At 42.7% G+C, this 57,103-nt stretch overlaps 3 protein-coding genes across 10 annotated transcripts; 1 reads left to right on the plus strand and 2 right to left on the minus strand.

Moving 5' to 3' along the window:
• Positions 1–591: 591 nt before the first annotated feature.
• Positions 592–3,865, minus strand: nsdhl (NAD(P) dependent steroid dehydrogenase-like). The gene is made up of 7 exons (XM_061249878.1): positions 3,560–3,865; positions 3,045–3,206; positions 2,645–2,791; positions 2,126–2,254; positions 1,854–1,996; positions 1,620–1,722; positions 592–1,453 (listed from the first exon to the last, which is right to left on the minus strand). The coding sequence occupies exons 1-7, from the start codon at positions 3,578–3,580 to the stop codon at positions 1,121–1,123; spliced, it is 1,038 nt and encodes a 345-aa protein (XP_061105862.1). The 5' UTR covers positions 3,581–3,865; the 3' UTR covers positions 592–1,120.
• Positions 3,866–4,747: 882 nt separating this feature from the next.
• On the plus strand, positions 4,748–32,512 carry taf1 (TAF1 RNA polymerase II, TATA box binding protein (TBP)-associated factor). Of its 8 annotated transcripts, XM_061248489.1 has the most exons (41): positions 4,748–4,995; positions 6,769–6,883; positions 7,348–7,471; positions 7,567–7,683; positions 8,943–9,065; positions 10,599–10,843; positions 10,985–11,200; positions 11,490–11,696; positions 12,196–12,403; positions 12,572–12,685; positions 12,804–12,971; positions 13,149–13,276; positions 13,882–13,989; positions 14,652–14,825; positions 15,378–15,551; positions 15,641–15,745; positions 16,278–16,478; positions 16,587–16,728; positions 17,489–17,619; positions 18,434–18,514; positions 18,893–19,042; positions 20,853–20,972; positions 21,282–21,457; positions 22,201–22,430; positions 22,875–23,082; positions 23,731–23,896; positions 24,231–24,442; positions 24,680–24,788; positions 25,123–25,221; positions 25,438–25,615; positions 26,257–26,324; positions 26,938–27,060; positions 27,782–27,874; positions 27,959–28,043; positions 28,619–28,686; positions 29,415–29,531; positions 29,700–29,804; positions 30,181–30,282; positions 30,547–30,754; positions 31,629–31,794; positions 32,060–32,512. In XM_061248489.1, exons 2-41 carry the CDS (start codon positions 6,770–6,772, stop codon positions 32,295–32,297), a joined length of 5,901 nt encoding a protein of 1,966 aa, XP_061104473.1. In that variant the 5' UTR covers positions 4,748–4,995; position 6,769; the 3' UTR covers positions 32,298–32,512. The 8 variants fall into 8 exon arrangements, with proteins under 8 accessions (XP_061104473.1, XP_061104465.1, XP_061104466.1 ...); XM_061248481.1 differs by lacking the exons at positions 29,700–29,804; positions 30,181–30,282 and adding an exon at positions 13,430–13,477 and having other exon boundaries at positions 12,572–12,718; positions 25,438–25,636; XM_061248482.1 differs by lacking the exons at positions 29,700–29,804; positions 30,181–30,282 and adding an exon at positions 13,430–13,477 and having other exon boundaries at positions 12,572–12,718.
• A 9,429-nt stretch (positions 32,513–41,941) lies between these two features.
• On the minus strand, positions 41,942–44,759 carry LOC133133852 (BTB/POZ domain-containing protein KCTD12-like). Its single transcript, XM_061250103.1, has 3 exons — positions 44,668–44,759; positions 43,063–43,141; positions 41,942–42,803 (listed from the first exon to the last, which is right to left on the minus strand). Exon 3 carries the CDS (start codon positions 42,797–42,799, stop codon positions 41,942–41,944), a length of 858 nt encoding a protein of 285 aa, XP_061106087.1. The 5' UTR covers positions 42,800–42,803; positions 43,063–43,141; positions 44,668–44,759.
• Between the last annotated feature and the right edge of the window lie 12,344 nt (positions 44,760–57,103).

Consider the following 57,103-nt stretch of genomic DNA (forward strand, 5'->3'; position numbering starts at 1 on the left):
GTGCAACAATGTTAAGTAAGTTTTCCTTCCCTAACTTGTAGAGAGAAATTATTTTAAGCTTGTAACTCATTGAAATTATATTGAGTGATGTGTCTGTTTGTGGTGCACATTTCCTGAATGATACAGTGATCCTGTATTAATGCTAAATTTCTAGTAGACCATATCTGCATGCTTTTATGAATTTAATTGCTGCCACATGATTGGCTGGTTAAATATTTGCATTTACAAGGTTGTGTGCAGACCTACCTAATAAATTGCTCAGTAATCAGCATATACTGGTTTATCAGCATTATACTGGTTGTTGGTCCAAGGTTATGAAGTTGTAAATGAAAAATGCTATACACAGCTGGCATGAGACCCAATTTATTTTCTGTTCCAACAAACTTTCAAAAACCTTTTTTTGTTTGATTACTTTTTATTGGCCCATCAACCCACCCTCTTGTAATAATTGGTTATGTACAGTATAAGACGCTCCCAGATCCACCTACTTTCCATACAATTTTTATGAACATTATCTAATGATATATTTAGTCCACAGCACACCACCATATACAGTATAAACCCACACATCTGACATACCAGACTGAAGGATGCTGAACAATGCAATATTTATTAATGTGGTCTTTTGCCAACTAAACAGGGTGTGTTGAATAGGAATGGGAATACAGTGCACTGACAATTTTAGTGAAAAGAGCTCACTATTGAGAAGAAATCAAAAATGATTTCTCTTTTGGAGAAGGGAGCAAGCTGAGACAACATCCATCAGGATTTCTGCCCAGGTAAGACCGCAGTTACTGGAATACAAAATCTGGCAGAGAAAGGTAGGCTAAACAGTTTACTTTATAGACAAATTGAGCCAATAAATCTAAAGTGGAAAAAGTTCAATAATGAAATTTAACTTTATCATTTGATAGCTCTTAGACAACTTTCCAGAATGTCTTAAAGCTATTTTAGTCTTATTAATGGGTGTCAGGATGAATATTGGGTACTTCAACACTTTAAGACCAATACATTCTCATAATCTGTGGTGTATTCCTGCGGTTCATTCCTTCAATCAATCTGTCAATCCATGCCACACACACACACACACACTCCATGGTGTAGACAGAGGTAGCTCTGGTTAAGCCACCCTACGGAGATGGCTGTAGCTGTTCACAGTGCGGGTGATGGCATCCTTAAGGCTAACCAGCGGACGGTAGCCTAGGTCCTCCTTGGCACGGGTGCAACTGTAATAGTGGTGTGTGCCAGCGAGGGCCACACGCATGGGGGTGAAGGTGGGTCGCAGCTGTAGAACAGGGCGAAGGAAAAGAACCAGTAGCCAGAGTAACATGGCCAGCACATGCACGAGCCGGTAGGGCAGGCGGTATTTGGGGGGGTCGTAGTCCAGCCCCACCAATATCTGGGACATGAAGTCCCAGAAACGCACAGGCTCGTCGTTGGTGATGTGATAGGCCTGCAGAAAGAGGCAGACAGGCTGTTATGGCCTAGCCCTTTTACACAAGCATCAGAGGTATGAGGTCAGTGTACCCACACTAGTACGTACAGATGCTGTCCCTACATGGTGCAGTAAGCATGATAGCAGAATACAGTAACCCTGTGCACCATTGGGGTAACTATACCTTGCCACAAATGGGAGATTCTGGCCGCAGGCTCTCAGCAGCCAGGATGTGTCCGTGAGCAACATTCTCAACGAAGGTGAAGTCCACCAGGTTAGTTCCGTCACTGCCAACACACAGACATGGATACAAACACACATGCGTGTGTTAATTCTTTATTTGAACTATTTTAAATGAAACAGCAGGCAGCCCCAAAACATGGTTTTACTATAAAACACAAAAAGGCAGGGCTCTTACCCGATGATAAACTTCATCTTTCCCCGCTTGGCTGTATCCACCAAGATGGGGACCAGCTGGGGGTCCCGAGGCCCGAAGATCCCATGAGGACGAATGGCAACAGTGAGGAAACCCTTCTGAGTGTCGCAGGCCTCCAGGACCAGCTGAGAAGAGAAGAAAAAACTGTTATGGAACCTTCCGGTATTATTATCAATGACTAGCCTTTATGGAAACAGAAACTGTAATGGTCCATGGTGCACCCCCAGAGAGGCCAAAAACTTGGGTATTCTCACCTTCTCCTGTTGGATCTTGGTCTCGGTGTAATAATCAATAGGCTTCTTGGCATAGGGCAAATCCTCCTTGCCATCCTTGATGTCTGTGCCTTCATACACCACACTGGCACTACTGGTCAGGATCACTTTCTGTGACGTGGGGGGGGGGGGGGGGGGTACATAAGTTACTCCACTATGTTGGCAGCCTGTGTTAAGTTTATATTGTATCACGGTAAGACAACTACAGCTGTCAGTTGCGTAATTTTGTGGGCCGAGTCATTTACAGACCATGACATTTACAGACCATGACCAACCACATAGCAGATGTTGCAGGTATTGCTACAGTTTAGGGGGAAGGTTCAACCTAGTGCAGAAATTGAGGAGGCCATGTCTAACCTAGTTCAGGTATTAAAGCAAGAAAATGCACCTTCCTTCAAGACATTACGTTTACTCTTATTTTCAGCCATCTGAGACTGCCACAATCAAGCAAAGAAGTGCTGACACAATATGAAATGTGTGTGTGTTGCTGATGCCAACTACCTGGACCCCTGCTTCCTGGCAGGTTTGCAGCACGTTCCGTGTCCCGTCAACATTGACACGGTGGAAAAGGGCACGGTCATCACAGGAGGGAGCAGGTGAGGCACAGTGAAACACCAGGGACACACCCTGCAGAGCTGCGAGCAATGCCTAAGAATGCACACACACACACACACACTCACATTCACATTCACTGCAGTATTCCCATTGGCATTCTGAAGGACACTGATTCTATTGACATTACATTGCATAACAGTTCATTTTAGGCATTTAGCAGTCTGTGAATACAGTGACTACAGGTAGGCCAGAGGCCTTAATGTTGCCCACCTTGTGTAGAACAGAATGATGTCACTGCCATCTATTACATAGCCTACTGTAGGTTACAGCTGACCTGAACACTCACCTGTTTGTCACACAGATCCCCAAGGTGGAAGGTGACTCCAGGGAGTTCATACCCCTGACGAATGTCAAAAACCGAGACACTATAACCCCGATCGAGGAGCTGCTCCACCAGGTATCTCCCAAGGAACCCTGAACCACCAATGACTGCACACCGTTTACTACTCTGGGAGGGGAGAGGAAAAATATTAACATTTTAAAATATTTATAACATTGTCTGGTATGACTTCCATCAATTCTATTCGTTTCCAATCGAGTTAGACCAACAGGAATGTAATACTGTAGGTATGGTAAAACAAATTACTAAAACAACATGACTCAGGTTACGGCTTAGCGACATAAAGGCGCAAACTTATTTTTAAGCACATCTTTGGGGAAAGTCATTCATAATTATTCAAAATGACCTTCCATTCGTTTGTGCTAACAATTCTATTCGACAGGGAAAAACATTACATAATGTTTTGTGGAACACACTGGCAGAACATAAAAGTCGGCCCATTGCGTTCTTCAAACACCTACCGGTCGTATGCGCGTGGCCATAATTCGGTGTCAATTGATTTCAGCAAAACAAGTGTAGTAGTAAAAGCCCCTAAAAATATAAGCAAGTTGTGACGCGCATTAAGTTACCAGAAATGTCCACTGGACACAATTAACAGACGCATCTTTGGCATTCGCTCAGAAAACAAATTACGCAGAAGGATTTCACAGACTTCAGCAAAGTTTGGGGATATATTTTTCCTTCAAATCGCGAGAAATATCAACTCTATTCAATGAATGGATTTCACAACGTCTGGTCATCATCAGCTGATTCATCTTAACCCATCCATTGGTAGAATTGGGTTAAAACGTCACGGCGAGAGGGCGGTACATCCAATGGCATAAGATGAACACGAACGGCACCACGCTGGAAAACCAATCGGTAAATGTACTTTCTAGTTACAGTCATGGTCACGCCCCCGATTAACAAACGCAAGCGTCAAAGATCGTGGAAAAAAACAATAAGATGCAGAAACCACTGGATTTTCTGTCGGGACTATTATTAAGCAGTGTTACGGTTTGTTTACAGTCCCTGACAACATTTACATTTTACATGCACAAAATATTCACATATTCCGGCGGTAAAGTCATGTAAACACCTTATCCTAACCCCGAATAAACCAGTTAGTGGGCACTCAAATAAAACGGGATAAGTCGGAAGTAACAGGAATGAAAACCTTGCCAGGCTCAATTAAGTTAAATTAACTTTTTAAATAAAGGATAGCTTACTTAAAGCAGTCGAGTTCTCACAAGATGTGTTATGTAATTTTGTTCCTTCACTGTCATTCCAAATATAGTATTACATTAGTTTTAGTATTAATATAGTATTACATTAGTATAAAATATATGGCAAAGTTATGGTTGTAAATCACGGCTGAACCAGAAAACATAATTTCTGAATATAAGGATTAGGATGCTGGTTTTGCTGACAATTGAATGCCCCTCATTCACCAGAAATTATACCTTTAAAGTACAGTACTTTCATATTATTTTGTCTTCATTTTCTATATTGAAATTATATATTTTAACGACCTCTACCATTACCTATTTACTGTGTTAATATATGTCAATAAAAATCATTTACATGGTTGTATAATATAATTAATGTATACGTGCACTTTTATTTTAAAAGACTCTAACCGGAAGTTATCAGATTCGCAAAGTTGTTTGTTAGCCATGGTTGAGACCCACTATGATCAACCAGTGAAGCTGGTCATTGGGACTTTAAATTAACTTTGATTTATAATTTTTTCGCATAACTGCTTCCTCGTCATCTTGCTTCAGATGGTGTCATACTAGCTGAAAACGGGCAATTCGCAACGCAATATATGCGTTAAACGTTACATACAAAAAACTCAGCCAGCGGAAACAAGGCCTCTGTCTCTGTAGCTAGCTAACGTTAGCTAAACGAAGCTAAGGTAATAATTCGGTTCACAGTTGAACGCGGGGTTGCTAGCTAGCTAACTTGCCTTACAAAATGTTCTGTTTATTCGGTAATTGACTAGAATGTGTTACGACTGGTCTTTTTTCTTTATGCAGCTATTTAACATAGGCAATTGCATAAATTATAATCTTTTAAATGAAGTTAACCCAGTCGGCGAAACGTTAATATAGCTAGCTATCTAAATAGCATTAGCTATCGCATCTATCTAACTAACAGTTAGCTGGCTACAATCGAATTCGTAGGCAACGTTAATATTCACTTCGTGTTTGCAAAGTAGTTTAAGTAGCTAACGTTAACGTTTAACATTAACGTAGCTAGACTAAGCGTTGAAGTTGCTTTCCACCGTCCCAAACAGCGTTTCGACCGACATAAGTTAATTATAGCAAGCTTTTATTGCACATTTACTAACTAGATTCGTTCGATATATATATAGCCAACGTATCTACAATGAGCAGCGTTCAAGAAAAACCCACATTATTAGCACACATTTGCCAACGTTAGCTTGTATTGCGAACTTAACTAACTAGCTTGTCTAGCGAGCTTGTCATAGCTGATTTCTTTTCTATGGCTAACGCTAACTTAGCCAAGTACTGTTAGTCAGTATATATATCAGCAATATATATTAAAAAATCAGAATCGCACAATGTATTATTATAATTTTTCTCTCGTGCAATTTAGAACTTTTCTGAATTGAGCGAGAATTCATATAATTATAGTGTGTAAATCTTAGTACCCATATGGAATAATCAAACGGGAAATATGGCATAAATTGAATGGCATTGCACTATACCTTGTACATGTATAGGTGGATTTATAACGATGTGGCAAATGTCAAGACTCGATGTTTGTTTTCATTAATCTGTGAACCGTGACATACTGCGGTCACATTTAGATAGATAACTTACGCTGGTAGCATTTATTGTTTTGGGAAAGTACATGAGAGCAACAATATATTTTAATGAACAAAAATTGATTCTATATTATAAACAAAATGTCTTATCCATGAGAATAGATTCTATATACAATTTACCTTATCGTGTGAAGAAAACCTGACCTGTGCATGCATCATGCTGCATTTCTATTACATGGAACTAATCTCATTCTCAAGACAACAGGACTCGTTCATTCATCGATTTGAGTAACTAGCTACATATAATTAACACGTGAAGATACAGCAATTAGGAAAACATTAATGATCACACTGTTATGTGGGCCAGCTCCTTAATCATTGTTATATGCTAGTTTGTGCTTTTGTTGTTGGGCGGAATTCCCCTACTTCTCGAAGTATAAAAATATTGTCAATTTACCCAGAATGGCCTTTGAAACCCACTTGGACTGTATACATATCTTCTTGTCCACTGTTGGACCTCTGAAGGGTCAACGTGTTGCTCAAAATCCCATCCAAACAACGCCACCTTGATGGGGCAGTTCACCCAAAAATTAAAGTATATTTCCACTTACCCAAAGTACTATCTATCCATGTTTTACAAGTTTTTTTAGACACAGTTTGCTATAATATAATGGGCCTCAATGTACCTTTTCCAAGGGCATTATAACTGCCCTTGGCCATAAATGTTCGGCTTTCCCCTGACTTCTGTGATGTGGACCCAGGGCATTAGAAAGGTCAAAAGAGCAGACCTGGATGTTGCAGTGCCTGCGAGGAATTGCAATGAAGAGTTCAGATGAATATGAGTTTTAAGCAGTGCCTTAACATTTAGAGATACTTTGACCTCCTTCTCCATTCCAGGATGTCAGATTCAGACAGCGATGAGGACCAGGACCGCCCATTCTCTCTCACTGGCTTCCTGTTTGGGAACATCAATGAGGATGGGCAGCTGGAGGGCGACAGTGTGCTGGACACTGTAAGTGAGGCAGAAATTCATTCTTTATTGAGGGAATTGGCACTACACTGGTGCATCTGTAGCATTTTCTATGTTTTTTGTGTATATTGACCGAAACAAAAAAAAAGAAATGTAATATTTAGACACCTCATCTATTTGTTCTACAATGCGTGTCCATTTCTGTTACGTCCGTAAGGAGAACTTTGAAGTTCACAAATCGTGAACTGCCATGTAGTATCTCAAACCATTGCACATGTAGAGCAGGAGTGCCAAGAGCAGCCAATTAAGGCCTTGAGAACAAGCTCTGGGGATTCTTTAGCCAACGAAAGGCTTATTCATCAGTCATACTGCAACACACCAGAAACCGGAAGACATTGCGGCCCTCCAGGACTGGACTGATGTAGAGCCTGTTCCTCCCCTGTTCTTCAGCGTGATTTTGGCATGACAACCCGTTTTGGTATCCTTCCCTCTCCCCACCCGCTCAGGAGTCCAAAAAGCACCTGGCCGGCCTGGGCTCGCTGGGTCTGGGTACGCTTCTCACAGAGATCACCGCCAGCGAGGAGGATGTGGCTGAGGACGAGAAGGACCCCAGCGGCACTGACGCAGAGGGTGAGGGTCGTGCTCGTCACGCCACCTTACCTTTCCTTCTCTGCGGTGTGGGAGTGCTGTTGAGTGACAGCGGGTCTGCTTACCCATGTCCGCAGGCTGGGTGAAGAGCACGGAGGACGCGGTCGATTATTCCGACATCAGCGAGGTCGCCGAGGACGAGACGCGCAAGTACCGGCAGGCTATGGGAACCCTGCAGCCCTCCAGGAAAACAGGTAATCCTGTCACCCCTCTGCACCCGTGTGCAGTGCATGAACGTGCACAAACATTTCTTGGTATGAACACTTTCACTGTTTTAAGAAAGTTAAGATACAATATGAAATCCCTGCCGGATGCATGGTCATTCTGTAAATGGACTGAGAGTGGAGTCCACTGGAGGGAATGTGTCCGTGTATGTTGGTCTGCACTTGCAGCAGGTGCCTCCATCCTGCCCAACCAATGTGCTTTCTAAACCCTACGACAAAGATATCAGCTTCATGGTTATTCACTTTGTAAACTTCCTATAGCCTCCAAGCTTATGTCAAACTTATGTTGGGAATCTATTATAATGCCAACATTATTCATTTAAGTATTTCTGGTACTTTGTTTTGCACTAAGCCTAGTGTTGTATTGCTTTTCTGATGTGCAAAGATAGCTGGGAAATATGGTCATGTATGTTGTCAGTGTCATGTGTCTCTTTTTTATCGTGACGATGCAGAAAGACGTAGCTGTTGGCTAGTTTTGGTAGTGAAAGTTTAAGGACAGGTAGCAACTATGTAGTGAGGACGAGAGCAGAGGACTTTCAACTAAAGCAAATCATAATGCCAAATGAAAGTGGATCTCTGAAAAGAGGAAATGGATAAATGGATGGTTATACAGGTTCTGAAATGTATGTTTTGCCACTGTGTCTGGTGGATGAAAAAATTTAACAGGCATTTCACCAAATCAGACATGTTTTCTTGCAGAATATGACAATTATGGAATGGAATTAAACCCCCCCCTCATCACTGTATAGCACTTACCTGTGAGAAAAGCATGATAATTGCACAGAATTATACTTATTATGAAGCTGCCAAGCTAAACCTAGATTATGAATGTTCGGTTGAGGATATAATCCATGTGGACTGTTTCTGTGTGAGAGCACCAGATAATTTTCATGCTACAAAACTGAAAAAAATTGGGTGGGTGAGGGTATCTGGAGTGATTGCTTACTGTGGATAAGGAATGGTTGTATGTGATTTTTTGTTGTTATGGTCCCCACATTATAGCAATTTTTGGGGATTATGCATTATAATCTTGGTATTGTAGATTGGGGGGATATTGACTGCCCATTGCCCCCTGTACCTTTTTAGAGTTTGAACAGTCAAGGTGGTAATGGCTGGATTTTATTGTAATCGGATTAGGCTATTGGCTAACTAGTTTGGTGCAGTTGTGCAGTTTTTGCAGGTTGAGGGTAGTGCCTCCTCTCTATTTGGGCGTCTGTGCTCTGTTTCAGACGATGACGACGACGATGACTATGATGCTGATTGTGAAGACATTGATGCCAAACTGATGCCCCCGCCACCCCCGCCAACAACCACCGGTAAGAAAGAGGAGCCTTCCACACAAGATGCTGCAGGTGAGGGTGGGCAGAGTTGCTGGCTAAAGTACTTGGCTAGGGCTGGTTAGGTTGTCAAACATGTTAGTTTGTAGATGGCGGTAGGCAAGTAAAAGGGAAATTCCACCGCAGAACAGTCAATCTAATTTAACAGAACAAGGGGTAACTGATTAACTCTCAGTGACTGGCCAAAACGATATCTGAATGGAGATGTCGGCAGTGAAAGCTATGGATTTGGTGGTGGTCATAATGCTACACCTCTCCCCTCATTTTTAAAGAACTGCAATGGGTGGATGAATGTTCTAGGCGAAAGGGCCATTGACTGAATTCACATCAGAAAGAGATTTCTGGAAGCAGCTGTTCCAACTGTGAACAGTATTTCATACTATTAGCTTGTAAGGCACTAGTTAGCGTAGTGGACTTTCTTGCTAATCTGTGCTCCTTGACTAATGAGGCTCCACTGTCCTTGGATCAGTTGGGGAACATCAGTACACATAATACAGATACAGGAGCGCACTTGGTGGACCATAGCAATATATTAGGACAGCATCACCGATCACTGAAAAATGTCAGCAAACCCAACACTAGACATGGCAAACAAACAAACCAAAAAACTTTAATATGTATGATTGTTAATTATATTGGAAAATTGCTGGCAAGTGGCAAGCTTCATCCTATTTCATTCCACCTTTGAATCAAGTTGGCTAATGTTAGCTTACTGTTAGTTATGCTTTGCTGCTGTAATATGCCATGACAATGGCATGGTCAACATATGATGATAGCACTGCATTAACTAACAGGAGCCACTATACAGAGAGCAGAGAGGCAAAACTAAAGTTGAGTGAGTGAACCAGGATCATGCATGGGAATTGCACCGGGGCATGTAAACCAAAGAGCTCAGGCATGAATCAGAGTCTAATCGAACGAGGCAATGGTCAAACACAAAAAACAAATCAAAATCATTTTTGAGAGCCACTCTTCTACAAATAATATTAATTTTAGGTGGAATTCCTCTTTAATACTCATACCACATTCTGGCAGGAGAGGCGTTTTTTCAATGATCGGCAGTAAATTAAGTTGATCATATTTAGGGTAAGGATTAGCCTAGGACAGCCCCAGAATTCTCCCAGCAGTAATCAGGATAAGTGCCTCTTGTTTGTTTGACTGGAATTCTGAAGTATGCCAGTGTCAATGAAATGTTTTCTTTATAGTTTTATGAACTTCATAAATAATCAGGTTTAACAAAATAGAGGCGATTTAATAGATGCATCAAAGCTTTTTATGTTATATCTTGAAATCTGTAGAAGGATTGCAAATGAAGAACAGTAGTTTGCGCTTTTGGTAAATGAGGACATTTTTATTTTTTGTCATGTAGCTAATCAAAATTCACAATTCTAATGTTGCTATACATTGACAAATACTGCAGGTAATCATTCCACGACCCAATAGAAATCTCTCACGACCCGTCTTGAGTTGTGACCCACTCCTTGTGCACAGTTGGACTAAAGTACTGACTCTTTTGTATCTGTTGTGTGTGTGTGGCGTGGGTTGCAGCCGCAGGAGATGAGGGCGGTGGGCTCATCCTTCCCTCCATCATCGCTCCATCGTCGTTGGGGGACAAGGTGGACTTCAGCAGCTCGTCGGACTCAGAGTCGGAGACAGACAGGCCGGCCCTGGGCCCAGGGGCCGGCGGGTCCCCAGGGAGCCTGACCCTCCCGCTTGCTGGCATCATGCAGAAGGACGCCGCCAAAGCCCTTCCTGGCGTCACTCAGCTCTTCCCTGAATTCAGACCTGGCAGGGCAAGTTGTCTTTCCCTAGGCTGGAAATGTGTCAACAAGAGCATTTGTATTTTTGAAAGCCTTGGGCAGGGACCCACCCTGCTCTCTGTAGACTCGTAACAGGAGGCTGAGCTTGACTGTGACGCGTTCTCCACCCTCCAGGTTCTGCGCTTCCTGCGGCTGTTCGGCCCGGGGAAGAACATGCCTTCCGTGTGGCGCAGCGCCCGCAGGAAACGCAAAAGGAAGCACCGCGACCCGCAGCCGGGCACGCCGCCGCCCGAACCGGAGCTGCCCGAGCAGGGCCCGGAGAAGAAGTGCGGCTGGAGATACGAATACGCCCCACCTCCGCCCCCGGAGCAGTGCCTCTCCGACGATGAGGTCAGTACCAACGTCTGCCGCCAGGCTGCCACCTGCTTCCTGTAGGGTGCGCATCCTGCTATGAATGTTATTCCAGCTAGATGTTCTTAATGATCATCTGAGGACCTCAAATCCAACTTTGGTTTAAATACTTAGCTATGTACTGAATACGATGGGATATCGGTTGTTGTTGTTGTCGTCTATGATGAAATCCGCTAGCATAGCACCTAGCAGTACACTGGAAATGCCATTCAGTAACCTTTTACCTTTTACCGGCTCACTTTCCTCTCTGCGTCTTCTTCCATTTTAGATCACTATGATGGCCCCAGTGGAGTCCAAGTTCTCGCAGGTGGCCGGCGACGGGGACAAGGTGGCGGAGTCTCGGCCCAGGGTGGCAGAGTGGCGGTACGGGCCGGCGCAGCTGTGGTACGACATGCTGGGCGTGCCTGAGGACGGGAGCAGCTTCCACTACGGCCTCCGGCTCAAAGAGGAGCAGTCCGAGATCGAAGAGCCGCAGGTGGGGCCTGATCCGCTTTTAGTTGAGTGTCTTATTTTGGAACCGGGCACACAAACTCTTTCATAATGTGGAGCAGAATTCAGCACTTTTGATAAGATAATTAGGTGAATTCCTTTTGATTATTTTCTTTTTAAATGGCACAGCTGTAATTCTTACATCATGGCATGCGATTGAAGGCTCTAATTTGAAAAATAGTTACCTAAAATGGGGAATAAAAAGGAATCCCATCCATCAATGTCTTACTTTAACGAGATTGGAACACTTATTTCATGAATATATAAAGTATTATTTATTCCTAGCGAAACATTAAAGTGCCCAACGATTGGTTTATTGAATATGCATGTTTAGATCGTGACTAAGGTTTGTGGACCATTCTGGCGCGTTTTCAGCCTTTTCTAAAATTTGCATATCAGTTGTGTGAGCCCGGGCTCACTGGTCACTGAACTATTCAATATGTGTGTTTGTGTTTGTGTTTGTGTTTGTGTTTGCACGTGTGTAGATTCAGGAGCAGAGTGAAGATGCCCCAGCAAGTTCAGCACTGGAGAACGAGCTCTTCTTGATGGTGACTCAGCTCCAGTGGGAAGATGACATCATCTGGAACGGGGAGGATGTCAAACACAAGGGCACTAAGACCCAGCGTGCTAGCCTGGCTGGCTGGCTGCCCTCCAGCATGACCCGTAACGCCAACGCTTATAACGCACAGCAAGGTGAGTCTCCCCACTCCCTCAACTCTGCTTTACAGCAAGAGGAACTTATTTTGTGACCAGCTTTTTTTTTCCATCTTGTCTGTCTTACCTCAGGGTTGTTGCATTGTAGCCACATCACTATTGTGAACTACTGTCATTCCTTTTTGTCTGGCCGTTTTACATTTGCAGGTCTGAGTCGCAGTAATTCCCTGCTGGTACCTCCAACCCCTCCTCCCATGACAAAAGCACCGTCTCTCAGCTCGGGATCCAGCAAGAGGGATAAACACAACCAGGACCTGCAAGGTGCACATACCGCACCCTTTTCTTACTACAAAGGTTTGAGGTCAATCCAATAATAGAAGGGTGCTCAACACGAATAAAGATGTACATTGAATATCCTCTCACCTTGTCTCTCGCCCAGCTTCTCATGAAGATGACACTCCCTGGTTTTCCATCTTCCCCATTGACAACGAGGAGCTCGTCTATGGTCGCTGGGAAGACAACATTATCTGGGATGACCAGGCCATGGAGCACTTGCTGACGCCGCCTGTCCTGACTCTGGACCCCAATGACGAGAACATCATTCTGGGTACGGCCCAGTGGTCTGCATCCGTCTCCAAGTCCTGTTTATCAAATATATTTCATGTCCATATGAACAAATCTGGAATGTGTAGCTGGAATGGGATTGCTGGTTACCTTGGTGCAGTTATTCCATCTCATTCTCTTGATGAAGCTTTTCCTTTCACCGTGTTCGTCTCTCCCGCAGAAATACCTGACGAAAAGGAGGAGCGGACATCAAATTCCCCGTCCAAGGAGAACAAGAAGGAGTCTGCCCTGAAGAAGAGTCGCATTCTTCTGGGGAAAACTGGAGTCATCAAGGATGAACCCCAACAGGTACACTGAAAAGTGGGATTGGGAGGGGAAAAAATGATTGCCCTTTTGTCTGCAGGAGCTCAATATGTTATTTTAGCCTGCAAGGTGTTCAAATATTTGTGGAATTGTGTGAAATTGCAGCAGCTTTAACTACTTCTTAAATTATTATTACAGTTAAGAGATGGGAACTTCAGAGTTGGACTGACTGGTCAAACTAACAGGGTATGGGCCCAGAAGTAACATGACAATTAATACATTTTCAAGCTAATTGTTATACAATAGATTCTCTTTGTTATCATTGATGCAAAAATATGCAAATGGAAAATGAGACTTTGAAATGATAAAAACAATAATATAATGGCAATATTTAATCAAAATTATTTTGATTATTTTTGATCTTCAAAACATTGTAGTGCTGATGTAACATATTGAGACTATGGAGGTATGGTTTCAAACTTTGTGTGATGAAAAAAAAAAAATGCCTTGTAATGTAATGAAGGTGTGAGATTATGTTTCATCATTACATTTGGTTCTCTCTGATTAAGGCCTCAAGTCCTCCTGTAACTCAGAAATACGACTTGGATTTGGTTTAGTCAGTCTTTAATGCTGGCGCTCTCTCTGTGCAGAACATGTCCCAGCCGGAAGTGAAGGACCCCTGGAACCTGTCCAACGACGAGTTCTACTACCCCAAGCAGCAGGGCCTGAGGGGCACCTTTGGGGGTAACATCATCCAGGTAAGAGCCCCACAGGCCGGGCTGGGGGGGACCTCTCAGAGTAACACCATCCATGTGAGAAGCAACCAGACGAGACCACAGGGGAACTTCAATTACATTTTATTTGCATTGCGTTTTTCACTGAGGTTTGTCACAACGACGCTTTACGGAGTAACTGGAAGAATAAGAAGGGAAATATCAGCCCTCAGATAGTCTTCTATTTGTTGCATTGCTTTTGTACTGACTGCTCTATTTTATGCCGACAAAGTAGATCTAGCAGGTTTTTTTTCTAGTTTATAGATTATATAATATAACTTCTTAAAAAAAAAAAAAATACGGAAATGTCCACATGTATCCTTCTGTCTTCCTTCTGGTTGAGCGAAGTGATCCATGCACCTTTTTGATGTTTGAGCTAGATACATGTGTGTTCAGGAAAGATACATGCGTCCTCAGCGGTTATAGTTCTAACCGTCTAACATCTCCGAAAATAATGTCTCATTTTGTACCCCCCTTTCTCTCTCTCTCTCTCTCCCTCTCTCTCCTCCCTCTCTCCCTCTCTCTCCTCCCTCTCTCCCTCTCTCTCTCTCCATCTCTCTCCCCCTCCCTCTCTCCATCTCTCTCCCCCTCCCTCTCTCTCTCTCCATCTCTCTCCCCCTCCCTCTCTCTCTCTTTCCCTCCCTCAGCACTCCATCCCTGCAGTGGAGCTGAGGCAGCCGTTCTTCCCCACTCACATGGGCCCTATGAAGCTGAGGCAGTTCCACCGGCCGTCCCTGAAGAAGTACTCCTTCGGAGCGCTGTCCCAGCCAGGGCCCCACCCAGCACAGCCCCTCCTCAAACACATCAAAAAGAAGGCTAAGGTACCCACCGCGTAGTGTTAAACTACACTCTCCTGTTTCCAGTGACCAACGAGACTGCCTGTCATTGTTTTTCAGCGGCCTGCACGCTGTGAGAGGTGGTCTATGGGTGGACTGTGTTTGTGCACCTGTATATATTACTTTGTATCTGTGTTCATCTGTGTGGGAGTATATATATTGGATATGTGTAAAGGAATGGTAGGTGGTTTCCAATAGGGCTGGGCGATATTGCCAACGCGGTGTAACGATTTGTTTTGTAAGCGTAGTAACATCTCTGGCATGTGGTGTTAGGTTTCTTAATCATACCTGTTGCAGGAGCACAACAATTTTCTTAGCCAACATGAAATGCTTCCAGGAGGAAAAAAAAGGAATGAAAAGAAGGAACGAGACCTACCGGCACCTGCCAGAGATAGTTCTTATTGTGCTAAAAAAAACTATTCGATGTACCGCGATAGCTATATCGCACAGCCCTCATTTCATAGTTGATGACAGGTTCACTTGTGAGTGACCCTCCCCTGTGTGTGTCTGTGTCTGTGTCTGTGTGTGTGTGTGCAGATGAGGGAGCAGGAGCGGCAGGCGTCCGGAGGAGGGGACATGTTCTTCATGCGCACGGCGTCAGACCTGACGGGAAAGGACGGGGATCTTATCCTGGCCGAGTACAGCGAGGAGTTCCCTCCCCTCATCATGCAGGTCGGCATGGCCACCAAGATCAAGAACTACTACAAGAGGGTGAGCGCGCGTTATTTAATACAGCTATCAGCTCACTGCACACACCATGTCCAGAGCAGAACATTTCAACTGCATGTTTTCCCCCACAGAAACCAGGGAAGGATCCAGGAGCTCCAGACTGTAAATATGGGGAGACTGTGTACTGCCACACGTCCCCTTTCCTGGGGTCGCTGCACCCTGGACAGCTTCTGCAGGTCAGTCTGCCCCTGCACACTCTCTCTGTGGCCTGTTCTAGTATTATAGAATTATCATCCACTTAACTGTGGCTGCACCTCCGACTTTGCATCTTTTAAAATAGAATTTTGTTGTTAAGTAGCATTCAGAGATTTTTTGTGGATTGATTTCATGGCCGTGCTTGACGGGTATCTGTATTATCCCTTAGTTTAGTATGTTTAGCATTTGGGACTGCTCTATACTATTTGAAAACTCAATTTTCAAAGATGCATTTTGTGTACTAAAATATAGAAATATGCTAATAAGTGTATTGATCTTCGATCTTCTTGTTTTGACCATTGCCATGTTTCATGAACCTCTGCTGGGTTTAATTTTGTACCACAAAGCAGGTAATAAATGTCCTGTAAAACCAGATAATATGCGTACTACAAAGCAGGTAATGCGTATACCGTAAAGCAGGTCATTTTTAGACTTTTACTTTTGTACTTACTGGTATGTATTTATGGGTGCATTTGTCTTTTGAGCTGAACAGTACTGTTCTTTTTTCTGTAGGCCTTTGAGAACAACCTGTTCCGAGCCCCCATCTACCTGCACAAGGTTCCCGAGACAGACTTCCTCGTTCTGCGAACGCGACAGGGTTACTACGTCCGTGAGGTGGTAGACATATGTGTCGTCGGTCAGGAGTGCCCTCTCTTCGAGGTGCCGGGGCCCAACTCTAAACGTGCCAACACGCACATCCGGGACTTCCTGCAGGTACTGCCATGTCAGACAAACCCAAATGCACCCTCGACACACATGGTCCATGTGTTCACACAGACAAACCCTGGTCCTCATGTCTGTCTCCCTATCCGCTCTTAATAGGTGTTCATTTATCGGCTGTTCTGGAAGAGTAAAGACCGGCCCCGTAGGATCCGCATGGAGGACATCAAAAAGGCCTTCCCCTCGCATTCTGAGAGCAGCATCCGCAAGCGACTGAAGCTCTGCGCCGACTTCAAACGTACAGGTACGCCCGGCCGCTGACTGTGTCATTCAGCATCATTTTAGCCCTCCTATTATGTTTGAGATCTCTTTGCGCTCATTTTGTGTTTGACAAATTAACCTTGTTTAACCTTGTTTCATATTGATACTATATGATTTTTCTCATTTTCAAATTTGGTGGGATTGAATGGTAAACATGCAATAGACATACTGCTATGCTAAGTCCTGTACCAACTTTGCATACAAGTGTGTTGTCTGGGGTTCTTTTGGCCCTCTGTTACTGTCTAAAATGTAAGAAAATGTACAACCATTTTTACTTTTATCTCATATTTCTTTGCAAATGATTCTGGTGGCACTTTCCCTTCCAGGTGCCAAACTCTCACTTACTGTACCTTAAGCTCTAAAATGAGATGTTTCTCACATATTTTTCGTATTTACAGATAAAAGATTAGCCATCAGTGTCAAAATATTTTTATTACAATAATTGTGCGTTTAATTGTGCGCTCAATTAGACCCCAAACATGTTAATAGAATTCAAATCCGACTGTGGTAATGGCTGTTGTGGGTAGTGCTGTGAATGGCACTTGAGCGAATGATTAGAATTCAGAGTGCTCTTACCACAGTTTAAATGTAAACAGAGACGGCTGCTTCCTCAAGATCTTTTCAGTTATATCAGTAATGTAGCGTAGGGTGCCAATTTTCAAATCTCAAATCTTTTTTTAAAAATCTCCCTCCCTCCCTCCCTCCCTCCCTTTCTTTCTCCATCCCTCCCTCCCTCTCTCCAGGGATGGACTCTAACTGGTGGGTGCTGAAGCCGGACTTCAGGCTGCCCACTGAAGAGGAGATCCGTGCGATGGTCTCCCCGGAGCAGTGCTGTGCCTACTACAGCATGCTGGTGGCTGAACAGAGACTGAAGGTAAAGCCATTCTTCTCTGTGCTGCAGGAAACTGGGGTTCTCCCCAGATTCTTCAAAACCGAGTGGAAAGCCACCTATAAGAAGGTCCAGCTGAATGGCATTTCCGGTATACTTTGAACTCAGACTTCAACGTTATGTAGTTTGCTTATATTTACCTTTTGCCGCTCTATTTAATAGGAGCAGTATACCAGAATTATCATTCCTGATGCATCCGCTTCACACAGTAGTGCCAGTGAGGGAACAGAGTGGCGTACCACCACTGTTGCATTCTTTTGGGGGAACCTCTGAAGACATCAGATGCATCACCCTTACTGTGATGTTATTTGTGCTTAATAATACTTCCAATGTGTATTGATGAGTGATAGGCCCTATTCTGTCATTAGCCATGGCTTTAAGAATAAATGTTCCATATTCATGTCCCATGTTCAGTCCAGTCAACTGATACAGCACAATAAATATATTGAAAGTATAACAAATGATGCCTTTTTAAAGTTGTTGCATTGTTAATTGCTCACCATGCAGACTGAAGATTGAAATCAATGGGGCCCTAACTGATGTAGTTTGGAGACCGCATTGAAACTTCACTTTGTGGAAAATCTCAAGTTCACAGGGCAGATGGCAGCAAGCCAACATGCATTGTTTTGCTCCCCTAACTGGCAAAACGAGGTTCTGATGACTGATGCAAATTGATGTCATCTTGGAAAATAAAATATCACCTTTAAGCACAAATGTCACAGATTGAAGATACATAGCTCTGAAGAAGGGAGTCCAGGACCTCTGGTTATATGTGTCTCCCTGTCTCCCTGTCTGCCAGGATGCTGGCTATGGAGAGAAGTCATTTTTTGCCCCAGAGGAGGAGAATGAGGAAGACTTCCAGATGAAGATTGACGATGAGGTCTGATCAAATAGATTTCCTATTTGCCATACAATTTGAAGTGTGTCATCTCTCTGTGTTCTGTTGTGGCAGTGTGTAATCTATCTGTGTTCTGTTGTGGCAGTGTGTAATCTCTCTCTGTTCTGCTGTGGCAGTGTGTAATCTCTCTCTGTTCTGCTGTGGCAGTGTGTAATCTCTCTCTGTTCTGCTGTGGCAGTGTGTAATCTCTCTCTGTTCTACTGTGGCAGTGTGTAATCTCTCTGTTCTGCTGTGGCAGTGTGTAATCTCTCTGTTCTGCTGTGGCAGTGTGTAATCTCTCTCTGTTCTGCTGTGGCAGTGTGTAATCTCTCTCTGTTCTGCTGTGACAGTGTGTAATCTCTCTGTGTTTTTGGTGTGCAGGTGCGCACTGCTCCCTGGAACACTACTCGAGCCTTCATTGCTGCCATGAAGGGAAAGTGCCTGCTGGAGGTGACCGGGGTGGCTGACCCCACCGGCTGTGGGGAGGGCTTTTCCTACGTCAAAGTGCCCAACAAGCCCACACAGCAGAAGGTCAGTGTTTTCGCTGCTGTTCTTAAGTTTATTCGCTGCTCACAGTAATCTGCTCCCTCCACTCTGGATTACAGAAGGGCCCCTTATACATGGAGGGGCCACAACGCTTGGCCTGGGAGAGAAGACCGCACATGCTATACAGTCTGTATGTATTTCGACAGTTGGTACAATTTGTTATTTTGGCTCTGTAGTCCAGCACATTGGATTTGAAATACAACAATAAATGTGAAGTGAAACTGCAGACTGTCCACTTCAATTTGAGGGTATTTGCATACAATATCGGGTGATCTGTGTATACCTAGTCCCTGCCCCCCATTTTAGGGGTCCAAAAGTAATTGTACGGTTGGCTCCCCTACTGCTTATGAATTGTCAGATGTGTTCATTCACTTCCTTAGTGCAGGAATAAGAAAACCTTCAGTATCTAGTCTTGATTTTAGGCTTTTGATTCTGTAACTGTCCAAATACATATGAACTGTACTGTATATGCACAGTGCTTACTAGGGATGAGCGAGTACGGCTGTATGTGTATCTGTTCAACAAACTACATTATCTGTATCCGTATCCGTGCGTGTGGTTTAAATCGGAAGTGGGCAGAGCGTTGTTCAGTAACTGTTTGAATTAAGCCAACGTTTTGTGTAACTTTTGAACCATTTTACATCGCGACTTTTGGTCCCCACAGTGTGGTGACTGTATAAAATGGAATGTTATTCCTACCCTCAAGATAAAGGTGGCAGTCTGCACTTTCACCTCATATCCATTGTTTCATCTCAAATCCTACTTGAGTACAGAGCCAAAAGAAACTGTACCACTGTCCAAACATATACAGCATACTCACAGCCCCACTCTGTCTGGCACCAACAATCATTCTACAGTCAAAGTCACTTGGATCATTTCTTCCCCATTCTGACATCTGACAGCTGTCTTTCATGCTTTTATACATTTCGTTGCTGCAACATGATTGCCTGATTTAAATATTTGCATTAACAGGTGTACAGGTCTACCTACTAAAGTGGTCACTGAGTGTATATATGATCAACTGTAGAATTTTTTACACCCTTGATGAACATGAAGAAATGCCTGTAATGAACACAGATTATAATCTATATTTTATTGTTCAAAATAAAATAGATGGTGAAAGTGATGAGGAGCTGAAATAGGTTATCTTCTTACCAATGCACAGTAAAGGAACCGGTTGTGTTTGCGTGTGATGGGGCGAGATAGCAACTGCAACTACGATCAGCTAGATAGCCTTTCAGCCACACCCGATATAATAACTGCTTTTGCTGACAGTACTTACGTTAATCATAGGCAGATTTCTATTCTGAATCAGAAATCAGATTAATCATCAGCACCTTGTGTGCTGATTATGAATTGAAGGGACACACTGGGTAACAAATTAGTGTTCAGAAACACTTGCTTGTTCACTGTGCAATTTATTCAGGATGTTTCGGTTTTGTTGATTTTTATAAACTGCAACGTTGTATGGTGATCCTCTCATTGTTCGTCTGAGCACCACCGTGCTGTGTATTTTTAAACGGTAAAGTTGGCTACTACTAATTGCCTACTCACAAGTTTTTAAATTAACATAAACGAGAGCAGTGTGTGTGCATGTATGTGTATTGTCAGCAAATTTAGTGATAATAACCAACTTAACATGTAGTATTCTTCTGCAAAAGGCAGACCCATAATCCTTACTCATACAGGACTTAGAGTTTTGTTGTGCAATGAGATCCAGTATAAAGACAGTGTTGTGTAATTACAAAGATATTGTTGCCTAAAGACAGTGTTGTCATTTCTCTATGGGCTACAGGATGACCGGGAGCCTCAGCCTGCTAAGAAGACCGTGACCGGGACAGATGCTGATCTGAGGCGTCTCTCTCTAAAGAACGCCAAACAGCTGCTGCGCAAATTTGGGGTGCCAGAGGAGGAGGTAGGCAAGGATACGGCTGTCCCATCGCCTTTTCAAACCTGCAACCTGCAGCCTGTCACCTAGTGGCTGAGGTACATAACCGGGACCCATAAGTCGAAACCTCGGTGTAGCTACGATAAGATCTGCGATAAAAACCGTCGGGCCTTGAGCAGGGCCCTTAACCCTGCGTTGCTCCAGGGGGGGAATGTCCTGCTTAATCTTAATCTAATAAACTGTAAGTCGCTTTGGATAAAAGCGTCGCATAAATAACAAATGATTTATTATTTAATGTGACTCCCTCCCTCCCTCCCTCCCTCCCTCCGTGCGCAGATTAAGAAGCTGTCCAGGTGGGAGGTGATTGATGTGGTGCGCACCATGTCCACGGAGCAGGCCCGCTCCGGCGAGGGGCCCATGAGCAAGTTCGCCCGCGGCTCGCGCTTCTCCGTGGCCGAACACCAGGAGCGCTACAAGGAAGAGTGCCAGAGGATCTTCGACCTGCAGAATAAGTGAGCGTCGCTGTCTTCATGCCCGAGCGAGCGAGTCTTTTCAACAGTAGGGATGCGATTGAAATCGGTGGAGGTTTGCTCTAAATATGAGATTTGAGAATTACGGTTTTCCTTTATAGAGGCCAATAAGGAGAGCCGATTGATGACGTAAAGCAGGTGACCCGATTCGCTGCCGTGAGGAGAGTTGTGTTGGCATGTTTCAGTTTAATGGACTCAGAGGTTCATTAGCACTTTTTCCAAGTGTGCAGGTGCAGCACATGCCATGCAACCTATGTAAAATTAAAATCCCTCCTGGAATCAAGGCTACAAATTTAGAAACCACAAATGTTATAAGGCACTTAACTCACCCAGCGGAGCATGATGAGAAGAACTACAGAACAGAAAAAGTGGCCATTTACAAAACACACAGGTTAAGAGATTTTCTGAACATTGGGTAGGAAAGACTTTAGCAATGTGCCTCTCCGGAATTGTGACCGGTAGGGTCTGGCAGGCAGAATATCGAAATTTGTTTTCGGCCCCCAAAAGCCCAGATTGGTACATCCCTATGCAACAGACATGGCTTTGTACAGGAAGCAATTCAAGAGACATGACTGAATTGCAGGTTTGCTTTCTTAAATGCGCTACATATTTTTCAACACATTTGTGGTTCCCTGCCTAAAGAGCATTTGGAGCGTGTTTGAGAGCACTTTCCCCTGTAAGGAGGATAAAGGTCTGACATGCCCCCGTTTCTCCCTCCGCCCCAGGGTGCTGGAGTCCACTGAGGTGCTCTCCACGGACACGGACAGCAGCTCGGCGGAAGACAGCGACTTCGAGGAGATGGGCAAGAACATCGAGAACATGCTGCAGAACAAGAAGACCAGCTCGCAGCTGTCCCGCGAGCGGGAGGAACAGGAGCGCAAGGAGCTGCAGAGGATGCTGATGGGGGAGGAGAGCGACCGCGACAAGGGCCGCAAAGACCGCCGGAAGGGATTCTGTGAGTGCGCGCTCCGTGAGACGGCCGGTTGTTATTGCCGTTGTGAAAATGCGTGAGAATCCCAGGAGATCTGTTCCTGAGATATTCAAACCACCCTCTCTGGCACCAATCAACAGCTGTACCTCTTGACCATGTCTGCATACTTTTATGGATTTAGTTGCTGCCACATGATTGGCTAATTTTTTTATATTTGCTTTAACCAGCTGGTTTACAGGCCTACTTAGTAAAGTGCTCAGTGAGTGAGTTTTGTTCAAGGGGATGTGCTACCTTACTTTTAAGAGCTAGCACGTTTTTTGGGCTTCTTTTTTGGGAGCACTCCTTCCTATCTCATTTGTGTCGATGCGCACTCTTCACCTCTTTTTCAGTATCCCCCTCTCACTGCGTTTTATTGCTAAAGTAGCTGAGTGTGTCCCTTTGCTGTGTGGTGTGCCTGTTCCCCTGCAGCCAGCGCCCTGTCCACCGGCTCCCACAAGGACGACGACGCGTCCTCTGTGACCAGCCTGAACTCCTCCGCCACCGGCCGCCGCCTCAAAATCTACCGCACCTTCCGGGACGAGGAGGGCAAGGAGTATGTGCGCTGCGAGACGGTGCGCAAGGCCTCCGTGATCGACGCCTACACGCGCATCCGCACCACCAAGGACGACGAGTTCATGTGAGTGTGTGTGTGTTTCAGTGAGTGTGCGTGTGAGTGTGCGCGTGCATATAAGTCTGGTGTTTCTCTGGTTAGTTCTGGTCTGTTGGAGACCTTTGCTAAAGTGTGGAGGTGACTGGAGTACGTTGAGATGTAAACAATAAGAATTTAAATGGGAGAATGGAATACAGGCATTTCCTTGACCGACGTTGGTCAAATAGTATTTGTTTTGGATTCAAATACTTGTATGTGCTCTATTGATGTTGTCTGGTGCATTTGAACCTGCATGGAGGAGCAGATGGGTGGGGTTTACACCTTTGTGATGATTTCATTTGTTCCAATACACCAGGCAAGCTCAGTTTAATGCAGAAAATGATTTGAATCCAAAACAAGTACTATTTGAACCCAGGTCTGGTGTCCCTCCAACTGCTAATGACATAGAATGAAAAATGATTTTGCATGTTGGCAATTCTCAGTTCCTAGTGGCTTTGGAAAACCATTAGCCACAGTGGCTGATGAGCCATGTCAAGGCAGGTCTGTTACGGACACTTTACAAATGGTTTTTCAATTCTTATTCAAATGGTTAAAAGATAGATGCAGGAACCTCCTTCCAGTAGGAAGCAGGTAACCTCGGTCTTAACATGCGCTCTGTCTCTCTGGCGGCTGCAGACGCAAGTTTGCGCTGTTCGACGAGCAGCACCGCGAGGAGATGAGGAAGGAACGACGCCGCATTCAGGAGCAGCTCAGGCGGCTGAAACGCAACCAGGAGAAGGACAAGTTTAAGGGTCCCCCGGAGAAGAAGGCCAAGAAGGTCAAGGAGCGCCCAGATCTCAAGGTACGCACATCCACCTCCTCATGAGGGTAAAGACATCCACCTCCTCACCTGAGGGTCATCCACATCCGGACCTGAGGGTGCACACATCCACTTGAAGCAGTTGATTGCACAGTTAACTCACCTCACCTTGTTTCTCGGATCTGAATCGGTTGCTAATTTATTGGTGAAAACGCAAACAAGCACGCCCCGCAGCTGTCCAGGACCAGGGTTGCCGACCTCTGGTTTAGGACGAAAGTGATGTGTAACGTCGACATAATCACAGCAGAGAAGCTGACACGCCAATGCCGTGATGTGGACCGACCCTCATATCCTCTTGTCTTCTCTCCCTCTGCAGCTGAAGTGCGGTGCTTGCGGGTCCATCGGACATATGCGCACAAACAAGTTCTGCCCGCTCTACTACCAGACCAACGCCCCGCCCTCCAACCCGGTCGCCATGACTGAAGAGCAAGAGGAGGAGCTGGAGAAGACGGTCATCTCCAATGACAATGAGGAGCTGATCAAGGTGGAGGGAACCAAGATCGTTCTGGGCAAGCAGCTCATCGAGAGGTAGCTCATCTCCACAGCCTCGTACTTCTACTGAATTTCACCCACCAGCTCTTCTCAGCACAGATGAGTTGAATGGGCAGACAATTTTGCTGGACACGCACACAAAATAATACTGATTCCCTTTATGGAGTCAGTGATACTAATGCTGCTGTGCTGCACCACTGTACTTGGTATAGTTTGTCTGATAGTTTGTGACTGCCCTGGTGTGGTTATAAAGGCCGTCTCCTTGTTTTGCAGCGCTGACGAGGTACGCAGGAAATCGCTGGTGTTGAAGTTTCCCAAACAGCAGCTGCCTCCCAAGAAGAAGAGGCGCGTGGGGACCACAGTGCACTGCGACTACCTTAATGTAAGGCTCCGGGTGTGTGTGTGTGTCTGTGTGTCTGCGTCTTTGTATGTGTCTGTGTACGCGTCTGTGTGTCTGTGTGTGTGTGTGTGTGTGTGTGTGTGTGTGTGTATCCCATTATGATGTCAGCTTCCAGATGAGTGTGTCTGTGTGTCTGCGTCTGTGTGCATCTCTGTGTCTGTGTCTGCTTTCATGTTCTTAAATGTTTTTGCCTCTCTGTTTCACTCTTTTTCAACTTTGGTTTCTCTTCACTTTGCATGACCTCAGACTGTGTCCCTCTTATGTGCTCTTGTGTTGTGTGACTAATGTGACTCTAACCCTCCCGCCCTGCCCACAGCGGCCACACAAGTCTATCCACCGACGCCGTACAGACCCCATGGTCACCCTGTCCTCTGTGCTGGAGAGCATCATCAACGACATGAGGGATCTCTCCAATGTAAGAGTGCCTTTTCTGCAGCTAAAGCTTTCTACATTACGGGGCAGTTTTTTTATCTGAGAAAATTATCCTTTTTGTTAAATGTAGCGCAATACTGGTCATGAAGAGATGGTGTGCAGTTCCTGTGTGGCCAGGGGTTTAATTCCCACTCATTGTTTTTTGCCACGTACGTGCATCTAAACTCGTATTAATTTAATTAACTTCTTTTTCTCTCAGACCTACCCGTTTCACACACCAGTCAATGCCAAGGTGGTGAAAGACTACTACAAGTTCATCACACGGCCGATGGACCTGCAGACCCTGCGGGAGAATGTGCGCAAACGCCTGTACCCGTCGCGCGAGGAGTTCCGCGAAAACGTGGAGCTCATCGTCAAAAACAGCATTACTTACAACGGTATGGTGACCCATCAGCACGGTGCGTAAGTGGGCAGTTCTCCTGAAAATTTTATTGAAGTGTGTTTCCACTAGCCCATACCATCCATCCATCCAGGTAGTCTCGCGGAGTCTACTGGATGCTTTTCACCTTGATTCAAGTAGCCTCTTTTGACCCATATTGAAACGACACCGAACGGTTGCATTCTCCAAACGTCACATCACACCACTACTATTCCTACTAGTCCACCTGCACAAGAATTTGCTGGGATATGCATTGTTTGCTAAATTAAACCGTTCACATACTAAGCTCTGTGGATGTTCGTGAGTGACCGTGTCATTATATTTGGAAAGAAACATTGCTTTTAAATTTGTTGCATTGAGCATCATAAAAATATGGGTCAATAGACATCTGTTGTATCAAGGTGAACTGCATTTAGAAATATCTGGATGGATAGATAGTACTCTGGGTAAGTGAAAGCATTTTTGGGTGAACTGACCCTTCAACTGTATATTCATCAGCACCTGTTTTAACTGTGTAGAGTGTCAGCCCTGTGTTTAACTATGTAATGCATCAGCCCTGTGTTTAACTGTAGATTATCAGCACTGCATTTAACGGAAATGGCTGTTCTCTCATTGTTTTGTGTATTTGTGGGTCCACAGGCCCAAAACACCCCCTGACCCAGGTGGCTCAGGCTATGCTGGACCTGTGTGATGAGAAGCTGAAAGAGGTAAGGGTGCCTCTTTCATGTACATCAGGACAGATACTGGGTATCACTTTAAAATGTGCATGTGATGGTTAATGGCATCAGTGTAGTGTCACACACCATGTAGTGTCACACACCATGTGATGCCTCTTAGAGGGAAATGCGCAAATTCAGGGTTTTCGCCACAATTTGCCGAATAGAGAGAGCATAAAAACGCCGACATAAACACAAATAATCACAATTATTTACCCTTCCACTTCACAGGTTCTGGGCAAAAATAATAAATGCCATGAGCTGAGAATTATACGGTTCTACAGTTAGTGTCATAAATATGTTGTTTATACTAAAGACTTGTCATACAAAAATAGTGTTTATAAGTATGAAAATATGCTACATTTATAAGTCGTATCTGCTTGGAGCCCACTCGCTTTTATATCTTAGAGGCTCAATATCTCAAAACTCTCAAAATGCAGATAGAACCTCCCTAGTTCTCAGCTCACGATGTGATGGTTAATGGCATAAGTGTAGACCTCGTTCTTAAATGTCGTTCAGCCTTCTTCTCTGTCCCGTACCTTTTACTGTTCACCCCCGCGTTCTCCCCGGTGTGTCCTCTTAATGTCCTGTCTCTCCTGTGCAGAAGGAGGACAGGCTCGTGAGGCTGGAGAAAGCCATCAACCCCCTGCTGGATGATGATGATCAGGTGGCCTTCTCCTTCATCCTGGACAACATCGTCACCCAGAAGATGATGGCGGTACCTGATGTGAGTTCTCCAGACCTCCAGAGTGCCATTCCGTTCAGCATTGGAATTCAAGCATTGGATATTTGCTGTAGTAACCGTAGCAGGATAACTTCTGGTGTCAAAACCCATACCTTGTGGCATCTAAAGAATAGTTTTATTTTAAGAAATGTTTTGCCTTGTATTCAAAATATATAGTGCCTCGCTGGAGCTATTTCCTGGCACCCAGAAATTGCCCGTCGTCAGAGGGATCTTTGCTTCACTTCGTATCGTCACTCACTCTCTTATAGTACCCTGTGTGGTCTGTAGGGTGTAAATGAGATCTGACGAGTTACTGTTAGTTTGCAGTTGATGAGTGACTTGCAGTAACCCTGTATATGATTGCTGATTCCAAATCAAAGAAAAGGTCAGAGAATATGTGGCAACTGGAGATTAATCCAACTAAACTTGGATTAAACCATTGGCTTTGGGTGTCTCATATGAAGAAACTTCTAAATCCCCTGTATCTTTATTAATTGTGTTTAACCATATGACTTTAGTTCATTTATTTTACAAGGAAAGTGGGGAAAACCTGCCCTCTTTTCATATTTTTAGCTTTAGTCGGAGAGGTAGGAAGCTGAGCGGGTAATGAATGCAGAAGAGGGACCACAGTTGAGAGAGTGGCATGGTGGGGTTCAATCGCCTGCCAGTGCGGGGGGAATGTGCTGCTTTACTTAAGCTCGCTTATCTGTCTGTCCCTCTCCAGTCATGGCCCTTCCACCATCCAGTGAACAAAAAGTTTGTCCCGGATTATTACAAGGTGATTGTCAACCCCATGGACTTGGAGAACATCCGTAAGGTGAGACTTTCCCCCTCTCCGTCTTGAATTGGCCCGTTTGAATCAAACCTATGAAGCATTAACTCTGAATTGTGTCCCGTTCAGAACATATCCAAACACAAGTACCAGAACCGAGAGATCTTCCTTAGGGATGTCAGCCTCATCCACACCAACAGCGTCAAGTACAATGGTGAGTGGAAAAGTGTCGTCTGTCGTTTAGAATAGAATAGAGATTTTATATTTATCTGTCATTATGAATGTGAGAATTGAGTTCAGTTTGATGAAATTCAAGTAACTTTAGAGACTTAAGAAACCATTTTGTTTGCACACCGTACCATTTGAGTACAAACATTAGGAGAGTGTTACAATTTATGTTCTTTTGGCACATTGGATTTAGCAATGAATGTAAGGTTAAAGTGTCACCTTTAATTCAATAGTATTTACATCCATATTGGGTAATCTGTGTAGGAATTACATCCCTTTTTATACATAATCCAAAAGTAATTGGACAGTTGACTTTTCAACTGTTTCTGATTAGTCAAGCATATTCAATTGCTTCCTTAGTGCAGGTATAAAAGAGCGGTCAGTGTTTCATATTGATTCTAGGCCTTTGGTGTCTGTTAATGCTGTTTGTGAACATGAGGACAAGAGTTGTAACGATGAAAGTCAAGGAAGCCTTTCTCATCTGCTGTTAGTTCTTTGTGAATTAATGAAAAGCTGATATCAGGGCCATTTAATGACAATTTTGACTTGTCTTTGTTTCAGGTCCAGACAGCCCTTACACCAAGACAGCACTCGAAATTGTCAACGTGTGCAAACAGACCCTGTCAGAGGTACACTTAGAACTATTATTATCAGGATTACCATTTGATCATTGCAGGCATATCCAGTAATAAACAGTTTAGTGATGCAATTCGTTTTTTCCATAACCTTATTACTGGTTGTTCACCGGTGTGGTTACATATATGCCATGTTATGCATCAATATGTTTGGAGTAATTGCACTCACTATTTCAGTCTGGCTCCGCCTACTACACAGTAGTAAAAAATGCGTCCTGGGGTGGGTGGAGTAGATATGCCCATCTCATAAAATGTAATTTTAACCAATCAGGTGCCGATTGTGTTCCACGTACTACTGATCCGTAACATTTGTAAATGCGCTGTTAAAAAGTAAACCAACAAATTTGTAGACGTCCACAATTTTCCCCTATCTTGATTTACATCTAAATGATATAGAGATATACTTCGAATGAGGGGTACTGACATCACAATTGGGGCAGAGCTAGAGTGGAATACAGTTAAATCTTTTCTAATATTAAGAGGGCAGCATAAGATGCTTTTCTACCAGTTTTTTCTTCCAAACTATATTATTTCAGAAATGTTGAAGTAATGGCATTGACTAAAATATTCCATTATATTAAGTAGGCAAACAAACACAGTTACAGCTAAAGGAAGATGTTATCTATATCAGTGTTACCCTTTAACATTGCTTTAACAAGTTACGCAGGGCTCACTATACTACCATAGCCCTAGGATCAGTAACCCTGCCTGTTTGGTTCCAGTACGACGAGCACCTGACCCAGCTGGAGAAGGACATCTCCACGGCCAAGGAGGCAGCCCTGGACGCAGCCGACCTGGAGAGCCTGGAGCCCATGACCCCCGGACCCTACACCCCACAGGTACCCCTTACAGACGCAGGTCGCACAGGGCGCGGGTCTCCCTCTCTGCCGGGGGGGGGAGGTAGAGCGCCGGTGAAGTGCTGTGTACCCTCTCTCCTGTGGCCCCTTCCGGCTGCCGTCCTTCTCCTCGTGTGCCTCCCTCTCTCTCTGTGTATTCTCCCCCTCTAGCTTCCCGACCTGTACGAGAGCAGCACCTCTCTGAGCCTGCACAGGGAGGCCGGCCTGTTCTCCCTCGGGCCTCCTGGCGCAGCCCCCGACAAGAGGGGGGCGCAGGTATGGAGAGTCTGGGGAGGGGAGTTACAGGCCCCCGTCATATCCCTCTCCCTCCCCCCCCTCCCCCCGTCTCATCCCTGCCTCCATCTTGTGTCGGGATGGGTTGAGAACGAACGCCGGATCACCTGGGCAAACCGGACTCGGGGGGGGGGGGGTCATTTTCAGGCTGCCAAAAACCGCCACGCAGAGCTCTCTCCATCCCGCTTTCCGTTCCGCTCATGCCTGCGCCGAGCCGCTCCCCGCTCTCTTTTCTGTTCCTTCCTCTTCTGCGCCAGCAGCCATCCTCTCTCCCGTTTTCCCCCTCTCCATCCTGCCATCTCTGTATTTCCTGGCCTCTGTCCCTCAATGGCCTCCAACCCCCATCTGTGTCCCCCAGGGCAGACACGGTCGCGGGAGGCTGGGCGAAGAGGAGTCGGACGTGGACATCGAAGGGTTTGAGGAGGATGATGACGGCGGCAAGCCTAAGACTCCCGCCCCTGTAAGACTCACGGAGAGAAAGATGGGGGTTGGGGGGCGGGCTGGGGTTGGGCTTTCATTTGCTTGCTCTGGTTTTTCTTTTCCTGTCTCTTTCGGCTTGTGAGAGCTGCCCTGGCATAGAATTGTGGAGGGTCCAGGTTGTGTTCGTGCTCCGGGCGCGACTCCGTTTGTCCCACAGGTATGCTGTGTTGTTCTGGTCGGAGGTTTGGACGTGTCTCGACGCCTCACCCCCCCACCCCCCCCCCCCCCGTGTTCTCTGTTCCAGGCTGAGGACGGGGAGGGTGACCTGGAGGACGAGGAGGACGAGGAAGAGATGCTGCTGCCCATACGCAGAAGAATGCACGAGGATGACGATTACGAGGAGGACGAAGGCTCCCTACGCCCGCCCCAGGCCAGCGTGCTGTATCAGGACCTGCTCATGTCGGACGGAGAGGACGATGCCAGTGAAGAGGAGGGGGATAACCCTTTCTCCGGTGAGTGAGGGGCTGGAGTAGGGTTCAGCCCTATAGCCATCGCGGTGTAACGATTGTTTTTTGTAAGCGCAGTAACAACCATCTCCGGCACGTGGTGTTAGATTTATTTCAGTCTTTTTTTAATCATACCTGATGCTGTAGCACACCTCCAATTGAAAGCCAAAGTGAAATGCTTTCGGGGGAAAAAAAACGTCACTCGTATCTTTTCAATGTTGATATGACAGCAACAGGGGCATGCTGTTTCCTTGTGGTAGATGAAAACGTGACTACAAGGATAAAGAGCAAATTTTTGTGATGTGTTTTTCAAACCTAATAGGCAAGTTAACCAACATTGAATACATACCAGTGATGTTCTCTCTCCCCCAGAAGCATTTCACTGAAGTTCAGAGATGTGTTACCGTATCAATTGTGATTAAAGACAAAAAGAAGGAATGAAACCTACCGCCACCTACCAGATAGTTCTTATTGCGCCTAGAAAAAATATTTGATGCTATGTATAGATATATCATGCAGCCCTAAGGTTGAGCTAATACATGCATTTCATGTTATGACCAATCCCATTCCACCCCAAAGTGTGGGCAATAGCCATAGCAACTCCTACAGCCCCCAAGAGTTGTAGTGATGTATAATTTTAGCATTTCTTTTAGAAGATACTCTTTGGAATGGCATCGTCCCTGCAATTGGATTATCGTGTATTGTTGTGATGACGATAAATACGATGAGAAATATCAATAAATTGATATTCACACACTGGATGAAAGAACACTAGTTCTATGAAAGCGACAGGGTTTGTTTAATTCTTACTTTTCTGCACCAGTGATGATAAAGAGTGGAATTTATAATGGTAAGCTTGAAGATGCATAATCTCTCCCAGCGATCCACCTGTCGGAGAGCGGCAGCGACTCGGACCGGGAGATGGAACCTCGTGGGCCACCGCCCAGGAGCCACCAGGAGGTGGCGCGTATGGGGCTGGAGCAGGAGGAGAGCATGATGTCCTACGAGGGCCCGGAAGAGAGCCAGCTGGAGGACAGCAATGTCAGGTCTGAATCATAATCCTGCTCGGAGAAGCTTGGCTTTATGATTTCCTGTTTGTCAGGGTAGTTCAGGGTAGTGGTGGGTAAAGAGTGCAAAGAAGTCTCAAAGCAGTTAGAGATTCTAGTCCTCCATGCATCTTTTTACACTGTACTGATTTCTCTCTTCTGCTTTCTCCCCCACTCTCTCTCTCTCTTTCTCTCTTTCTCCTGCTTTCTCCCCCATTCTCTCTCTCCTGCTCTCTCCCCTGCTCACTCTCTCTCGCTCACTCAGTTATGGCAGCTGTGATGATGTGGAGAGGCAGAGCCAGAGACAGCCCCCCAGCCTGGGAAACGGAGAGGGATACGGACTGAGCGAGGAAGACGAAGAGGAAGAGGAGGAGGAGGAAGAAAGCGGGGCCCGGAGGCGGGGCCCCAGCGTGCTGTCGCAGGTCCAGCTGAGTGAGGATGAGGAGGATAGCGAAGAGTTCAGGTCTATAGGCGGAGACAGTGACATGGACTCAGACGCCTAGTGGGGGGGAAAGAGGACTCTTCGTGAACACATTCACTCATTCCATCTGAAACATTACTGTATTCTTCCCCAGTTTTTTTGTTCTTGTTCTCAGTTCTGTTGTGCAATATGCTTTTTGTATTCGATACCTTTTTTTTTTGACGCAACTATTTCTTAAATATGTGTTGTAAATATGCAATGATTATTAAAAAAGAACAGCTGTTTTTTATAACTGAAGATTGTTACATGCAGAGGTGGGCGATATTCTGTCATCACCTGTACCAGTTTAGTCTTTTCACACACATTGGTGATCTTTTTGAAAAGCCTTTCCAGGTATGCCTGGTAACCAGTGTTTGATAACCGGTGTTTCTTGCTTTAACAGGTTGTGATTAGCTGTAATGATTTCTGTCACTTGTGAGAGATATTCACTCTATTGAAGTAGAACTAGTTAATTAATACAGTATTTGCCACATTTATTTTTGCCAGTGGTCGCTTGCTGCTTGGCTTGGCATGGCATAGGTTTCAGACTTGCCCAGACTTAGACGAGTGTTCGATTTCATTTTCACTGGCTCTGTTTTTGTGCTATGCTAAAACATTATGGTAGCATGGAATCCGAGCTACTGAATGCACAAAAATGTTAAACGAGCAGTTTGATTTAATTAAGTCTGGGTAAGTTGGAACAAAGGTTTATTTCCCAAAATGTTGGTGTGTTCCTTTAATTGAACATTATTGCCACTGACAGACCGCTTCGGATTTTCTACTACTTCGAAATATTTTCATCATAATAGTGCCACCTCAGTATTATCAAGAATCTGCCTGCACCAGGGAACATCTATGGACCATCTATGGATGGGGTCATCATACTTGCACATTTTGGGTTTTTTGGTGAGAACTAAAAAAAGCAAATTCATTTGTAATTTACATGTTATGTGCAGAACTTCAAAATCTGTTTACCAGGTTGGCTCCAGAGAACATTCCAGCTCTGAATCACCACCTCCACTGTATCCTGTTTTCAGGAGAGCATGATCCATCTGAACAGTAATAACTTTCCACTGGTGAAGCCCATTGCAGATGAAAACGTCACTTAATATTTGACCAAAAAATTGTTTTTCATTTCAATATTTTTTCATTTCCCCAACATTTAGTAAATCAGCAGGATTGTGATTGGTAGAATGGGTCAGACGTCAGTTGAGGATACAAACAGCAGAATACAAATGGGATCAAGGTTGCCCATTGAAGTTCCTGGGGGTCTTGCTCTGGCCCTGACACAGCACCAAGGCCCTAACATACTGTAATAACTCTTACCGAGCTGCAGATTAGTCTAATCCGGTGTGGTAAAATTTGGTTGGCCTACATGGAGCCAGATCCCGGGGGCAGCCTTGGCGTAGATATTAGATATTACCACTGAGGGAGTTTTTACCAGAGGGGATAAGAGGGGGGGAAGGGACACCATGATGAATGAGGAATAAGATGAGAAGGATTGTATTTTTTTTTTTGGTGTACTTTCGATTAAGGTATTTCAATTCGGTTATCGCCTCATAATGAGTTGCCTCATAATGTATTATTTTCTTTTCTTTGCATTGTAATAAGAGAAAAAGTCAAAGACAAAAAAATTGGTTGCAAAAAATAATACGAAGTTACTGATGAAGTAAAGTGTCAGTGCTTTTCTTAAAGAAACATACATAATTTATGGCTGATTTCCCCTTTGTTCTGCAACCACAATCTGTTTGCACAAACAGAAATGCCAGTGAGTCTATGAATTTCACATAGCCTCGCTAACCACTGGGGCTTCCATTTTCTCCTGAACTGGAGAGTTACAAGGACCCTGACTATAGCCCTATTTCTAAAGTCAACTGATGCGTTTCTCCATGTGAGCAATGGAGCATTATTATTTAATGGAAGACCGGGCGCAGGCATGGATTAGGGGAGATCTACAGCAACCAGACAGAACACACTGGTACTCTTGCTAATCGCTTTATGATTGCACCACTGCTGCTTGCTCAACATTAACAGCCTGCTGTAAAGCTTTTACTCTAATTCCTGGCAAGTGGAGTTACTACAGCTAACATTTATCACTGGATAAAACTAAATCATTATTTGAAAGACTGTTTGACAAGTTATGGGTTGTCTAAATGATAAATTGGACCTCTAATATATACTTTTTGCTATATAAATACCTTGTTTTTTAGTTTTACTCTGAGACAAGATCTATTTATAAAGTTTATAGCAAAAATAACGATTTCACTTCTACCACACTAGCATGGGCTGCCCTGCTTTTTATTGCTTTATTCAACGGTACATTTATATCCACGTCTCCAGTCAATGTTAAATGCATTCACATTTTCAAAGATAAAGCACTTTTTAATATCACAAGTAAATGTACCTTCCATTCTATCCATCATGCTTGTCTGTACCAATGGGACCAGGAGCTGTTTTATCCATCTGTATATTCATAAATACCATATAGAAATTGTATTGTTGAGAAGGAAATTAGTACTGACTAATTCATATTCATATGTGTACAACTGTGAATAAATGCTCATCTGTTCATATGCACAACCTCTAGAAACTGTGCTGTGCAAGCTGTTCGTTGGAGGTACATTACATTACATTACATTTGCATTTTAGATATTTAGCAGGTACTCTTGTCCAGAGCACTGCTTTCATTCATTGGTGTACAATCCATTCAGACAAATTCATTCTTAAACACCACTGTAAAGCCAGCTGTCAGCAAATGAATGAAAATGTTACATTTAAAGGATGAGCACAGACAGCCTAATTTCTCAGGTGAAGCCATACTGTAAGAATGCAGAAAGCACAGGTAACGACTAAAAAGTAGCATAATGCCAACCATCATATTCATGGTGGTTTTTCATGTAAAACTAGCTCACATTCTCAACCCACCCCCCTCCAGCACTACCACTACTGATGTAGATTTATGTATGAAGTGACCAACTCTGACAGCCAATTTGGTGCATTTATTTATGTTGGGAGGCGTTCATAGGTTTGTATGGCAGCAGGCGAAGGATATGCAGAGGCTGTGGTGAAGCGGGCTGACTCATGAGCTAAATATCAGAGTGGAATTAGGATATTAAATAATCCAGGCAGGATTACAGCTCAACCTTTAATAATGGAGATGGAAATGTCAAGGTGGGCCTCCCTGCCTCCCTCTCTCTCCCATTCATATTCATATGTTTGCTGATCTCTTAAAAGCATACACTCTGCCTCACTTTGGTTCTCTACAGCTCCTTGCTGTCCCAACCACAAATTTTATAGCAGAGGGGACAAGGCATTTGTCTCCAATTTTATGAAATCATCTGTCAGAGCTTCTGACCCTGTATCTTCTTTTATATCTTGCTTGAACTTGTACATTCTTACATTTCTCCCTTAACTGTATTACTGTTCTATTCAGTTTTTTACACTGTCTACACACATCTTGCTGGAAGTATGCACAAACAGCAGAAGCTTCCAAAGAGGTGAGGAAGAATTCATATTACATTATTAAGTATGTTGGCAGACCCTTATCCAGAGTCACTAGACTACCTGTAGGCCATTCTATAGGCCAAACAGCTGCTTTATCATAGGGCTAACAGAGATTAAATACGTTGTTCAAATGTAGAGTAGACCAGTAATGTTACTGTGTTGTTAGTGATAGTCAAGGTATTTCATGACTCACAGCGGTCTGTGAGTGTCTGATCACGGTTCTGATGAACATTTCACTGTGAACCTTTGACACTGATCTTAAATCTGCAGGGGGTTATAATACTGAATGATAATCCAACATTATCTTTATCTTTATAACCCCTGGTAATACAGTAAAGTAGATGATGTTAGGATTACTGTAAATCTTGTTCTAGAATCCCAATCTCTGCTATTAAACAATAAAAAATGTTATGTTTTCATAAATGTACTTGATGCATGTGAAACTCTCAAAAGTGGTTGTGGGCTGCAGGAACCCTGGCACTAGAGGGAGGATAACCTCATTCCAGTCAGATCCCAAGGATGACTCGTCTGCATCGAGCATCCAGTGCAAATACCTGCTGCCAGCGACTATTAAAGGATAACCACCATCTGCGGTAGGGCTTGTGTTTCAGTTTAAAAGCCTGGTCGAGGAGAAAATAAAAAAATAAAAAGACTGCATTCAACTAGCAGGGAGATAATGATGAAATATGTCTGTGAGACTATACATAGTTTGTAGGGTGGTAGTAATTTGTAATGCGATATTTGAAAAATATATTGCCTACTTTATTTGAACCATGATGAGGGAATTGTGTGTTCTTTACTCAATGCTAACTTTAGACATTTTGTTTAAACATCATCCATCATCATTCCAGTGGTATCTGAGTGGACTATTGTGCTTGATCAATCTACTTCTTCACCTTTTGGATTTCTTCTGTGCAGCAACACTCTGGACTTTGCTGCCTGCCTGCTCAGACAATGTCTATGATGTAAGTCACAGCCCAGGCGGATGGTCAATTTTGGGTCTTTCCCAAGCAATGTTAGCATATTTATAGCCTATTCAAAAGCCAATCAATGTTTTTTTCTACATAAAGTGACATTTGTGCAAATTGTGCAAAACGAAATTTAGCTTTTATACTTTATTTCAAATTACTGATGGAAAATTTAAACAGGCCCGGACTAAAGTTTAGGCAATATTTTTTTCTGATGGAATAAAATAATAACAAATTCAATCAAATTACTCTGATTTATGAGATCTTCAAACTCAATTTCTGAAAGAAATGACAGTCCAACTCTGCACCTCCTGCTTATCTACATCTTCCATTGCAGGCATAGACAGAAATTCGCAATTCGCCCAGCGCAATGGGCACGGATTTTAAAGGGAATGAGAATGAGAATGGTACATTTGATTGGCTATGAATGAATGAAGATACCACCATGCACAATCACTGATAATATATTCAGCATGATTCAACACATTTTCCACAGGCGCCATGCACCTTGAGCTGTGTGCTCCTTACCTCTGGTCAGGAAAATACCAACATTCAATAGCCACGCCCAGTGCATCTACACACCTCACCATTGACTGTGCCCTGCGCCATTGATCCTGGAACATCGAGTCCCCTGCATTATGAAACTTGGGTGTTGAAAACCTTCCAAAGCATAGTATAGGTTCAGTTAAAGTTCAACCTCCCTCAGATAGAAATACTGTCTATAGATGGCAATACTGCCCTGGACACAGATGCAGTTAATGTCCAAGTCAGACTAGTGGTTCTGGGCAGGAGTGTAACTGTGTGTCGTAGTAGAGCGCTAAGCATTGTACTTCTTCAGCAGGTCATTCTGCCAGTGCCTCTTGCGATTAGGAAAGAGCTTTGGGATGCGGATGTTCTTGAAATCCTCAATACACTTCTTCAGGTCTTCCTTCATTCTTATTTTCTCTTCCTCGTCCAGATCAGGGCTTGGGGGACCCCCGTCATTACAGGTTGCTTGTCTGGGCAACGTTTTGGGCACAGGTCTACGGGGGCGGACTACGGGCTCGGGTGGTGGTGGTTGGGGCGTAGGGGGAGACGGTAGAGGATTAAGGGAGGTGGGGGAAGGTGGAGGAGGCAGTCCAGGGCTCTCAGGTGGAGAAGGTGGAGTTAGTAGAAGAGGTAGAGATTGTGGAGGAGGTGGAGAAGGGAGAGGAGGAGGAGATTGGTGTGGAGGTGGTAATTGTGAAGAAGGTAGTGAAGGATGATGAGGTGAAGGAGGCAGAGATTGTGGAGGAGGTGGAGATTGTGGAGGAGGTGGAGATTTTGGTGGAGGTGGAGATTGTGGAGGAAGTGGAGATTTTGGTGGAGGTGGAGATTGTGGAGGAGGTGGAGATTGTGGAGGAACTGGAGATTGTGGTGGAGCTGGAGATTGTAGAGGAACTGGAGATTGTGGTGGAGCTGGAGATTGTAGAGGAACTGGAGATTGTGGTGGAGGTGAATACAGTGGAGGAGGTAGAGATTGTGGAAAAGTTGGAGATTGTGGTGGAGGTGAATACAGTGGAGGAGGCAGAGATTGTGGAAAAGTTGGAGATTGTGGTGGAGGTGAATACAGTGGAGGAGGTGGAGATTGTGGAAAAGTTGGAGATTGTGGTGGAGGTGAATACAGTGGGGGAGGTAGAGATTGTGGAGGAGGTGGAGATTGTGGAGGAGGTGAAGATGAATGGAGGCAAAGAGAGGATCCATTTCTCATGTCCAGTTCTGTGGCACTGTCGCTATGGTAGCAGGCCTTGGTCATGCATGGATCTCTCATTGGTAGTTTGTCCAGGGCAGATTGAGGGTAATTTGCTGAAATGGGACTCAATGAGTTGTCTGCTGTTTCAGAAAGACAGGGGACATGTTGTCAGGTTAGTTGTACAGGCAGAAATAAGTGTTATAATACATATATTGTAAATACTAGACAGTAGTTGAAAGGCTTGTGCTGTTTTAATTTTTTTTCTGTCACTTGAAAAACAGCTGTGAAGTCTATAAGACTATATTTTGCATGCTGCTAGATATCAAGTTGAAGTTTCAGTACAGAAGACAACTGAAAATACTGAAAAGCATGTAACACTTGATCTGTCATACAGTCACAAACCTCCCTAATAAGGGACAAGGGAAACACTATGATGTATGGGAGATCTACAGTAAATATGGTGCAACATCTGGCCTAGTCCTAATTCTAAAGGTATACAATTTGGAATAGATTAACAGAATATGATATTATTTTTTCATAGTATTGGCCAAGCCGAGAAAGCTACTGGACAGTGTTAATACTAATCCGAACCAGTGGGTGGCATGTTCTATTGATTTATTTGAGCTGCTGCATGCTTGTGAATAACTGCTGTATATGGCATTGTGTGATTAGAAGCACCATTAATATTGATTGGCATAAATGATCACCAAACCATAAACAAAACCGATTGCCAAACCAAAAACACAATTGATCACCAAACTAATTCACAACTAATCACAAAACCACAAACACAACTGATCACTAAACCAAAAACGCAACTGATCACCAAACCATAAATATAACTGCTGAACAAATTCAATTCTCTTAAAATCCCTTCTTAAGACCTTACTTTTGCTAAACGGACGCCCCTGTCACCACCAAAGAACAGAAGTTCACGTGATTAGTGGTGGTTTTCATTGGATTTACAAAAAATGTTGCATTTGCGTCTCCCTGACCATCTTCACTTTTCCATGCATGATTTTCAGCCCTCTGACCCACCCCATAAGTCACTTGAACTTTAACATTCATGTAAAGAAACACAGTTAAACGACCATGGCTATGCACATCTGAAATCTACAATGATGGTATACAATGGTAATATCTAAAATCTACAACCTTCTCATATCCCTCTGCTCCACCTCCACAACTCCTTGTGGATTTCAATATCCCTGTCGATTCACCTATATGTCACTCTGTTATTAAGTTTGACACCCGGGGACACATACTTGACCTGGTCATCACTGATTCTGTCCCTATCAACAACTTAAATGTGAATGACCTTGGTGTGTCAGACCACAAAGTTGTTTCAACGGACCTCACATTCTTGCCTTCCATAACTCAGACAAATCAACGCTTATGGTTCCGTTACTGGAAAAGTGTCAGCCCAGCCAGCATCTCAGAGGATTTTGAGATGCTGGCTGGACTGACATAGATCAAAACTGCGCTGACCCAAGGCACCTGTTCTCCACCATAAACCACCTCCTCAAGCCCCAGTCCACCTTCAAACCCACCTAGGAAAACAGCTTCATTGGCTTTTTTAAAACCAAGGTCAGAAATATGAATCCCTCATCTCCAGCTCCACTGCTCTGTCACCTCCTCCCCATAACCCTCTGCCTGTGTTATCCCAGCCTCTCTCTGGCTTCTTGGAAATAACACAGGGGGAGGTTGAAGGATCTCAAAGATTAAATCTTCAACAAGCACCCTCAACCCACTCCCAACCGACTAACTCATCCCACCCTGCATCCATACAATCAAATACCTTCAATACACCATCAAACTCTCTGGTTTTATTCTTATTTCCATGATTATGTCTATCTTAGCAGGTCCAGGTCCCAGACTCACTACATCACCAGTGGTGTCCCACAAGGGTCTTTCCTCGGACCACTCCTGTTCGTTTTATACATGCTCCCCCTAGGCTGCGTCATCAGTCAGCATGAAATTTCATTCCATTTCTAGGCTGATGACATGCAGCTGTACATCAAAACTGCACCCTGGGCTGCCTGCAAGCTTCTCAACAGCAGCCTTGAGGAGAGCCTGGATGAAGATAAACTTCCTGCAACTGAACAGCAATAAAAACCGATGCCCACCTTGTTGGCACCCCCCACCAGCTCCGCCACTCTCCCTGAACCCATCTCATTATTGCTGGCCAGAACATCATTCTGTCTACCTCAGTCTCCAACCTGGGCATCACATTATACCCCTCTTTGACTTTCAACAACCATATTCGACACAAGCAGCTGTGCAAAACTTTGTTCTACCACCTCAAAAACATCATGAAACTCTGCCCCACTCTCTCCCTGACAAGAGCATCCAAAAGCTTAAATGTGGAAACCACTATATCACCTGATCAATTTAATTTCCTGTTTTTCAGGCTTTCAGCAAATTTCATTTAAAACATAGTTTTGAATATGATGGGGGTGTTTTTACCGGTCTCACTGGTCAGCAGTGCATCCTTCTCCATACAGCCAGTCATGTCCTTACCTGTACAGGTAAGAGAACTTCATGATTATCTCCCCATCAAATATGCAGCCAGACAGTTTATTATCAATTATGACGTGAGTCAGGTGAGATGTGGATGACTCAAAGGGACAATCAATCAATGGTAACAATACGGTAAAAACACAAAGTTAATGTTGTTGGAATAGGTGTTTTTTCTTTGGCTAATATCTCCTCATGTGCTGATTTGTTGATTTGTTAAGTTATTGTGTTGTTATGTCAATATAGTAATACTTTGTATACAAATCAGGGGCAGGTTGTTTTACTGTAATTAATGCTGTATGCAGACCTGAAATTTCTGTAGTGAGGGTATATATGTAAAGCTTTACCAGTTAGTGGACTTACTTTGAGTCATTTTGTGGTTATGTGAACTTTACTGTTAAAATCAATATCGGATTTTGAGACCAATATGATCCAGCTTTTAGAGGTAGAGGGGGAACATTCACTGATCAATATGGTGACAAAGTGAATTATTGAGCTGGAATCAATATAAAACCTTTTTTTATTTATTTATATCAGCCTTTCCAAGTCTCGTGGCTTCAGGCAGCAATATTACATAACCTACAGGCAATGAAGATCAAAACAGTGAAAAGTGAAATTAACATTTATTAGAATACTGGTAAGCTGTATCACATATGGTGGTGGTGATGTTCCTGAAGGCAACTGATTATTTTCTGGCCAGCCTGATTGGATACTTCAACTGAGTTATAGCTCCCCTGCCCTTTTTCCATTTCTCCAAATGGAAGAGTTTAGTAGAATTGTCTGGCTGAAACAGCTCAGGGAGCTGCTATTGGTAGATAGTAATATTGTTGTCTTAGAAATGGGAAGTGCTGACTTGCGGAGAGTGGTGGTGGACATCAGAGGGTGGATTTCATGGGGTTGGCAGGGAAGGGGAATCTATAAGTACAGCAATCGTGTATCACAGAGAGCAGCAGAGGCCAGGGGAGATGTGGGGAGGATTGGTAGGGCTCACTTACAGTGGAACACATATTCTGTGTGGCTGGTCCAGATTTTGTCATCTGCCTGGTCATGAGCAAAGGAGCAGTTTCCAGTTGAATTGCAGGCTACCAAAGTGAAGTCAGCCTGAGCCAGCTTATCAAAGGCTTGCTCTAGACAGGTGAATTTCAGATAGGAGCGAGATGTGTAGTTATCCGGTGGACAGTCTGAATCCTGGCTCTCACTGAGTGTATCCCCAAAAACCTCCTTAACCAGTGAGGTCTTCCCACACACCATTATACGTTCCGCGTGGCGGAACTTGCCACCCGTTTGGCTGTCCTGGCCCATTGTGTATGAGCCTTCATAACCAATGGTAATGAAGCCAAAGCGGTGGCTGCACCCCCCTCCCTCCACCACCAGATTGGTGCAGGGAGCAGCAGCTGCGTTAAGGGGGTCCAGGTTATGGGAAATGTTGGTTTTGGAAGGGAAATCCTCAGGGTCACTCTGACAACCTTCATTACCCAGGGTGTGTCTGGCAAACCTGGTTGCCAGCATTTTAGCCAGTTCAGGCAGCTTATAGAACTCTGCTTCCCGCTGGAGCCTCGCGCGCTCAGGAAAGTGTTCTGGGAGCTGCAGCTGACGGTCACGCATGTAGTCCAGGACGTAGCGGAAAAGAAACCCGTCGCGGTCCACAAAAAAACGGCCTTTGGTGTCACGTGCCAGCCCTTTGTTGCTCTTACAAGTGAACATCTCCGCGAGAAGGGAATCTGGGAAGCTGATTATCGTGGAGTAGCGGGTTATGTACACCTGGCCACCCACATTGAGTTCCACAATCTCTGGGAAGAGCAACTCATCATCCGGAACGGTGCAGGCGCTCTTAAGTAAAGCCATGGGTCTGTGGGAAACCAAGCACAGAACCACCAGAGACATTAAACACTGAATGGGGTCACAAGAGTGTAAGCATCACAGTATCACAATCTCAATTATTATGGAGGCTTGTGAGACACATAAAATGTGCCATCAGTTTTGCAATGAAACCATCGCTCCCACCTAAAAATAACACCTTCAGAGTCATTTAGGAAAATGAATTTAGAATTAAGAGTTTAAATGCAGAACAAGAAAGGACAGTATCAATAATATATGTATATAAATACCTGGTACTGTTATTCAAAGTAAAAGCCTTGTTATAAATCCAAGTTGATTTGGTAAGATCCTCCACTGGTATGCTGAGCTCTGTTAAATACAGTTGTAATTGAGCATGATGATAAAATGTTTATCCTTGAACTTATTTGTTTGTGATGAAATTCACCTCAGAAAAGAAAACAAATTTGGCTACTTGCTGAAGAAAAGTACTTGAAAGATTAGTATCCGGATACCATTTCAGCGCTGCATTAACTGTTGCACTGAATTAAAAAGCCATCATCCAATATGACCCACTAAAATGAATGGCTTTCTCCCTGATATCATTGGTCTGTCCTTTGCTGGCCCTTACAGTGAGAAGCTCCGCTACAGGGTTATAATCTCCACAAAACCCCACCTACTCTATGAAGACGTTTTTGTTGACTCAATCCTAGAGTACTCTGTGTGTGTGTTTGTTAAGTTGTACATATAAAATATATCTAGCAATATTGCAGTCACTTACAAATTCTGTAAGTATTTGGACAGCGACACAATTTTTGTTATTTTAGCTCTGTACTCAAGCACATTTGATTTGAAATAAAACAATGAATATGAGGATGAAGTGCATACTGTCAGCTCTAATTTAAGGTCTAATCTGAATTGTGCAGGAATTACAGCCATTTTATATGCAGTCCCCACCATTTTAGGAGACCAAAAGTAATTTGTCAAATTAACATAATCTTAAATAAAGTCATATTTCAGACTCCGTTGCAAATCCTTTGCATTTGATTATTGTATGAAGTCTGCAACCCATAGACATCACCAGATGTTGGGTATCTTCCCCGGTGGTGTTCTGCCAGGCCTGTATTGCAGTCATCTTTAATTCCTGTTCATTTTGGGGGATTTTTGCCTTCAGTCTCCTCTTCAGCAATTGAAGCAAGGGTTCAGTTGGATTAGATTCACTTTTTCACTGAGAAACTCCTTTGCTTTAACAGTGTGTTTGGGCTCATTGTCCTGGCTGCAAGGTGAAGTGCTGTGCAGTAGGGTTTTGAGGCATTTAGTGGATCTGAGCAGATACAATGTTAATGCTCACATCAGAATTCATCCCAAGAAAAACCTCTACCTCTACCCTGTTCTCATTTCAACCATACTTTTTCACAGCTCATTCTACTAATCAGCAGCCTAATCTCTAGCTGTTGAATCCTCCACTTAGTGCTTAGTTTTTTGTGTAAAAGCTACAGCATGGTAGATCTCCAAGAACAGGTTTGGGAACAATAATACATTTCATTGCACTGTTCCCATACATTTGGAGGGCGCTTCAGTATATTTGGTTGCTGCTGTCTTCATTAATTGGCCATGATTGGCTTGGGTCAGTTTCTCATCTGCCCCTTTTTAATCAGTTGAGTCTTATGAAACATAACACACTGAAGAGTGTAGCTCAAAATTAGCATTGGCTTATGTTGGCATGGATGTATCACATGGCACTCCTATGCCAAACAGTTGAATCTGCAATATTTGAAATACTTGCAAAGTATATAGTAATTTGTACTTTAAAGGTCCAATAGGTAAGATTTTTGTGTTAAAACCTTGTTACAATCCCTTCCTGTCCTTGAAAAAAGCTCACTGACATGTTGACTCACCCTCTGCCAGTGTTTATAGTCCTTAAATTCGGGTTTCAAAATATACAGTTGACAGGCCATCACTCTGTACCAAAACATTGTACAGATGTACAATAATACAAGCTCATTGGTTGAAAATTGGTTCTAATTGCCACAGCCAATGCAATGGCGCGATGCTTATTCTGAATGTTCGCGGGTAGCCGCCCAAATTGCACTCCAGGCAAGCGATCGCTGAAACTGTGTATACAATTGGTTATTATCCATGCGAAGAATACATATCTAGTTATAAAACGATACTAGTTCGCTATCAGTAGCAACAAACAAAATTAGCCATAGTTAGCTCGACGAATTTACAAATATCCACCTGAAGCCACACGAACATAGTAGCGAGCGTTGCGACCATAATTGCGCAAGCGTTGTGGATATTTGTAAATTCGGCAAACTAACTAATAGCTAATTTACTTGTTGCTACTGATAACGAACTGGTATCAGAGTTTCAGTGATCGCTTGTTTGGAGTGCAATCTAGGCAGCTACACTTTCCTTTTATCTCTACGTGTTCAATCATGCGTGTTTAGCTAAACTTTTATTTGTCTCAAACTTACTTCAAAGTTACAGCTGCATCGTTTGTAGTAGATTATCATATCTTAGTTATATAGCCGGCTAGTTACATAGCCAAATACGTGTCTTACTGGTTGGTTAGCTGAAGTGTAAACTTCAAAAAATAAATAGTGTTGCATAGCACACTAAAGTCAACATTTCCTAAAGTCACCTGTTCGGCGAACATTTTCTTACTAGAACACTACGAAAAGACGGCAGGCTCCAAAACAGTGCATGAGAACACTGAACTGTATAATAACGCTTTATTACGTGTTATATTGATAGACGAAGTATAAACAGTGTTGTGATTTGAGGGTGTTTGTTGGTGGCATTCCTCTCTTGACCGTTAGTTGAGTCCGAAATTACCTATTGTACCTTTAAGTTGCAAGTTACTCCACCTCAGTTGCTATCCCGGCAAGGAATGAATGTGTACATTAATCTGAATAACTACTTCATATAACAAACATTTATTGTGTGGCCTGAATCATGAACACTGAAGTAATTATACTGTATTCATAAGTCTCCCAGCCTTGTGTTAGAGCTAATGTGTGCGATTCTTTCCAGAACCATTATAATCATTCTGGATTAGTGCTTATATTTGTATCTGAGAAATATTACTGTGAAACACTGCTTTGAGCTGGATTTAACAGGGCAATGTTCATCTATGATCCTCTTATCTCTTTGAATATGGGTGTGTCTTAATATGGTTCGGCATGGGACAATTTTCCCAGAACCTTGCACTTGGTTATCTTTATAGGCATTTACCTTTTTATTAAACATTTTGGATTTGATGAAATATTACAAGGAATAAAGATGAACAGAGATGAAATATATTTCTTTTTTTTTTAAGTAACTCGATTGTTGGCATTGGCTCCATTTTGTGCAGGTCCGGACCGCTAAAACATTTAATCAAATAATAAAAGTTAAAAAGTCACAAACTCTTTTTATGCATGTCTTTATTACTGAACATCACCCAGTTAAACTGTCACCTGAGATTAAAACATAGACTTTGTTCAGCAGTAAGCTATGGATGTTTATTGTAGGGGTTTGCAGATAACAAAGTTGTTTCGAAAGCACTTCAACAGTTCTGATGTCGGTATTGTGTCAGCTGACGTGGGAGGATTTTGTAGGATTGATGTTTCAGGCCAGTAGAGATAAATCACATTTTGACTGTTGGTAGTCATCTAGTTGATTGATTGATGATAATTAATGGTGATTTGTTCCTTTATCAAACATTTTCCTAACATATACATTTAATGATTGTATTATTGTACAAATAAATAACAGCAACTTATCTCATGCTCTTAGAATGAAACCCATCTCATTGTTCACAGCACAGTGACAGCACCTGAGCAGATTCCTACTGTTCAATTTGAAGAACACTATCCCTGCAAGTTGCTACAGCCAGCTATATGTAATGCCATGGGACTCCAAGCCACAGCCAACACTCACACAATCTGGATTTTATTCTGGACAGTGGTGTCATCATTCTGCTTAAGACTGTCATGGAATACTACAGGAAGCTGACATCAGTCTGCTTTGGTCTGATCCTATTTTATTTTAGTATGAAGCTTTTTATCAACTTTAAATAATTATTTCAGCTGTTGGTACATCAGTTGTACCAATCAGCCGTTGTACCAGCTGTTTTTGCCGTTGTACCATTCCTTTCAATGTTGAATGTTGTTTTCCTCAAGTTAATCATTATCAGCATGAGTCCCTCGGAGATGGGTGCATACGTGTTAGGGTGTGTGTATAATAAATAACAGCTCTCTGAGCACACTTAGCAGTTTTTATTCAGGACAGTGCATGAATATGAAGTTGTGGGCTCTACTAGGATTCACCCTGCTCCTCAGCACTTCTACATTTATAAAGGATACAACTGGTCAATCAACTTCAGAACCTCCAACTGTTGCAACAGATGCAACAGATACAACAAAACCAGCTAGTACAGCAGATACAACAAATCCAGCTAGTACAGCAGATACAACAAATCCAGCTAGTACAACAGATACAACAAATCCAACAGATGGAAGTGATGCAACAATTCCCACAATTTCAGCCCTCACACCCGAAGCCACTGATTCAACAACAAAGCCAGACCGTAAGGAACAAAGCTTATTTCATTCTTTATTTTTGTATGGGTTTCAAGTTAATGGAAAAATACACGTCAATTATTAAGAAGTTTTTGTGTTCATGAAATACATTTGGTTGAAAGATAGAAAGCTAGATAAAGATTGAAAGCAACTTCATGGATATTGGATGTTGTGTACTTGTATGCTTGTATGCCATTTTGTGAAATCTCGGTTTTCAGTAGTGTCTGTACTTATATTCAGCTAAATAAGCATTAGAATTAAGTTGAATAGTAATGTTTATTTTCTATTATTTTCTATTTTCTATTTTGAAAATCAAGAAAATCTTTGAAACGTGTTGTAAAAAAAAAAAAAGGCATGTGAAAGTGGCAAAGGCAAACCAGAATGAGAAGAATCTTACCTTGTTTTTAAATTTCTTGTCTTCAGAAAGTATTCAGACCCCTCACATTTTTCACACTTTATTGTGTTGCAGATGTCATTTTAAATGGATACAATTTTTGCCCATCAATCTACACTCAATAACCCATAATGACAAAGTGAAAACATGTTTTTGGAATTTTATATTTAAAGAAATCTCAAAGTATTCAGACCCTTAAATCTGTATGTTGTAGAAGCCCCTTCAGCAGCAATTACAGCTTTGGGTCTTCTTGGGTAAGTCTGTACAAGCAATGCACACCAGGATTTAAGCAATGTATCCCATTCTTCCTGGTAGGTCCTTTCAAGCCCCTTTAGATTGGATCTTCAGGTCTCACTGCAGATGTTCTTTGGGGTTTTGGCTGGGCCACTCAAGGACAGTCAGAGACTTGTCCCAAAGCCACTCCAGTGTTGTGTTGACTGTATGCTTTGGGTCATTGTCCTGTTGAAAGGTGAACAGTCGCCCCAGTCTGAGGTCTTGTGCACTCTGCAGCGGGTTGTCTTCAAGGACCTCTCTGTATTTGGCTGCATTCATCGTTGCCTCAATTCTGACCAGTCTTCCTGTCCCTGTTGCTGCGAAACCCATGGCATAATGCTGCTACCACCTTGCTTCACTGTAGGGATGGTATTAGCCAGGTGATGAGCAGTGCATGGTGTTCGCCAGACATAGTGCGCAAAGTTCAATTTTTGTCTCCTCAGACCAGATAATCTTTTCCCCATGGTCACCTCCCTGACCAAGGCCCTTCTTGCCCGGTTACTCAGTTCAGCTGGATGGCCAACTCTAGGCACAGTCCTGGTGGTTCCAAACTTCTTCCATTTCATAACTATTGAGGCCACTGTGCCCCTAGGAACACTCAAAGCTTTGGAAATGGTTCTATACCCATGGCCCAATCTATGCCTCACCACAATTTTATCGCGGAAGTCTACAGAGAGTTTGTTGCACTTTCGCTTGGTTTTGTCCTGACATGCAGTGTGAATTGTGGGACCTATATTTAATTGTGGGACCTCTCTATTGGTTTCAAGTAACTTGACTAGGCCACTCCAAAGTCATTTCTGGGACACCACCATACCCCAGTGAGAGTCGTTGTCTCCAAATTGGAACAGTGGTGAAAAGGGCGCAGCGCTCATCCAGGAAGTCAAACAGCTGCATGCCTCTCTAGCCTCAGCTAAGGTCAAAGGTCAAAGATCATGATTCCACAAGAAGAAAGAGACTCGGCAAAAATGTGATTCACGGGAGAGTAGACACTGGAAACCAAGAGAAATGTCAATGCTTGTCTCACATTTGCGAAAAAACACCTGGATGGTTCCCAAGCTTTTTTAACATTAATATTAAATGGACAGATGAGTTAACATTGAAACATTTTCAACAACATGGTGCCCATTACATCTGTCAAAAAGCAAATACAGTATTTCACAGTAAGAACATCTGGTAACACTTTACAATAAGGTTCCATGAATTGGCATGAGCTAATGTAGTGGTTCCCTAACTACTACTGAGAAGTTAATCTGTAAAGCTTTGTTAATGTATTTGAACATCATTACTTCATGTTAACAACGACATTAGCTGCTGGAATGAAAAAGTCAGTTCATGTATTTGTTAATGGTTAACTAATTATAAGTTGTGAATGTATAAATATTATGTTACAAATATGTTAGCTGTTAGCAACTACATTAACTAATTAAAAGTACATTTGATGCTTAATTAATGTATTAATTCATGTTTACAACTACATTACTAAAGGGCAATTAATGAACCTCCTTGTAAAGTGTTACTGAACATACCAACAGTCAAACACGGTGGTGGTAGTGTGATGGTGTGGGAATGCTTTGCTGTCTTGGGACCTTGACGACTTTACATTATTGGCATTTGGCAGACGCTCTTATCCAGAGCGATGTACAGTTGATTAGACTAGGAAGGAGACAATCCTCCCCGGAGCAATGCAGGGTTAAGGGCCTTGCTCATGGGCCCAACAGCTGTGCGGATCTTACTGTGGCTACACCCGGATTAGAACGACCGACCTTGCATGTCCCAGTCATTTACCTTAACCACTACGCTACAGACTTGCCATTATTGAAGAAACCATGCATTTTGTCCTGTAGCAGAAAATTTGCAAGGAGAATTTTGTCTGGTCATCTGTCCATGAGCTGAAGCTGATGCGTAATTGGCTTATGCAGCATGACAATTTAGACGCTTAATTTTGTGTTGAGGATGTTCTTTCTGGCCATGTAGGTCTTTGTTGTTTAAAGGGCGTTGGATTGTTGTCCTGTGAACAGCTAGACCTGTGTCTGCTACTCTTTTTTGCGCCCCTTTTGCAGTGATGTATGGGTTCTTCTGAACATTTCTCACCAGGTCCCCAGCCATTCTATCTGAAATCTTTCATGGTCTTCCAGACCTTGCTTTGACTTCAACTGTTCCATTTATCTTCCATTTTCTAATAATGTTTCTAACAGTAGAAATACAGCCACTGCAGTTGTATACTTTAGAAGGCATAGAGTTACTTAATAATAAAAAGTTCAGCCCTGGAATTATATTTCAATTATATATTTTTAATCATGATTTTGTGGTTTTATTTCAGAGCAGTGTGCTGGAAAGGATGACTTTGATACATGTAAGGAACCTGATAAGGCTGGCTGCAATGAAAATTCCAAGTGTTCCTGTAAAGCCGAGACATTTTTCTGCAGGTAAAGTTTCACTTGTTTATCATTCAGGCTAAAACTATTATCACTACATTCTTTTAACTGATTTAATAATAATCAGAATATTTTAATATTAACTGAAGGTTCACTTGAAATTCCACAAATTCGTATGTGTACAGAAATGGACAGTCCATTTTGTTTTCTTTATTCAGAAGTTAGAAAGCAGAAAACGTAACACATAGAAAAGGAACTATGGCTCAGATGGTACCATGGCAGGCCATCATGAGAGGACATTGAGTACTTAATGAGTACTCACAAATTTAGGATTTTTGCATTTGAATGTATTAAAACACATTTTTGTTAATTTATGCCACAATGGATGTCGAATAAAGATAGTTCCATCAATTTACTTGCATTTCCCCCTTATATTAATAATAAAGAATAGCAGAATAGTACAGATCACAAATTTAGGATTTCTACTATTGTTTTCCACATTTGAAAAAAATGTTTTCAGTGAAAGATTTTTCATCAAAAATGACTTTGATCTCATTTTTATTGGTTAAAATCACACAAGCTATAACATCAACCCTGTCCCTACCAAAAATCCTCTAAATTATGTGATTCTTCTATTACAATGTTTGAAATTGAAATATAATGAAAACAATAAACTTAAAAAGGTATGAATTAAATACCTTAAATATAATAATAATAATAAAAATATATTTATTATGAACAATGTACTTTGCATAAAAATACATAGTTTCACTTCAAAAAAGTGAAAATCTGATTTATGCAAAAGCAAAAACCCTTGCAGTAAACATAAAGCTAGCTCTTGAAAATCTCAAATCTAACCCTAATCTAAGCCATATTTTTATCTAAGACTATGAGACCTCCATACAAAAAGTAGCAATTGTTATCCAAGAATAAAAACACTGTGGCACTATGTAAGTTTTTACATTATTGCAGCATGAATACCATTTATCAGACTCACTTATTTAGAACATGAAAAGGGAGAGGAAGTATGTGAACAACATCATAATTTTTCTGTTCGTTCTCACCTTTCCCTTTCACCTTCCAGCAGAGTTGTAAAATCCAGGGGTCACAAAGTAAATGTCATGCCATGCGTTTCCTCCAGCCATGAATTCAGCCAGCTGATTTGACTAATTAGTTATATATTCAGGCAGAAGAATTGTACAATTAGCAAATCCATGTGATTGAAACAAAATCGCTTTTACTTTCTAAACCAGGTTTATACTCTGCATTCCAGTCTGACCCTCTGCCCCCCTTACCCTTCTCCAACAGATGCAACAACGACAAAGACAAATGGTACATAGGAGAGAACTGTGATCAAGAATGGACTGTTCTAACCTTTGCCCTAGTGGCTTCGCTGCCTGGGGTGGGTCTGGCTGCAGTCATCGGCGTGGCGGTCCACTGCGCTCACAGTTCCAAGAAGAAAAAGAAACCCAAGAGGTGAGACAGGGATGGGCTAAAACCAGCAGGTGAGGCTTGCGGACTCCTGGGGAGTTGATCAATTTCAGTTTTAAAAGTATAAGACCTGCAGCAGAGTGTCAAAAGTGGCTATTCCCCTTAACTTTTCCATAGGGCAGTGATTTAGGCCAAGTGTCCTGAAAGGGAGAACTGGACTCATCATACAATAGAGCTCCTCCAGAGATCTGCCTGCACCTGGACACAGGCAGCTTGGCTGGTTTAAACTCGGCCTGTAGATTTACGCTGTCTGCTTGCATTTGCTTTAGAGAAGGTGTGTGTTTAGCATGTGTCCTTCCAGAGGAAGGTTCAAGAGCCATGGGACAAGCCTCCAGCAGAGACTGGGCTAGGAAACTTAGCAATGCATTGCAAACTTGTCCATTGAAATAAACAGTTTAATCATGAAAGAATATATGTATTTTATTTTGGCAGCCTATAGCCTAGTGACTAAGGTATTTGACTGGACCCTGGAAGGTTGGTGATTGAAGCCCAAGTGTAGTCACAATAATATCTGTGCAAGCAAAAACCACATTACTCCAGGGGGGATTGGTCCCTGCTTAGTCTAATCAACTGTAAATTGCTTGGGATAAAAAAATAAAACAAATGAAAAAAATGATCAGCTAAATAATTGTAACTAACCATAGTACCAGTACAGCCAGTCAAGTACATTGCTTATTATAACTAATGGTGAAAAAACATTTCAAGCTTTAAAGTGAGAAAGGTCCATCAGAAATGTCCATAGCATTCTAATCCAGAGCATTCATCAAAACGGGACTTGCACAGAGCACTGGAAAAAAGGCATGTTTACATAAAACCTGAGTAATTCTGACCTCCTTGGCTTGTACCAATGTTTTTGTTTCCAATCGTCCAATCATTGTTTCCAATCAATACTGGATGTCTCTTTGTTTTAGTTCCAAAAAAAAGGAACCCAGCCCAGTGGATGGGTACTCAAATATGGTGTTCGCTTCTGACCTGCAGGTAAGTGACCAAAACCAGCATGACCAGAGTTGACCAACAGGATGACTTGTAAACGCTGTTATGTCCAAGGCATTCCCCATTTCGGCTTTCATGGCACTGGAAAGCTGTTGCTTTTCAAGCATTTTTCAGTCACGTGCTCCAATGGGATTTTTCATCTTATCTTCGACCATTAGGACAAAGATTATGAAAGGGGAAGAGAGCAGTAATAGGAGGCCATGTTTAAAATGAGGCATTAGTCAATGCAAGTAGTATTACTGAAAAAAGCATATCGCCTAAAATTATGTGATTATGTGATTATGTGAAAGAAACATGGTAAATGGCTGGCAACTGGTACAGTACAGTAATACCGTTAGTATTTAGGCAGTGGTACAATTATTTTGGCTCTGTACTCCAGCACATTGGATTTTGAATCAAAAAATGAATATGAGATGAAAGTGCAGACACTCACCTGTAATGTGAGGGTATTTACATCCATATCAGATAATCCATGTACAAATTACATCCCTTTTTATCCATAGTTGGTATCTCAGCTGTTTCGAATTTGTCAAGGGTATTCGATCGCTTGTTTAGTGCTCGTATAAGAAAGCTTTGAGTATTGAGTCTTGATTCTAGGTTTTTGATTGCCTTTGGAGTCTGTTATAGGTGTTTGTGAGCATGAGGACCAGAGTTGTACCAATGAAAGTCCATCATGAGGCTGAGAAATAAGAAAAAAACATTCAGCGATACAGGTCAAACAATAGGCATACCGAAACAAACAAAATAAATGTGTAATGAACACAGTTATTAGCTGATCACTTTTATGTTGACTCTGTTAATTATGCTCCCTGCATTTAAGAATGACCAGAGGCCTCACCCAGCCAGTCTGAAGCCATCTCATGATAGTATGCCCATGGCATCCCATCCATATAATGCATACAGGTAAGCTAAGCCCCTGTCGAGATGCATCTGTATATATCTGTGTCTGTGTCTGGTGTCAGTCCGAAGAATTTCTTATCTCTGTTCTGTGTGCCATAACTGCTATTCAAGGCATTACAGCTGTGAATGTCTCATTAAGCTCTGTCTTGACTGTGCTTTATTGCTGTAGGAATGCCTCCGGTCCATCTTCCAGGAATGACTCATCCCTCAAAAACCCCTATGGCAATCCCCAACCAAGCATGAATCCGTACAATTCACCGGACAGATATGATCCTTACAGAAGTCCCAGAGACCCCCCTGCTCAACAGAATGGCATGGCAGTAAGTGATCATCTTATACCATCTGCCGTGACTGGCACAAATGGTCATTATTACATGATGTAGTTAGCCAGCTCCCTCAAGTGCTATAACCCATATGGAAATCAGTATATGTATGTATTTGGTGGCAGGATTCTAATGTAAAAACAACTTTGTTCATCCCACCGAAGGTATTTCATTCAGTTCACATTTAGGTTGACTTATTAAAAGTAGAATTGGAAAGGTTTGATAGTTGATAACAAAATCGGCACCAGTCAATTGCCACTCAATTCAGATCATATGGTGTTTGTGACTTCATTCAAATAATGGCTCAACTCAACAAAATACTTTCTCTGGTGAGCAGAAGCAACAGGCCAGATGATCCAGTAATCTGAATTTCGGTTTGTCAATTTTATTTTCCAGGGAGGCACATCGATGTATTCCGCCCCAGACTACAGCTCCAGGCAGTTTCCTCGAGCCCAGGTGGGCAGAGGTTACTGATGTCAAGGGGCTCCCAGAATTACTATACTGTATACTCTGTGGAGGTAGCTGTTCTGGATATCTGATATCACAGAAATGAGAAATCTATACACCACTTTTATTTTACAAAGCTAACTTATGAAAATAACTGAGACAATCATTATAGTATAGCAAACATGGCAACATAAGACTTATTTTATAACCTTATGATCCAGTTCATGAATTATTCCATTCAATTGAAAGACTTGATTTGGCTTGAATTGAAGTGGCTTGAAGTGGGCAGTCCACAAGATTTAGAAAAATTCTGTATACAGGAATGGTTCATCAAGTTTTTCTCCTTGTGAAGGAAGGGTGCACAAAGTACAGGAGTTCACAATTGAATAATTCTAATAGTTGTATTGTAATGTTAGTAATTAAAGTATCAAAGTTTGTCATCATTTCCAATTAAGAATACAGTACAATATTGCTCATTACCCATGTTATTTTATACAGCCTTTTGTCAGTCACCTTTATCAAGAGTGATGACAATTCTGGGCCCGAATGTAAATCACAGGTGTCAAACTCTAGACACGAAGAGCTGCAGTGTCAGCTGGTTATCATGGTGTTCTCAACACCAGCGGCTCATTTAAGTTATTGATTGGCTAAAGAATCCACACACCTTGTTGCAGCTGGTTGAAACGAAACCACAAAATTCCAAAGACCAATTCCCCTGGGAATTGTTTGACACCCCTGCTGTAAATAGACCAGAATAATTTCTCTTCAAGAACAAAAGGCTGTTCATACAGTAACTCTTTGAAATATTAATGTCCATTAACAGTTATGGTAGAATCAACTGCCATATAATAGTTTCACATTACATAAAACCTGCATATCAAATAATAATAATATATATATATATTGTTTGAGCATGCAGATTACAGTAGGATAAAGGACAGCATTAACAGCTTCAATAGTGGAAAACATTACCTTTCAATATCTCCTTGAAAACAGTAGATATGATTGTAAAAATAAATAATTATACAAAAATCTGTGCCACCTTTTGTGTACAGCATGATTAGTGTTATGAAACAAGAAACTGTAGTATAGTAGTAGCATACATTAAGATAACACATTCAGCCCTTTACATGTTTGGATTTTAATTCCAATAAAAACATGAATTTGTTCCTTTTGATAATTTGACCAAATCATCATCTTATTATATCAATGCCAGCTTTGTGGAAGTTGCAATAATGTTGCCTTCATTTAGATTTAGATTTTGCAAGGATTTATTTCTCTCTCAGAATCAATACTTGCGAAAGAAAATCTGTTTAGAAACGTGTATGGACAAGTGAGGGGAGAAAAATATGGCACTGACCCAAAATGTGGAAAAGGTTCAAGGGGATGTATCCATTCTGTAGACACATTTCTTTTTTTACTTTACAAATTAAATTAAATTAAAAAAGATTCTGAAATAAAAAATTTTCAAGCAATACGTATTTATTGATTATTTGGAACAGTGACAGGTAGAGAGTCATTGGAATAAAATTGCCAATTCATGTTCATGAACAAGTTTGAGATATGCTTTGTGACCTGGCACTTCCTGTTGGAAGTGCTGTGAAAAGCACAGCCCCCTTCCTGATTTTCTCTTTTATTGCATATTTGTCACTGAATGGTTCCAGATCTGAAGTCCTTGTCATTGGCCCTGCATCCACTTCAAAACAATATTCTATTGCCATTATCTCCTTGGAACATTCAATTTTCCCAGGAGTGGCCAGCCTGCCATAATTTATCCAAGGCCACAGCAACAACCCATCGAGGAAGTCAGTAAAGATCCCAGAAGAACATCCAAAGAACTGCAGGTCATCCAGGTTTTTTATTTTATTTATATGAGATGAGCATTTTCATTTCTCTTGGATAGCAGTTGTTCCACCTTGCTGCGCTCCCATGAATCACATATTTGCCCATTCCCTTTCCAGAGAGGCCTGCAGTTCTTTGCGTGTTCTTCTGGGATCTTTTGTGACTTCCTGGATTTGTCACTGTGCCCTTGATGCTAATAGAGATGCTGTAGCAAGACAAAAGTGGGCTAAAATTCAGTCCTCTACAGCAATGTGAAAGACTTGATATCCAATTATAGGAAATGTTTGCTTGTAATTACTTGTGTATTAGGATGTTTTATTTGGCTAGGTAAGGAGTGTTTGGCTAGGTAAGCGGTTTGTTTATACATTTGCGTGCTGCGGTATTACGAAAAAAAAAGAAAGAAAATCCCTTATCTTTGTTGTGCAGGTAGCAGCTGAAATTGTTCTTCCCTCTAGGGTCTTTCAGCGCACTTATCCCTGGTTATGGGTATGCACTTTGCACTTTGTTGTACGTTGCTCTAGATAAGAGCGTCTGCCAAATGCCATTAATGTAAATGTAATGTAATGTAATGTAATGTAAATTATTGCTGCCCAACGTGGTGCAACCAGTTAACATTCCGAATTTAAAAATTTGATTTTCTTTGTCATATACACTCAGTGAGCACTTTATTAGGTATTTATTACTCATTTTTTAGACTTCTACTGCTATAGCCTATCCACTTACGAGTT

This window comes from Conger conger, chromosome 7, assembly GCF_963514075.1.
Source record: "Conger conger chromosome 7, fConCon1.1, whole genome shotgun sequence".
Taxonomy (NCBI): Eukaryota; Metazoa; Chordata; class Actinopteri; order Anguilliformes; family Congridae; genus Conger; species Conger conger.

Coding starts and splice junctions, on each gene's coding strand:
- LOC133133852 (XM_061250103.1), bottom strand. CDS start 42,799: ATGGCTTTACTTAAGAGCGCCTGCACCGTTCCGGATGATGAGTTGCTC.
- taf1 (XM_061248489.1), top strand. CDS start 6,770: ATGTCAGATTCAGACAGCGATGAGGACCAGGACCGCCCATTCTCTCTC. Junction 19,043..20,852: donor ACAAGCCCACACAGCAGAAG/GTCAGTGTTTTC, acceptor TATGGGCTACAG/GATGACCGGGAGCCTCAGCC. Junction 26,325..26,937: donor GTGATGAGAAGCTGAAAGAG/GTAAGGGTGCCT, acceptor TCTCCTGTGCAG/AAGGAGGACAGGCTCGTGAG.
- nsdhl (XM_061249878.1), bottom strand. CDS start 3,580: ATGGCCACGCGCATACGACCG. Junction 3,207..3,559: donor TGGCCACGCGCATACGACCG/GTAGGTGTTTGA, acceptor CTCCCCTCCCAG/AGTAGTAAACGGTGTGCAGT. Junction 1,723..1,853: donor AAGATGAAGTTTATCATCGG/GTAAGAGCCCTG, acceptor GTGTGTTGGCAG/TGACGGAACTAACCTGGTGG.